The sequence below is a fragment of the Clarias gariepinus genome, chromosome 9, assembly GCF_024256425.1.
Source record: "Clarias gariepinus isolate MV-2021 ecotype Netherlands chromosome 9, CGAR_prim_01v2, whole genome shotgun sequence".
NCBI classification, from domain to species: domain Eukaryota; kingdom Metazoa; phylum Chordata; class Actinopteri; order Siluriformes; family Clariidae; genus Clarias; species Clarias gariepinus.
Window position 1 is genome coordinate 33,267,642 of NC_071108.1, and position 72,089 is coordinate 33,339,730.

Genomic DNA, 72,089 nt, shown 5'->3' on the forward strand with positions numbered 1-72,089 from the left:
TTTTCACGAAATGAGTTTTTCCTCAATCTGAAGTTTGATGTGAACATTAACACAAGCTCTTGTCGTGTATCTCATTGCACTGATGCAACCTGATTGGCTGAGTGGACAACAAATGTAAACTAAATGCTCAGAGCCGCCATGTTGGTTTGATGCCACTTGCGTTCAACAGGGACCCTATGGTTCGCTCCAGGTGTGTGTGTAGGAGCACGTGAGCAATGGACGAGGGAACAGAAAGTGTGTGGGAGGGAAGAAGAGAGAGAGAGAAAGGAAGAGAGATGAGCAGAGAGCAGCGTCTCCCTGCACCTCGCTGACCCGCGCTGTGTTTGGGTTATCTCAGGGCCGATTCGTAGCTGTCAGCATTTACATCAGCGCTCCCCACGTGGCCAGGGCTCCGGAGCACATTAAGCATCCGCTCAAGGCCAATCAACAAACGACAAAACCCCTCCTCCTTCACCCTCCATCCTCTGCTCCACTCTTCCTCTCTCTCTCTCTCTCTTTTAACAAACTGTTCCAGGACGAAGCCCCTCTCATATCTGACCTTCACTCCTGTACCCTCTCCTCAAGGTTGCTGCTGCTGCGGACGATGTGCGCTCCAGCCCTCGCGCTGCTCTCTCCATCGTCCCTTCAGTCAGTGTGTGTGTGTGTGTGTGTGTATAACTGCAGAGATCTGGATTAACTCATAATCATCACAGACTTCTGCAAGAAATAAAACTCCACAGGAAAACAATCAACAACAGTAACACAGTGTGATAAAGCTGAGTTCCTGCTAACACGCCATGATGAATTATTCCCCTCCGCCACCTTTTATTCATACGTACATTTAATGCAATTAGCTACAATGTTTCATATTGTAGTAGCTATAAACATAAAACAAACAGGAAAACTGTTGAAAAAAAAGAAAAAAAGTGCTGACACTAAAGACTACTTCCATAGATAAAAAAACAAACAATAATACATTTCTTAATTTCAATTCTAATTTTAATTTTCTTATTTATTTCTGAATTAAAGGAATCTATCTATCTATATTTAATATCGTTCTTTATTTCTCTATCTATCTGGCTATCTGCTTAAATGTAGTTAAAGTATGGCGTAATCAAATCTCAAACACATTCTTTAACTCAAAGTTAAACATTGTGTAATAAAATTAAACGAAAACTAAAATTTTAAAGAAATCAAAAATAGCAAGGAATCACAATGTGTAGCCTCCTCCCCCAATTAAAGTGCTGACACTGGAGACTCCTTCCACAATAAAAAATTTAATTCTCATGTTATCTATCTATCTATCTATCTATCTATCTATCTATCTATCTATCTATCTATCTATCTATCTATCTATCAGTTGAATTGTAATCAGATTATGGCATAATCAGAGCAGGCCTTAATGACATTCTCTAACAAAGCTAATTAGATCCCGAACTTAAAGTTAAATGTTGCGTGTTAAACTTTTTATTTTATTTTTTACTTTTATGTAAATCAAGCACAATGTTTTTTAATTTGACCAAGTATTTAGCTCTGCTGGAACAATTATTTCCACCTAATCCAGGCTCTCTGTGTTGTTGTTTTTTTTCCCTTTTCTTTCTGCCGTATTGCTGACCCTGAGTGCGAGTCGCGGACGGAGCTTCGCGCTGACACCTGCCGGGAGACGGCCTTTAGGAAAGAGGAGTGGGGTTTATAGTGGGAGCCGGAGGAAGAGAAGAAAAAGATCCCGGGAGAGGAGCCTGTTTGATGTGCGGAGGCACCGTGGCTCAGCGTGGGCTATCAGAGGCGGCAAGGTCTCCACTTATCACTGCTTTAATATCCTGTACAATATTACAAAGTCTCTTTATATACACTACTCGAAATAAGTTAGGGATATTGTGAGAGGCTTAGTGGATGTCATACACACAGTGTTTGTTTCACTTCAGACATTTTGGGGATAGGGAGGCAATTGTGTTGGGGTGATAGACACATGTAATGGTCTCATTGTGTACAGGTGTAACTTATATTGGGGCCGATCCCAAAAGACAACCTTTTTCAATGTGGCATCAATTTCAACATTCTGTGGGATTAAAAAGCTGGTGTTGTCAGTAAGTCATTCCAAGTTCATCATTTAAACAGCCATGATTACACGACGTCACTTTGTCATTGCGGAAAATGGTGGAAACACCCGCTACTGACATTGTCGATTTATGGGGGAATAAATACTAAACTAATGAAAATGGTGTTTCTTATCATACATTATTAGTAACATCAAAGGGGACTTTTACTTATTTCATTCAAATTCAGAGCAAATAAGAAAAGCACTCATGTAAATAACAATATCCCTAAGTTATTGTGAGTAATGTATATATATATATATATATATAAACTTTTCACATTTTTTTATTATTAGACACAGGTTAGTGGGAGTAATAATATTTTGTGCTATAAAAACAGTTCGGCTGTTAGTTTGTCTTGCATTTTCACACTTCATCATTCCTCGGCCATGAGTCGGTCTTAATCGATGCAGTAATTTACAACAAACAAGCGGAAACTTCATGAAGGGCAGTAATGTGGACTATGTGACCTGAGAGGAGGAAATTCAGACCCGTCTTTAGGGTTCTGCAAAAGACTGGAGCGTTTGGAGTTGAGAAAGAGAAGCATCAGAAGAATGCTGTAGCCTTGTGAGTGAAGAAGAGGTGAAGTGGAGGTGTGTGTGCATGTGTGTGTGTGTGTGTGTGTGTGCGATTAGGAGATTTGGTGTGTGTCATGGTCACGGTGTAGGGGGGAGACGGTGGCGTGTGCCTCAGCTCGTGTATGTGTGTGTGTGTGTGTGTGTGTGTGTGTGTGTGAACTGTGCGTGTGGTATGCTTGATGGCAAACGATTTGGCGTGTGTCAGGGTCGAGGGTAAGAAGATGAGAGACAGAAAAAGAGATGTGGAGAGAGAGAGAGAGAGAGAGAGAGAGAGACAGGACCACACCTGTAGCAGCCACACTTCAGGAGCGTGCCTATGAGGACACCCAGCCAGACGCAGAGATAACACACTCGAGCTCTCCGATAGGCCTGTTAGCCTCAAGGCTAAAACACTAAAAAAACACTTATTTACTGTAGTGCTTACTAATGATCCAGAACTCTCCAGCTACACTCGCTCAGACTGTGTGTGTGTGTGTGTGTGTGTGTGTGTGTGTTTGCAAACATGGGTGTGTATATGAAGGAGACAAAACAGTGCGGCGTTTAAAATAAAATAAAAATAAAACAAGTCTGATTAAAGGCGTGGCCAGTGATTTTTATATCAGAATATGTGTTTTGTCACCACACGGCCATGTACACATGCTGCGATGAGACAGCCGGTCGGGTCCGTGTGGACAGGAAAGAAATCATAGGATTTGCTATAGGAATTAAATCGGTTATCTAATCGAATTGATCGTTTGTTGGTTGATTTGATTCGCAGAATTCACACTTTTTTTTTTTAGCTAATTAGTCGAGCGTACAAATGTTACACAGGCTAAAATGCATAAGTTCCTTAAAAAACAAATCTCAGTTTTTGCTGAAATGACAATCCTTCTTCAAATACTCATGTTTTGCAAGCACATCGTTTCTTCTTCCTTTGAGTTCACCTACTCGACCATGTGAAGCGGAAGAATAAGATTGTCACATTGATGACACATTATGTACAGTACAGCGGTACCTCGGCATACGAACTGCATGACATAGCGTTATGGGCCCTAGGAATGTTAGCAAGAAGAAAAGGGAGCCACTTTCAGTTTTGTTTTTAAAGCCGCCGGTCCCAAAGGAATCATAAATTAAGGTGGAATGGATTATCTGAATTTGGGACTATGGGACAATAGAAATGGAATAGAAAATGCCATTAAATATACATTCACTTTATAAATTGTGTGGCTGTGACCATACCCAACTGCCATCTCTTCTTGTCTTCTGCTCTCTCCTTTTTTCCTCTCTCTCTCTTTCCGTCCCTTTGTCTCTCTGTCAATCTACACATGTCGCTCCTGAGCTGCCAGTGATCCAGACCCCCTCTGGTTGGAGATCTCGTCGCATGGATGCCCCGTGTGGTCTGTTTGGGACACGTGTGGTGACTGGGGACGGTGACAAAGACGGTCCTATACTCAGCTGATGGAGACAGCTGTTCTCTGAGGACTTGTAACTTGTAAAGGTTGCTCGATAATTTATGACAGGAGTTTCCTATAGTCTATCTGAGACTCCAAAAACTAACTGGACGCATATTACATATTAACTTAAACACATCTCCTGTTATACTGCACTTCCAGTCTCACACAGTATGTTGCAGATCAATCCCTGCTATCTGTTATCACCCAGATGAGGATGGGTTTCCTTGTTGAGTCCGGTTCCTCTCAAGGTTTCTTCCTATTACCATCTCAGGGAGTTTTTTCTTGCCACTGTCGCTGTCGTCCTCGGCTCGCTCATCAGGGACGGTCTTATCATTTTGATTCAAACTCATTCACATTTCATACTCTCACTCACTCATCTTCTACTGTATATCGCTTTATCCTGTATTCAGGGTCGCGGGGACCTGGAGCCTATCCCAGGAGACTTAGGGCACGAGGCAGGGTACACCCTGGATAGGATGCCAATTCATCACAGGGCACACACACGTACACACTCATACACACACTACGGGCAATTTGGGAACACCAATTAGCCTAACCTGCATATCTTTGGACTGTGGGAAGAAACCGGAGTACCCGGAGGAAACCCACGAAGCACGGGGAGAACATGCAAACTCCATGCACAAAGAGACGGGAATCGAACCCGGCTGGGAAACGAACCCGGACTCTGGAGGTGCAAGGCAACAGTGCTAACCACTGTAAAAATCAGACAGTAAACATTAGTGATATTTAATTTAATCAAAAGTCGCACTACTGAAAAATGGAATAAAGAGCACATCCTTCTTGAAACTTTTTGTTTTATTGCGTGCACAAGTTGGTGTTAAATTCGTTGCATGATGAGCAATACATATCCTGTGATGTTATACAAATTGATATTTTCCCCTTTTTTAAATTGAGATTTTGTATTAACCCTCTTACAACACACATATCTCTATAAACTTTAATCGTTGCTTGTATATTTCTTTGCTTGGATATATTTGTATATATTGTTGCTTGGATGCAGGCCACGCCCCCAAAATCTTATATATACATTATATCATATAACAGGAGCAGCATCCGTCACCAACTGTGTATAATATCTCTAAGCATGAGGCTGCCATGTCATGTCCCTTATCCACAGAGCTGGGTGAAGCTCCCACGTCCCCTCATGTGGATCAACGCTAATGAGTTTACACTAGCCTCTTTATTCAGAGCTAGCAGTATAAGAAGAATAAGATGAAAGACTTCCGCTGTTGCTCTGCTAGATGCGAGTTCTCTTCTTGAGTACCTCCAAGTGCCATCTTCCGTGGATAGGATTTCCTCCTGCACTTCGCTCCACACGGTTTTTGTACTAGTAGCGTTCTGGAAGGATGTTGCACCTTTGCAGCAGAGAGATAAAAGGAAAGGGGGACTTATCATTCGACTATTTTTATTTTCAGTACTCAATCTGATGTCCTGTAGCTTCTCACATTAATATTAATAGCCTCCACTTTGTTAATTTGTTCCTAAGCCCAAACCTCTTAGAGCTTCACAAAGCCACTTACACCAAAATACCGTATACTCCTGCTTATATCCTTAGTTTGTGTAGGGCATTGCAAAGGAAGGCACTCAGAGAAAACACGTTTTTTAAGACTGGCCTCCATTTAAAGAACATATAAAAACAGATTTATAAAAATATATTTTCGTATATATTAATGAGGTTCACTGGCAGTTAACAAGCAAAATGTCTGCCTTTTTTATCAGAGTTTCTCTGGGCGTTTAGTTAAATCAGGACAAGGCACGACCTCATACTGCAAACTACTTGACTTGCACATTACAAGACATTTAAGGAGTTCCTGGGAGGCCGGCGTTTCAGATGTGAAGCATGGCTCAGGCGTACTATAAAAACGTTCTACCTTGATGGTATCCAAGCGCTAGTAAATCACTGTGATGAGTGCATTAGTGTAGCAGGTGATTATATAGAGAAATAAAGAGAGTTTTTACTCTCAGAACTGGGTTCTGTTATTCTGTAGAAGCAAGTCATACTGTTTAATAGTATACAGTAGCATGCAAAATATATACAGTTTTCATTTACTTTGTTTCCATTCATGTCATTTGGCACATCTGCAATTTGTACGCTAATCAGTAGATACAGTATAATCACATTGAAAGTGAAAGTGTCTTTTTTTTTAATTGTTGTTTTGCCCATAAATGGTGGTTCTGTGATTCTCTGTTCTTGAAGCTTGGCACAAAGTTCTAAATTCGGAGGAGCTTGGTTAGTCTGTTAGTAGGTCTGCATTATAAAAAGAAGATAAACATGAATTTAAAAACAAACAAACAAGCAAACAAATAGAAAAATCTAATTCAGATTTGAGCCATTAATCGTATACAGACTGGAAAATCATTCTGATTGTTTACATTTTTGTGAATAAAATGTTAAAAACATCTAAAGATCATGGGAAATGTGGCGTTTGTTTGAAAGGTATTTATTTACTTTCACCATAGTTTTTGTTTTGTTTTGTTTTGTTTTGTTTTGTTTCATCTCAGAATTAAAGGCAGACGATGAATGAGTGAGAGTGCTCCAGAACTTTTCACCTTTATTAAAAATTAAATATTTAATTAACTATTAAAAAATACATATATTAGTAAATTGTGGCTCCTGAGCTGTGGCTTCATGGCCCACTGGAGGTTCTGAGGAGTATTGGAGATAAAAGGAAAATTTAATGGCTTAATGACATTTCTTTTTGTTTTATAATGACAATGTAAAAAAAAAAAAATCTGGAATTTCCTATCTATCTATCTATCTATCTATCTATCTATCTATCTATCTATCTATCTATCTATCTATCTATCTATCTATCCATCCATCCATCCGTCCATCCGTCCATCCATCCATCCATCCATCCATGAACATAATTTGATATAATTGTTCTATAAGAGAGTGAGCCAGAAAACATGGCATATGTTGGCTTAATACTTTCAGCCAACACTGCAGATCTATCCTGGTGTTGGATTTTTACTGTAGGATATGTGTGTGTGTGTGTGTGTGTGTGTGTGTCCATACTTGTAAGCCTGCACTACCTACCGGCTCGTTGTGGCCTTGGCTCTGTGGGGGATGATGGATGGATTTTGCTGGCAATGTTTCGAACCAGCTGCCGCATGATAGCGCGAGGACTCGAACCCCGGACTCGCCCAGCACCGCTCTGGTTCGGCTTTCTGTCTCACAGAAACACCAAACAATACACAAGTTTACAAAGCACTTAATCCAGAGCCCGAGCTGAGCCTTACGTCCGGCGTCAATGAAAAGTCTAAAGATGAACTCAGGCACTGAGGGAGGAAGTGTGGAGCCTCTTCCTGTCAGTAATAAATAATCTGCTGCTGCTTTAGTCAATATATTTATACTTTTTATGAATCCAAGGACGCGAGTGGCATTGTCCTTGTGATTGCCAGGACTGTGCCGTATCTCCATTGTTTACTGATGGACAAAGCAAAGTGCCCCGAAATGGTCTAAGACGGGAACCAAGCACGTGGGCGTGTGGGCGCGTGTGACTGTGTGTGTGTGTGTGTGTGTGTGCGTGTGTATGTGTACACACAACATTATATTGTGTTCCGTGTTTGTGTATGCGCGTGTTGTTGTTTAAGGTCACCAGTGTATTCAATAATGGAACGCTGTTCTGTTCATAGTGACCTGAGAACACACACACACACACACACACAAATAAACAGTACAGTATACAATACACATGCACACATAGATATATAGTACAATACACACATACACATGGATATACACATGCTTCTGCGCATCTGCAAAAGTATTCACCCCCTCTGGAATTGATCTGCTTTATCTAAATAACACACACACACACACACACACACACACACACACACACATATATTCCTCCTGTCAGTATGTTTATTCTAAACTTATGGTCACTTCCCGTCAATTTCCAAAGATAATGATTTAATGACCTCCTCAGCCAGGAGTTCAGATCCAGATTCGAATCCAACACTGGAAGATATGAGGATGTAATTGACTTAAAATTGACCTTCAAAAACTGTGACTGCAGACATGGTCAGTGTTAAAAAAAAAAAAGTAACAACACTGTAAAGGAATTTCATAACTCATTTAAGAGGGAAAAAAAAAAAAAATTCTAAAAAAGGTGACTATCCCAGCAAGCACTGTCGGATTAGTGAGGCTGCACCACTGGTACCAGTCACTCTGATGGAGCTAATGAGCACATGGGCTGAGAACGTAGTGAAGGTGCAGCAAACACCTGGGGGGCGTGGCTAGACGAACATCATGAACACAAGCAGAAGAGCAATCCAGTGATCAAATTGTGTTTTTTTTTTTTTTTTTTTTTTTTTTTAATGATGCGATGATAAAAGCAAGAGAGAGAGAGATACTGTATTTAGGGATGGTTTAAAACTCTATGTGTGGGGCAGTAGAGCTTAATTAACACCATCCCTACTGGAAAACATGGTGATGCCAATAAGCGGGAAACCCACCAAGCACGGGGAGAACATGCAAACTCCATGCACACAGAGACGGGAATCGAACCCAGACCCTGGAGGTGCAAGGCGACAGCGCTAACCACTACACCGCCTGATTTAAATCAATTTTAAAAATGACATCACCATTAAAGCAAATTTAACATTATATACATTAATCAAAGCACCCTTATTCAACACTGTTAAACCAAGAGTTAACTAAAATCGTAAATCCATTGTGTTATAATTAATGTGTTAACTCTATACTGTGTGTGTTTTAATTCAGCACCGGCATTCAACCTTCATTCCCTGTTGAAAGAGGTCATTAAACACTGAACATTGCATAAACACTGTGCAAGTTGATGAAACAGTATAAAAGGCTAATTAATTAACTCATCTTAATGCATTAATCAGCACTGTGAAAGCTAATTCGACACAGTCTTCAATAAACAGTGTTTATTTACCAGTGTAACATTTACAGCGTTTGGGACACGCCCTTATCAAGAATGACTTACATTTATCTCATTACACATATACAGTATGCAGTTTAGGGTTAAGGGCCTCGCTCAGGGGCCCGACAGTGGTACTTGGTGGTACTGGGGTTTGAACCTGGGGCCTTCTGATCAGTGGTTCCATCCTTAACCCCTGAGCAGGAGGTAATTCAACACTGTAGGTGTTTATTCATCTCCACAAGACCTGCCAATCCATCGCAGGGCGAACACACATACACACACACAAACACACTTATTGTGTGATAATTCAAGCACAATTAAATGAGTTTAATATTAATAATAACTTGATAGAACACCATCAACTTAAAAATGTAAGTAATCTTGCTGGTTCGTTTGTCGTAGCTTCTAATAAACACTCAGGGTGCTCGGGTACGTCCTCAACAGGCAACAGATGTGTGTGTGTGTGTGTGTGTGTGTGTGCTTTCACTATCAGCAGTGATGTTTTAGTGAAGAGAGGTCAAAGGAATGCAGCAAACAGCCAGCACGGAGTCAAAGCACAGGGCTGATGTCTGCTGCAGCTCCAACGTTCCACCCAACACACTGCCTGCAGATCACCACACACACACACACACACACACTTATGCACGCACAGCTGCTCTAACCTTGGGACAAAAAAAAAAGAAAGATAGCGCCACCATCATTCTGTCTCTCTCTCTCACACACATACACACCTCAGTTACAATCCACGCTCGGCTCATTACCAGACAGAAAACAGCATTAGGCTCGGTGTAGACGGGTATTAATCCGCAGGACTGAGTGTGTATGCTAAACTTCTTCCAGTGTTCAGACTCACTTAACCACTCAGCTATAGAAGCGAAACACACACAAGTCGAGCATTCATTTCACCATCACGCTGAACCTTGTGATGTTCTAATTTCGTTATTTTATTCTATTTTTCTTTATGATGTATTCACGCCGCTTCACTTTAGTACAACTTAACATACTTTACATCCACCTTAATCATCTATATATAAATATACATAGTCCTGGTAAAGTGCACAGTGATGAATGTTAACCATATGTTTTATACGATGAGGGTAGAAAGGAAGTCAAGACACAATAGGTTTTAAAGCACTTCTCAAAACAAATAATGTAGATTTTCATCCTCCTGATTGAGCACTGAATATCATAAAATGCACCAAAATATATATTTAATTCAAGTATTTAATTTAATAATGTACATTCTTAAAAATGATTTCGACTCAAGTTCTCAGCAACGTCTTATGTATTATTTAGAAATCTGAATGTTTTCCTTCTTTAAAAGAATTCAAATTAAATACTTTTGTTAATTAAACACTCACACTTATTGTTAATTACAACGTTTCTCTAAGACTGAAAAAGGTCAAGCTTTTGTATATGGTGTTTAACTTTGCCAGTATCAATTCAACACTTTGGGTATTTAGAGTTCAAAAGTCCTGTAGATGTTCACTGAATGCTACAAGAGTTAATCTATTGTTAATGTGTCACTCACGTGTCCTTATTCAACACTGTGAGTATTAGTTGAACACCAAACACTAATTTATTACTGGAAATATTAACACTGTAAAAGCAAATCCAATACCGTAAGGGTTAATTAAAATGTGCTAGTTCAACAATAAAAGTACAAGATCCTGCAGTAGGTGTTTATCCAACAATAATAAAAGCTAATTCAACAAAAAGAAATTTGAATCACTCTATTGTTTAATTAAACTGTCCCACTTCACAAATGTAAGGGTTAAATTAACACTGTAAGTGTTTCATCAAAACTGTAAAAAGAATTTCAACAATATGGGACTGAATTAAATGATTTCAAGTGTTCATCAGGAATATAAAAGCTAATTTAGTGTGCTATATTGGTATTTAAACTGTGCTGTATGTGTTAATTCAACACTGTAAAAGATAACACACCACTGTAAATGTTAATGCATGCCTAGGTATTAATTCAACAATGTGGAAGCTAATTGAACACTTCATGTGCTGTGTGAATTGCCCTTTTTTATTATTGTAAGAGAAAATCCAACTGAGTAAATTTTTATGTAACACTTTAGATGCGAACCCAACACTGCATGTGTTTAGTAACCTGTCTGACGTAGCCTTTATAGAGGTAATTAATCTCAATGTTACTGTATATACTGTAAACACTAAATTCATTTTAGTATTTAATATTTACTCATTCCTTTAGTATTCTCTATTTGACACAAGCTTATTTAGCTTTTTCATTTCCAAACCAAGTGGCTTATTAAGCAATTACTACAAAGAACGCATGGCACAATGATTGGCCAATTAAAGATTCAACCAAGGTTTCTTTTTGTTGTGTTTCTAAAATAATATATATATTTTTTCTGATAGATATTTTTTTACTTTATAAAATGAACACATTATATTTACCCCATTTATGGTGTTTTATTAAACTGTCACACAAAAACATGACACGTAAAGGACTATTCATGAAAAAAGATTATTTATGCTTTGAAAAAGGTTGTTCTTTTGTATGAAATAAAAGAGAACACATGAGAACGTTTAGATAAAAAACGTGAATTAAAAACATGAAAAAGTTTTTAAAAAATGAAAAAGTTTAAGAGTTTATAAAGTTTATACACATTTAAGCATCAAATAATGTAAATCATTTAAGCATCCAATAATGTTAAATAAATAAACCACGAAGTTTTTCACGAAGTAGTATCGCGTTTCATGTAAAAACAATCTTGGAAAAAATGAAAAATTTAAAAAAAGCATTCAGGTAAAATGTGTGATTTTATTTTAAATGCGACAAATTTTGAATTCACTTCATGTCATAGTCTGATAGGCCGAGTTCTTAGTGTTTTATTTTTAGAACACAACATATGGTTTTGATGATTATTTTCACACATTTTATGTTATTCCTTGTCAAAAATGCTTTAAGTATGCAAAAACTGATGAAATAAAAAAACAAAATTGGTTCCTCAAAACTTATACCTCTGTAATTTCATGTCAAAGTCTCAAACCTTTGTTAGTTTTTATTATTATTATTATTATTTACTTTTGGGCAAATTCGTGTTTTTTTCTTTTTACATGTAATTTCACATACTCTATGTTATTTCCCCGTTAATTTCATATGAATATTTTAACATAAAACACACATTATTGTTTCCAGACTGGTGTAATGTAAAAATATTTTTGTATTCAATTATTTATTTTGTGTTGGACAAAGTGTTTAGTTTATTAAAGGTTGTATAGGAGCAAGACAAGTCCAGTTAAAAAAAGGGAAAAAAAAGGTTCATCTGTTTTAAATCAGTATTGAAGTGTTCATTCAAACCTCTAGGATTTGGCATCATCGTCATCCTCCTCCATCTCCAGTGTGTGTGTGTGTGTGTGTGTTTGAGTGAGTGAGGAGTCACATGAGTGTGTGATGTCCAATGGAGGCGCCTCCGCTCGCCGCCCGGCGCATAAATCGGACGCGCTCACACACACACACTCAACATGGGTGAGCGGAGACGGTGCAGCAGCTGAACACCGGCTCACACACACACACACACCATCCCTGTCTCCATCTCCGCTCACACGTGTGTGTGCGTGCATGAGTGTGAATGTGTGTATGCATGTATGTATGTATGTGTATGTATATGTGTGTGTGCATATCTGGACTGGTGCGGAGCTGCTGAGGAGCGTCGCGGGTTTTTTCTACACACTCACCACACACACTGAGTCAAATGCTGGAGGCGCAAAGTAAAGGTAAGAACATCATCACCGAGTCAGATTAAACCCAATCAGATCGAAATTGGAACAAAAAAAAAAATACGATTTAAAAATGAAAACAAATATATATCGGTAATATATTTATATAATAAACCTGATTGATGTATTTTACATAATTCTAGTTGTGTACATTATTCTTTATATTTGTATCAATTATCATCTTTGTAATATACTTTCTGCTAAAAACAACAACGAAACAATAGCAAAACACTCTTGTGCCTTTTGGATTCGATGTGACATGATTTCCCAAAGACTATTTTCCCGAAAAAACATGAAATAAAGTTTATGAAAATGCGTGACGACATGCGTGACCCAGAAGTCACGTGATTTTTTTGTTTTACGTTATATTGTATTAAAAGTTATTTTATTTTGTCACCTTTTTTGTAGATTTTATCAAAACATTAAATAACATTTTTTCAATATTGTGTAACAAAATGTATGCTTAGTCCTGCTAAACATAAAAGTGGATAAAATGTTTTATAACCTTTATAAGAGCTTAATTTTTTAAATCTAAATTTTAAAATAAATTCAAGTGCTGAAATGATCAGGATATGTTTAGTGACGTTTAATGTTCATGTTAAAATCTAATATTACGCTCATGTAGTTATAAATTTTTATTAGATAAAAAAAAGCGTCATGAAGTTGTTTTGCGGGACTCGGAAATGTGATTTTAGTCAAAAGTAACAATTCGGTTACTTCAATATAATTATATAGGAAACGGTTAGTTAGCTTGATTATTATTATTATTATTATTATTATTATCTCGTTTATTTAAAAAGAAGAACAACAACTATAATAATAATAATAATAATTATTATTATTATTATTATTATTATTGTTGTTGTTGTTATTTAGCACTTAAACAAGTTTAAGAATTCAATTGTTTTGTTTTGCTAATGTTAGTTCAGGAGTTCAGAATGTTTCCTGGTGTTACTAGTTAAATGATAAAGTTTTTTAAACTACACCCGACAGATTCATTTGCACTTGTCTGGATTTCAAAAAAGTTATGAAGAAATTATAGTTAAGCATCAAAGCGTGGGATATATGGGATATTTATAAAACAAGTTACTGTTCAAAGCAAAACAGAACAAAAACAACCGCTAAATGTGACTTCCCTGTGAAGATAGAAATTGTGCATTTTTCTATTTGGGCTTTTTACTTGTAAAAGATATGTTGTTTGAAAAGTTATTTAAGACATATTTATAATGCTTTAATATGTATTTCATAATGTTAGATTGAAGGAATAATAAAATATAAACAATTGAGATGTTTAATTTTCTTTGGCAAACTGCCCTTATTTACCCGCGTTAAAACGACATTAATGACTTAATTGACGTCAGATCTTTTTAATCCGCAATGACCTTGATCAAATAATGCTAAAAACTCTCTCTCTCTCTCTCTCTCTCTCTCTCTCTCTCTCCCTCTCTGACGTCGAATATCTTAGACGCCCACATAGTTTACCTGAAGATATATAATATAGGAATAATTTTAGCTTAATATCTAAACAGACATTGTACAATTTCAAATTGGGGTACAAATACAAAAAACAATTCAAAAATAATCTTCGATATGAACGTATGTAATGACTGGATGTAATGGATTATTAATCTAATTGCTTGCAAAATCTCTGACGTCAAATACCACATTGCCGCGTGTTTTATGTATGTATATTAACATTTATATTAATATTAAAATATCATAAAGTAAACATGTTGTAAGAGTAGAAATACTACTACTTAAACTCCTCCGGATGAGATATAGACATGCATTATACAGGACGTACAGTGTGTTTGACTCAAAGTCTATTCGATGCAAACACAATGATACCGACTTTCCGATCAAATCGCTCGGGTCCTGTTTCCTCAAATACACTGATTAAATGTATTATTTGGCATTACGTTAGGGCATGTTAGTTGTGTGTGTGTGTGTGTGTGTGTGTGTGTGTTTGTGTGTGTGGTGGGGGTTAAGTGGACGTGCTTGCAAACATCCCTAACACCTGAGCTTTTTATTGAAAGGGTGCACGAGTACCTCGTTAGGTCCTCTTGAACAGACGTGAAAGTGTGTGTGTGTGTCTGTGTGTGGTTCTCACACTGCACATGTCGGTCTGCAACATTTATAGATTTATCCTAAATAAAGGTTTTAAACAAATGGAGGTAATTTTGATTATATATCTCTAATACATCTGAGTTATATATAATTAAGTGTTGACTTGCTCAGTTTTTGGTTTATATACAATGTGACGTCTTTTGCAGCTTTTACAAGTGCAAAAACGGTGGACACGAGAACCTTGTTTATTTCTTGTTTGTGTTTGTTTATTTATTAAACGTATTACTTTATCTAAAAATGCTAGACATTTAGACCAATTAGTATTTACGACTACTAGGAAAATGTAGCCATGTTGTTATTAATGCATTCTGTCGCATTGTATTTTAATATATAATTTTTAATAATCACGTTAAATTATTTAGACGGTTATATAACCAAGTACATAGTAAGTAAATAATAAGGAAAGTAAGTAAAAATATTTCTCGTGTGGATAATAGGTTGTGGGATTATTTATTTATTTATTTATTCATGTATTTATTCATTCATTTAACAGTTATATCTAGTTTTTTTTTTTTGTTCAATTATGTAATAATGATATAAAGACAGGGACCAACAAATAGCGGAGACATAGTGCTCCAGACGTTGTAATTCCCAAATTCTATTATGATATTGTTATAATATAGTTCTTATATTGTTAGGATCGTAAATATTTGCACTCAAATCTCACTGATGTTTTGAACATTTCTCGACGCACATAACCCTAAATAGATGTAAATCTCTCTCTCTCTCTCTCTCTCTCTGTCTCACCATTTATACATTTTACCCATGATTAGCTTCATAGTGCTTACATGTTTACAGCTTTGATTACATTTTTTTTTGTTCTGTAAGAGTCGAGTTGCTGAGCTGTGCAGTGTCCACAGGGTCAGTGATGGAGTTCACCACAGAAGAGGATTTGGAGGAGCTCTGTCCTGTGTGCGGGGACAAAGTGTCCGGGTATCACTACGGCCTGCTCACGTGCGAGAGCTGCAAGGTGCGTCATTAACTCTCCTGTCCATCGGTATCGACTTTCATCAATACGCAGAAAAGCGTCATTGCTCGGATGCGTGCATTTGGGATTACAGATTTCTAGGATAAATTATTCGATTTTTTTTATTTTTAGGGTTTTAGTCACAACTCCCATTACATCTAACAAAGTCGACTGCAAATTCCTTTTTTGTTGAGTATTTCGATTAGTGCAAGAGTTTGTGCATACATGTGATTTGAATGTACGACATAAAATCTAACACAGTGCCTGGTTCTATAGGGCTTTTTTAAGCGCACGGTGCAGAATAATAAGAGATACACCTGTAACCAGAATCAGGACTGCGGCATCGATAAGACGCAGCGCAAGAGATGTCCTTTCTGTCGCTTCCAGAAGTGCCTCAGTGTCGGCATGAGGTTAGAAGGTAAGCAAAAGAAGAAGATTTTTTTTTTTATAGCTGGCATATAATAAAAATTAATGCCGCAGTATAATGCCGAAAAATATAAATCAATAACATCGAAATATATCTAAATAGCTTATTTATTTCTTAAATAACCTACTAACGCGACACTTTTATTTCGTAGCTTTTTTAATTATTGCACCTCGCCAAGTTTTTAAGCATGATATTATTATTATTATAAAAAAATAATAATTTTTTTTGCACATTTGTTTTTATATATTAAACGAAATTTTGATTTGGCGTTTTTTTTTTTTTTACTCTAAATTAGATTTAAAATTAATGCAACTCAATCAGAAATGTGCGGCTGAAAGCTTTTTAACCGGTTGACAGCTTTAAACTTGGCTTTAAAATAAAGAATCGTAGTATTCTTTAATACAACTTATTCCCTGGAATAAAGATTCTTATCAGAAATAAAGATTTTAACTATAGATATTTTAAATATGGATGTATAATAGCTTCGTTTTTCTTATATTATCAATGAAGATATAAGAGGAAGGAATTTAAGCTGTAATTAGAACATGTTTCTATTTGAAAATGGTGTGTGGACACTGACTCTCAGTAAACTGTTGTTTTCAGTGAGTGCGTTTTTTTTGTTTGTTTATTTTTATTCTTTAAAAATCAACAACAACAACAACAACAACAACAACAAACCGTGAAGTTCCATCCAATCGACAGGTTGTCAAAACCGCTTAAGCGTAATTTATGACGTCATAAAGGGGTAACGCGGTGATGATAAATAATAATAATAATAATAATAATAATTCTAGCTAGTGAATTAATTGCACAAATCTTGCCAAACTTTTCTTACATGTAAAATGTATATTTATATTTAATATCCATTTACCAAAAGCACTGTTTATCTAGCCACATATTCAAACTAAAAAAGGGGAGAAAAAGAAAAAGAAAAAAATATATAGAGAATTTTTAATTACTAGTAAAATAAAAATAAAATATCAATTGATTTAAAAAATTGAAAGCAATCATTTTTTATTATAAACATTTTACCAAATTGTTTTGTTTTAGATTATTGTGTGAGCCCCTATCCAAAATTCTCACCTGACGTTTGGCACCTTTATAGTCTTTATCATACTTTTAGAAGATATTTAAGGCCAGTTTATGTGTGTGTGTGTGTGTGTGTGTGTGTGCGTGCCGTTTTTTTTATTCCAAACAAGCAGAAGCCACACCTTATAGTCCATTAAAAGCCAAAAGCCAAGAACAAATAAGTAAACAGAAGGAACCAGGTGTGGCTTCTGCTTGGTTGGAATGGAAGCCTACACCCAGACCCGGCCCTTTTCGGCAGAAGCTTTGACATCTGACTGTACTTTTAATTGGCTTTTAGATAAATTTAGTTTTTTACCTTTCTAGGAAAAAATACACATTAAATGCACATAAGGTATACATTTAAAAGCACACAGGAATGTATAGTACCAAACAGCACAGTTTGGTACCATTTTTCCTGAAAGTTCATGACCTTCTCCTTTCTAAAACTCATAACGCCACCCAAAACAAAACAACCTCTACAGTATGGCTGAATGATTTGATAAAAAAAAAAATTAACATTGCAACTATTTTGACACACATATCCCAACTACAATGTTTAACCATTAAATTAACCATATATTATTCAAACTTATTTATATAGCCCAAACAAATAATGGTGCTAGAAGTAATTGCATGAAAGCAATTTATATTTTTCTGGTCTCATGTGTTTATTAGTTTCTGAAATACCTCTTTCACAACACGGCCACCACAACCTTTGCTAATAAACATGTGACAGCATTGGTGATTTTCTTTTCTCTTCAATGCCTTTTTCATTTGGCATGATGCCTGTTGGTGATTCCTATTAATTATTTATATTAATATTTAAAAGGCACCAAATGAAATTTTTCTGGTCAACAAACCACAAACACTACACTGATGAATGAAACTTTAATTATGAGTCTCTGTGTCTCTGTGATCATGTTCAGTATACCCCAGGCAAAAATCCACATAAATCGCTGTTTGTGCATACATTACCGATAATAAACTGCACAGTTTGTATGAGCAGATAATTGCACAGGTTTATATAGTGATTTTGATTTCTATGTGATTAATTGTGTAGCACTACTCCACAGTAACTATGGCAACCTGGGATAATTTTTATTTTCAGGATTTAATTCTCTTAGATATCAGTTGCCGTAGCCATGGCAACATTGTCTCATTCTTGCATATTTATATCAAGTCACACAATTTAATTTGTAAGAAAAAGAATGGGTTAGGGTTAGAGGCTGGGTTAATGCTTATATCCTTTCTTACAAGTTTATTTACAATACGTGGAATGAAATTCGTATTTAATTCTAGTAAAAAAAATACTGTGAGATCAGACATAAAAAAAAGACTCAACTTTCCTTCCTTGAACCACTTAAAGAAATGAATGCAAATTTCTATGTGTGTATGTGTGTGTGTGTGTGTGTGTGTGTAGTGTGTGTGAATGCTCCATTCCCATGCAGGCTGCCGTGCAGAGAAGCACCTGCTTCCGCAAGCCTGTGTGACACATTCCTAACCCGCTGATAAGCCTTGCACAGTCATATACAGGATTTCGTTTTGGGGTGTTTATAAAAACTGGGGTGGAAAATGTCCATATGAAGAGAAATGCTTGTCTGTGGTTTTGTTATTTTCTCCTTCTTCTTCTTCTTCTTGTTTTTTTTCTTAAGTCAAAACCATGATTGGTATTTCCTGTCCATGCTTTGATTACTCACTACACTCATATTCTCCTTATTAATCCAGGCCATTTCCATGTCAAAATTTAGTCTTAAGTAGATAAACAGATATCAATTTATCTTTTTTTTTTAATCTCTATCTTCCTCCCTGTCTCCTTTTCAGCGGTTCGCGCTGACCGCATGCGAGGAGGGAGGAACAAGTTTGGCCCCATGTACAAACGAGACCGTGCTCTGAAGCAGCAGAAGAGAGCTTTGATTCGTGCAAGCACTTTCAAATTGGAGCACAACCCACCACTAGTGCCCTCCAACCAGGCAGAATATCCATTCCCAGGTTCAGTGCCTGGCTTGCTGGCCCCGCTCGGGCCTCCAGACTATGACTGCCCACCCGCGTGCCCCCCCTCTTTAGGGGTGGCCCTGCACAGCTACGGCTCCTTCCCAGCCCAGTATCAGTACACCACCCCGACCGTGCCCGGTAGATCCATCAAAGCAGAGCACCCAGATCCGTATTCTGGTTCTCCCGACTCGTCTCTCGGGTACTCCTATGCCGAGGGCTGCATTGCCGCCTCACCCCAGACCAGCCCTCTGAACCCAGCCGTGCCATCGCTGGTTCTGGAGCTGCTTAGCTGTGAGCCTGATGAGGAGCAGGTACTGCCCAAGAGTTTTGTGACCACAAATTGCAAAAGTGGCTTGCTAAATATTGTTCTTATTTTTTTATTTTATTACAATTTGGACAAATATTTAACCGCAGGATGTCCTCAAATTATCCTGCTATTTGAAAGCAGGACTACTCTCTAAAAAGTTTTAATGTTAGATGCAATACCAGTATCAGAACTTCGAATGATCGAATATAACAAATACTCATTAAAAACATCAAAAGTACCATAAAGCATGATATTCATACGAACCGACCAAGGTTAATGGGGTTCATTGAAAATGTTGACTAAAAATCATTCACTATTTCAAATCTTTGCATGAGACTGAAAAATCATGACAAAAATTTTCTCCCCAAATCTTCCTGTGTCACGTCTCAGCTTATCTTTTGTTTCTTTCTGATCTCTCAGGTGAGAGCAAAGATATGTGCTTACCTGCAGCAGGAGCAGAGTGGGCGTGGAAAACTGGACAAACCCCGCCCCTCCAACTTGCTCTGCGTGATGGCGGACCAGACGCTGTTCTCTATCGTAGAATGGGCGAGAAGCTGCATCTTCTTCAAGGAGCTAAAGGTATGCTGCTGAAATGTAGGCATCTTAAAATTAGATTTTGCTTGATTAAGTTTGAAAGTATAAAATTGTGTCTTTTAAACATGTTTTATTCTTCTTTATTAATAGTGACGTATTAATAATAAAGACACTTTTTTATCAGTTGCACAAGTTAGTTTCTACAATTGCTTATGCTATAGCAACTATAAACATTTATTTATGCACCAGCCTCTCTCTCTCTCTATTCTAATGAACATGTTGGCGGCATGGTGGTGTATATGGTGGTTTGTACCGTGGCCTCGCGGCTTAAGAGTTGGGGGTTCGAGTCCTGCTCTTGGTCTGCGAGTGTGGAGTTTGCACATGGAGTTTCCTTAAATAGTCCTGAGCCATGTGGGTTGTCCGGTCGGCATTTCCAAGTTGTCTGTAGTAGATTGTCCATTGGCATACACTGTCCATTGTTGCTTGTGTCCTAAGTCAAGTGGGATAGACTCCAGGCTTCCCATGAACTTGTATAGAATAAGTGGTGTAAAAGGAAAGTGAGTAAAAAGTTCTCCTGGAACTGGAGACTCCTTCCATGAATGTTAAAGAAACCCCTTGTTGTAAACATCACTAAGTCTACACATTAAAAAAAAAAAAAAAAAAAAAAGTATTTATGCATAGTGTCCGCCATTTTCAGCAACCCTGACAATGCTTTAACAAGACCGTGTTTGAAATTAAAAGACAGTTGAGTAGCAGCGTTACATAATGTTCAGTGTTGTGGCTTTGCCTTTGTCTTGACTGAGCCGGTTTGTTATGGGCAAAGGGCGATATTATGTCGCCAGGTCCTGAACCGCACCACTGATAATGTTAAAGAACACTGAGACAAGTAGCTAGATTGCTTTCGCCACCACGGAAACCTGATAACTGCAGATTACGGAATTCTAGGTTTATACTGACATAGAAAGTCTTTAAGAGCGTTCCTGATCAATAGTATCATCCTTGGTGATGTTTGTAAACTCAAGCAGCTTTTACAGAGTGAAATGTCACTCTGCCCTTCTATTCAGATTAATATAGAGAGTTGTGTTTGTTATGTTTTAACTAGTAAGATTTAAAATTCTGTGCATAAAATTTCTATCAAAATTTAATTCCATCCAAATTACTATTTTATTCTGCAGAACGAAAATATCCACGTCACACCATACAGAAAAGGTACAATTGTTGGGATAATGCTTTGGGATGAGGGTGTGGTTAGGGGTGGGGTTAGCATTCATATGTGTTCATTCTAATAATTTCTAATAATTTTATTAGAAATTAAATTTTTTACAAAATGGAAACATAACCTTGATCATGAGAAATTTCTCAGACACGCAACCAAAATATCAATATTTTCCATACATTAAGGGGGGCTGGGAATCACTCAGGGAACATGCGATACGATATTATTGATTCGAATTGTATTGCGATTGCGATCAGTATTGTGATTTTATAAATATTCCAAATCAATATCTTCTTTTATATTTTGTTACATTTCTAAACAAACCTGGCAAATTACAGTGCCGCGTTGTGCTGACTGCTAATGTGTGAACAGTTTACAGTGCGCCACCTGTAGTATTACTGAGGAACTGCAACATTCTACCCACTCATATGCAAACATATATCAATTAAAAATAAATTTTTACAACTAAATCTTTTATTTAATTAATTGCTACACAAAGGAATCATGATCCATCGCTTTATCGACTTTTCGCCCATCTCTAATATATACACTTTACAAATCTTCCATGGACACACGTGTTATAAACGGAGAATTTCCCCACATTGTGTAAGATACGTCTTCAGCTTTAGCACAGCTACTGAGTTGCAGCCCAGAACATGGGAGTGTGTTTGCGAAGCACAATAGATTTCTTGTTGCTCTGATAGCTGAAGTTATACATTGTTAAGAATAGACCGATGCCAGCTGATACTCAGACGTTTTGGATCCACGGTCTTAAATGTTGTTAAAGAAATGGAGTCATCTCACAGATAAGCCTGTGTGTTAGGAGACAAAACAGATTTCGCACACATCTGTTATGTCGCGAACGATAAAACAATTAAAAAATAATAATAATAAAAAGAAAAACAACCACGTGATAGTGTATCTCGACCAGCAACGTTTAAATCAATATCACAGATGCAGCCATGACTACAGCTGTGTGTTTGCATGATGGAGCAGGTGAATGCGTTGACCAGGCTTGACTCCAGTATACACACACACACACACACACACACATGGCTTTTTCTCTACTGTTTAATTACATTCCACGCTGCAGATAGCTCAGGAATTCAGCTCTCCCGCTCCTCCAGATCTCGACACGCATTGTTCCAAAGCGCTGAAAGCTTTTCCCGAGGCACCTACAAAAAAGCGCCTGTGTTGATTGAATGTTGGTGTGTTCGTGTGTGTTGAACGAGGATAGAAAAAAGGGAGCGTGTGTGTTCTTCTGTGGGAGGTGTTGCTGAATGTCGGTACCGCAGTGGTGGGCGAGACAGGGAAATGAATTTTAAATTGTTAGCCGAGAATTTCACTAAGCTTCTACTTCTAGCTAGGTTTTCTAGTCGTGTACAAGAGTGTTCACTTTAAGTTACATTACATTAGTTTGTATCTTTTTTTTAAATGATCTCTAAACCAATTATAATAATAATATACAGCATTTGGCAGACTTACTTTTTTTTGGCAGAGCGACTTATATTTAATCAAACTTTACATCTGAGCAGTTAAGGGGTTAAGGGCCTTGTTCAGGGGCCCAACAGTGCTGGTGCTGGGGTTTGAACCTGAGACTTTTCGATCAGTGGTCCAACACCTTAACCGCTGCCTATCTATTTATCTTTTAGATGTAATAATAGTCACAATCTGCAAATGAAATATGATTCTTTTTTATATTATTATTATTATAAACTGTTCATGAACCGTGACATAACATTGACTTTCTTTCATTATGGTGTAACCCAGTGAAATTCGGTTAGCGCTGGAGGCTAAGATGCTAGAAGCACTTGATAAAATTTTGACCAAAACGTTTGAGTTAAATGTGGATTTTCTTGATGGACTTGTCTTGTTGTCATGTCGCTGCGTGTCTGTTTAAAGACTCAAAGCCTAGCTAAATCGATCGCCTCAATCAACAGCTAGCTTATGCTCCGTGTCTGGATTTCCCAGTTGCTTAGCAACAGAGTTCTCAAGGTTTTCACCCAGGAGTGAATTTTGTGTCAGCGTTTGAAAGCATTGTATGTGCACTGCCCCATATGGACGCATCTTCATAATGACCCTTTGAGTGAACTCTAATCTATTAAACACATGTTTATCTCTAACGAGGACTGTAAGCACGGCTCATTTGTTTTGGGTTACATTTACATCATTTAATTTCTATCACTACCTATATCATCTACATAGTTATTTCAAAATATATCAACACTTTCTATAGTAGGAACACATCACTTCTGGTTTGTAATGAGTGCCTATAAATATACTGTATATAATATTTTATAGATTGGTAAATCCTGATAGAATTAAGAGCCTCGATGTGGTTAAGGCAAGATTTCTTTTGGTCTCGCACAGGTCGGAGATCAGATGCAACTTCTGCATAACTGCTGGAGCGAGCTCCTGCTTCTGGATCATGTCTTTCGACAGGTGCATCATGGGAGAGACAATACACTTCTACTCATCACTGGCCAAGAGGTAAGAGTGTCACTCTTCTTAAAACCCTTAAAATGTAAAATGTATATACAGTATATGTGGAAGCCTTGCTGGTGTGGATTCGGGCTTTTTACAGATGTCAGGTAGAAGTTATCATTACTTTTATAACGCGCAAATTTTAGCACTACTGGAATATGGGAATGAAGTCGCAAAAATGTAGAACTCTCAAAATGAGCATATTATTATTAGTAGTAATAGTATTATTAGTATTATTGTTGTTTGGTCATAGACAAAAATGAAAAAATATAGTTGGTTTTAAAATAAAATTCAGTTCATCATAGTGCCTAGGTTGTGTAAATATCGCCATAATGGCTAAAATGCCCTGAGTTGTCGGTAGATTCAGAAAGCTTGTACTAGCTATGACGTGAACGATCCTAGCCTAGCTTGGGTGCTAGGCTTTGAAGGAAACAGCAAAACCGAGAGCTTTAAAGAGTTAAAAAAAAAATTAAGTATCAAAGAAAACACACAAAGAAAATATTATTAAGGGAAAAAACAGCCTTTAAAATTCAACTCACCAATATAATTTTTTAAGGAAGGCTGAAGAAGGTTTAAAGACTTTTTTGCATTTATCAATTAACATTTGAATTTGAATACCGAAAATGCTCTGTAGCTTGTTATTGTTAAATAAAAAAGCCGAGTACTTTGACGGAAAGCTCATCATCTTCCCTCAATAGTTTTTGTGTTTCAGGTTGCTTGTATGTATTCCCTTTACGTTGTGGAAAGGTTTAGATTTTATGGTTAAACAATTAGCTGGTCGTCAGTGATTGAATTCCGTAGGAGATTTTAGGTCATATTGGTAATTGTGTCCTTTCTGCGCATGCTAGCCAGCTGACCAACTTGGGCTAATTCAACAGGATTTCTGGGGGGATTTAAAGGAAGCATAGTCATAGATTAGTGCCGTTTTACTGCTAACACTGCTAACATTTTACTGCTACTGCTGTACACCATGAGTTAACTGTACGCCAAAGATGATTTTAGTTTATAAGGAGGTTCCTTTGCAATATTATTGTAACAGTTAATGGAAAACATTGGGTAATTTGCTGTTGTTTGCAACAGGATAATAAATCTAGCTGGCTGATGCTAACACATTCATAAATGTTAATCTTTGATTCTGCTTAACCACTCCAAATATGCTAACCCGTGATTTCCCAGAATGTCTTTTTACAGTCATACAACAAATTTTTTGCTTTGTGTTTGAAAGAGGGTTTTGCTAATTCCGTCATTGCGGTGTGTGTTGCAGGTTGAGCTCGCGGGCGTCGTGTCTGACTCGGGTCTGACTCTCTCGAGTCTCGTGCAGAGGGGACAGGAACTGGCGCGGCGGCTGCAGCTGCTCCAGGTCGACCGGCGTGAGATGGCCTGTCTCAAGTTTCTCGTCCTCTTCAATCCCAGTAAGTCTTGCACCACAGTTAAAAAAAAAAAAAACAACTGTTATGAAGGCTAACTCTACTGTTTATGTGTGGTTATAACAATTGTCATTGATTGTAGACTTATGTCAATTGTCAGGAACAGTGTATATAGGGTTATGTCAGGTTGTCAGGAACAGTGTATGTAGGGTTATGTAAGGAACATGGTATGAGTGTTTATATCAGTTGTCAGGATCAGTGTATGTATGCTTACTGTATGTCACTTGTCAGTAACAATGTATGCAGTAAGTCATGGTAAACTAACAGGGATGCTGTATGTATGTTTATGTCAGTCGTCAGGAATTGTATAGAGTATGAAGGCTTATGTTAGCAGTCACAAATAGGTATATGTCAATTCTCAGGAATGTGTGTATACATCATACGTACTTACAAATCTATCCAATATTGAGACAAGTGAAATAGAATCGTCTAATTCCACCCTGAGAAATCTACCAGACTTTCCCCTTAATTTATTGCACTCATTAATGTAAATGACATTTTGCATAAACATTCTAAATTGTATTAAAAGCAGAAGGGCAACATAAAGAAATGCTTGAATAGGGAGGGATATTTCATTAAATGATCATTGTTGGACAATGTTGCTTTAGCCCATAGAAAAACATGTCTTTTTTTCCTCCGGGGAAAAAAAAAAAAAAAAAAAAAAATTATTGGCTGCAGGGCACAAAGCATGCAGAGGAAAGAAAAAAAAAAAAAAAAAAGCATGAGTCCAAAAGCATTTTCCATTTCGACTCTGTGTCACATTCAGTCTTTCTCGCTCCATCTGGAAATGGAAACAGGTTTTATTGGGTAATTTGTGTCCTTCAAATCTATTTCAAAGTATTCAACATTTTAATTAGAGGTTGAATGGCTTTTCTGACGAGACCCGGCTAAGCGGCCCATTCAGGCTATTGTTATGTGCAGCGAGCACTCGTTCGCTCTCTCTCGCTCTCTCTCTCACACACACACACACACGCGCACACACACACCCATACACACTCTCTCTCTGTCTCTCTCTCTTTACTTCTCTTATACACAGAGAGAAATAAACATAAATAAATAATGTGAATACAGACGTTGCAAATTCTGTTAGCAGTCAGTTTCAGAATTATTGGCACCCTTTATGAAAATAAGCAGAAACAAACAGAAGTATACAATTTCTACATGCTTTAAGTTTTTTTTTTGTATTCATTTATTATTTCTCATATTGCCTTGAGTAAGTTAGCATAAAAATCTTTCTGGATCAGTCAAGTGTGGTTATTCATGTCTTATACACATACTTCTAAGACTTACGTACATTTTTTTAATATGTCATTACAGTGAAACTTGTATACCTTTGAGCAACTATAGAAAATAGTTTATCAAAAAAAAAGTGTAAACAAGTCAAAATGTATTTAGATTTAGTGAATTGGTGTCATTACAGTACTTTTTTACGATTCTGTATTGCCTCTGTGTTTATCTGTGCAGACGTGAAGCTGCTGGAGAACCAGGCACTAGTGGAGAGCGTGCAGGAGCAGGTGAACAGCTCTCTGCTGGAATACACGCTCACCTCGTACCCTCAGCACGTGGACAGGTTCAGTCAGCTGGTGCTGCGGCTGCCCGAGGTTCGCGCCTTGAGCGCCCAGGCCGAGGAGTACCTGAGTTCCAAGCACCTGAGCGGAGACGTGCCCTGCAACAACCTGCTCATCGAGATGCTGCATGCCAAGAGAGCCACCACCATCTGAACCAGAGGTGTGCGTGCGTGCGTGCGTGTGTGCGTGTGTGTGCGTATGCGTGTGGCATCACCACTGAGCCACGAAAGCTAAAGGACACTGGGAGCTTTTCTATTTCTTAAGTGCTATTACCACCGTATCTGATGTCGTTTGTGCATCGTGTGTGGCTAGTAGGCATGTGCTGATCTTTGGTTGCCATGGAAACTAATTAAGCTTTATGATATTGTAAGGATATTTAAACATTGTTGGCATTTCAGCCGGAGTGAAAAACAGGACTGCTTGCGGATACACGCCTTTAAAACATTCCCTTCAGCGTTTACCTGGCCGAAAATACTGTTATGCTGTTTCCATGGTAACAATGTAACGTATATCATGGTATATCCAATAACCAATTATGGGCACATGCCTAGTGGCAAGATATCATTTTCAGTTTGGACAATGAAATTGATGATCATTATATAGCCACTGTGAGCTCCTATCTTTTTTGGTAGTATTATGGAATATTATATGTTTATTGAACATGTTTCACATCATCAGCGCTTCATTCTGGACTAATATTTCATTTCCATAGATTTTTTTTTTTAAGAGTGATAATGTGATTAAAGAGTTTAAAATATTGCAGCGTGAGAAAAAAAAAAAGGCATACTGGTCGAATCTACGAAGGCTAAATCTTTCTTATGGTCCCTTACAGTATTTTAAAGTAGCTACCAAGCATTTTTTTTTTCCATTCCGAGTTTTTTTTTTAACCAGACGGCACTATGCGGTGAATCGATCCGAGAATAATATTGACACAAAGTGAACAGTTTTCAAAATTCCTGCACTCATTTCCCATTCAAGCTGGAGCCACTAGAGAAAGCGTGTGTTTATGTGGCTCATTTCGCAAAGATCCTGCAGACTTTTATTTTAAAATAGATTGATACATGTAGAAGAGCGAGCAATTCACTCGATTTTAGGTTTTTTTTTTATATCGCAAGTAAGTTTTCTCAAAATTAAATTTCAAATGGCACGTTTATGGTCATAATATTGTTGTTGTTGTTTTTTTTTACATAAAAATTCGAAAAATTGTTTTCTGAGCAATTTTGGAACTTCTAAAAATATGAAGTAGTTTATTAACGATATAATTTTTGTTAAAATACAAACCCTTAATTGTCACTGTTCTCAAATTCACAACAAAGAGTGCTTCTGTTTTCCTTTTTATTTATATTTTACTTTTCTTTGTGTTTTGATAAGTACAATTTGGTTTTGATTTGATGTACTGTACGAAAGCTGGCGTTAAGGGGAAAAATGCTTGTTAGCATTATTATTTGGCTTAATCTTAATTTTTTTAAACTGTTATTTACATGCCACTGAAATCAGTTCAAAATATTGCTTATATGTGTAACTAACGGCAGAGTGTTGAAAAGTCGTATGTGCTTTGACGCTGATTTATTGCAAAACTGATTGTCAGATAAAAAGCTAGGATTTTGAAGATCTTGAAACATGGAATGTTAAAAGTTTATTGATGGTCTCTCACATCAAAGCTTAATGATGGGAACTGCTTTCCTTTAGAGCTACAAGAGAAGCTTAAAAACAAAAGAACCAGCAGGCAGAAATGTTCTTTTTATTTTCCTTATTATGTAACTTTCTAAAAAGAAATGTTCAGTTTTATTTAATCTCTTTTTCGACTCTTGCCTGTTTCATCCTCTTGCTGTGGGCGAGCTTCAGCTCTAACTTTTCCTGGTTGGACAGAACAAACTTTTTACATTTCACATTTTATTTATTGAATAGAAGCTTTTATTCATTGAAGAGCACAGCGGAGCGGTTTTTGGTTCCCATGGTAATTCTGACACCTGAATATTTGCCCCATTCAAGCCTCAATAGGATGAAATATTACAGCAATTTTCCAATGAATACATTTATTCCTTCAGTGAATGCTTTTACCTGGAGTGACTTACAAGTGAGCAATCCAATATGAACAGTATAAATCTTTTTTTGTTTTGTTCGTTTTTAGATTACATTCTTTATATTTAACTGAAGTATATGTACAGTACAAAATGTCAAAATCTGAATAGTTTTAAGAGAGGTAAAAAAAAAAAAGAATTGATAAGTTTATCCTGAGAGTGTTATTACATCATGAAATAAAAGGGCCAATCAGTTTTCAGTATGCAAATGCACTCCAGAGGGGTGAGTAGGATTGGAGGTCATTTGGCTTTGAATTACATCTTTTCTTTTCTTCTTTTTTATTTGTAGGTAAGATTGTATGCACTTTTCATCACCTGATTGATTGTTTATTAATTATATAATAAAAAAGGGCATTTTCTTTATTACAAATTAAAAGATTAGGATTGGTGAAAAAATGTTTGTCTCTGAACTGAGACTGAACTGAAAGTCTCTACTGTATTAGGTGAAGAAAAAAAGGGTTTCTTTTTTTCTCTCTTTTTTTTTTCTCATTGGGAAAAAAATGTGTCATAAATTAGAAGGGGTTAATCAGATTCTCGTATGCAAATACATCCCTGGAGACCAGAGCTTGATGAGGAAGAAGGTCAGATTGGAGACTTTTACATCATATGTATGTTAAAATCTGGATTTTTTTTCTTTTTTAGAAGTTAAGAAGTTTTTTTTTTTTTTTTTCTTCTACTGGCTAATTTCTTGAAATTCCAAATGTAGGATAGCAGGCGATAGAAAGAAAGATTTTTCTTTCTCCAAAAACAGCTTTATAACATGAAGAAAAAAAGAGCAAACTTTAAAGAATATTTTTTAATATAAAAAGAAGAATATACAATAAAAATCCAGCCCTTTGATTCCATCTATGGCTAATCAGCACACACACACACACACCGACTGTATGCAACCATAAATCAACCTGCTGAGAGTGTGTTTCTAAATTGTTTAATTGTGGATCCTTTCTCAACTGGTGTCCATTATTTCATCAACCACCTGCGTATCCTTTTCATTTCTGTTCTCTTTTTAAAATACTGACAAATACTGTGAGTCAGACTGTGTGTGTGTGTGTGTTTAAAGCCCAAATCAGGATCGCAGGAGAAGCACTGCGCCATATGTTTTTTTCCACATTTCACACACACCCATATTCCATCTCTATTCACCTTTACGCAGCTCGAGTATCTTTGTGCACACGCATCCTGATGGGACTTTAATTTAAAAGAAAAAAAAGAAACAAAAAAGCATTTTCACTCGAACATTTGTGTATTTATAGGTTGTAATGTGCTGAAAAACATCCTTTTTACTTTTTTCTTTTTCTTTTATTTGCTTAGTGTGTTTTTTTTTTCTCTCTGGAAGAGTGTAACTGTAAAAAAAGAAAAAAAAAAGAAAAAAGAATTGTGTTCTGTCCTTTCTAGTTACGATCAGCATCAGTATTGTTTAGACGCCGGAGTTATTCATGAATGCTTAGAGGTCAAGCTACGACTCTATGGAGCTGAAGACAGAAATAGTATTTATTTAAATAATGTCAGATACAGAGGTGATAAAATACGGAAATACTTCATTTACGTATAAAAAAAATCTTTTGTGCTTGTCCACATTATCTGACTGCAAAGTGCTTTATTTCTTATCAAAATGTGAAATAAATGAATGAAATTATAACGCGGATGGCAATTCATTTTTTTCCCCTTAAGTGGATGCTGAAAAACAAAACAAAACAAAACAAACCCACCACAGCACTGGAGGAGAAGGGAGGGCCAGACTGTGTGTGTGTGTGTGTGTGTGGCTTTTGAATGCACACGTTCATTCGAGTGCCGTGGAGAAAGGCGCGTCCTCCAGACTGCCTCTAAGAGTCTCTCCAGCGGCGTTCTAAAGAAGCGTGATGGGAAGGTCAGAAAACATTCACACATGTTGCCGTTCTTTTGTGAGCTCACAAAGCGAGAGTGTGTTTCCTCGGCCCTATTTACACTCCTTCAGTCCCCCTCTTCGCTTTGTCTTGCTTTTAGGAAAATGATTGGTTTTAACTGCGCCTCATATGGCCAAAATTGATTTTTTTTTTTTCTCCCCCATTTTTTTTTCTATCGTGAATTTGTGTGTTTGTTTGAAAGTCAGATATAAAGACCCAGGGAAAGAAAGAGACGATATGATGTGGTGTAAACATGCCCCCCGCCCCTTTGTCCATTCACAAAAACATCTGTTGCACACACAGATTTTCTTTTCTTTAAATACTGAACTACCTGATCATACTTTGCAACATTGCCATAAATATTTATTTAAAAAAAAAAAAAATTATTAAGCTGTAATTCTGGATTCAGATTGATCTAATTTTTTTCTTTTAATTTCACACATTTTTACATTTTTATTAAAAAAAAAATCAATGCCAATTACTTTCCAATAATTTCTTTTACATTGCTGTAATTATAAACAAATTTTCACTGTGTAGGTAAATCCCACAATCAATTAACACAGTTTGCTTCCGTTCCTGTATCTTAAAGACTAAATCTGGGATTGTTTTAATAAGAAAGCAACAACATGATTGCATAGTGTATCAATGCAATTTAAAGTCATTACAGTACCGGACAAAAAATGGTATGGATGCTAAAAATTGTCTCACCAGGGTGAAAGAATTAAGGCTAGATTGTTAAGATATTGCAACATAAACTTGACAGGTTTACGGACACTACAGATTCTTTTTTTTTGCTTTTAAAGCTTTTACCATTAAAAAAAATATTTAAGTAACAGGTTTTACAGGTCATATGCTTCTTGAAACTTATACCACTTTTAGTCTTAAAACTCATACAAAAATATATGAATAGTTTGCATTTTAAATGATTATTGTTTGAAGCGATACAGTGTCTCTCCAAATAGGCTGAAGTTAGCAACTTGACATTTTTAGGGAAGCGAGATGAGTCACGTCCATGTTGTATAAACTTCAGAAGTAGCTTCTTTAGTCAGACATTTTCTGTATTATGTGCAAAACTTAAAATAAAATCAGCATCAATACTGATTGTGTAAACAAGTGTTTATTGGCTTATTTGTTAACTTGACTTGTTTTTCCTGCTTACTTCATTATTTTTTATCATTGCATTTTCCTTGAATGGGAATATCTGTTTTCACTTGTACACACTCACATATACAGAAAGTTAAAAAAACTAAACAAAAAAAACAAACAAAAAAAAAAAACAAGTGTACCTGGTATACTAATAATCAATTCTCATCCAGTGCATTGTTTATTTTTCGATTATTAATTAAATCAACTTACAATATTAAAGTTTTTACAGCATGTTTATTTACATTTTTTTTTTTTATTTTAATGTCATTTCATTTATTTTTTAATTTATTGTCAAAGCAATTCACAATCTTTGTTTTTTGTTTTTTTTTTATGGAAAAAAAAATCCACTTATAATTTACACCCATCAGATTCAAACCCAAAAAGATAATCTCTCTACTGTTTTTTCAGATCCCACCTCCCTCATTCAACACTAACGTTGTTTCCTCTAAACTACATTTTGTGCACCAACACCTTGTTTTTTTAGTAAGCAGGTGTCAGTACGGTCACGTCACACAGGACTAGAATGTGTCACAGGTCAGTGTGTGTGTGTGTGTGTGTGTGTGTGTGTGTGTGTGTGTGTGTGTGTGTGTGTTGACTGTACACAGCGGTACAGCGTATCTACAATTTTCCTACTGAGCTACAGTCCTGGTTTAAGCGTCTGTCTCACTGACAGCCGAAGCCGTCTGGTCTGAGGTTACAACGCGGCGTGGCTCGCTGTGTGTCCGCTGCTAACGCTAACTACGCTTTATGTTCAGCAGGGTGAGTTCTGTGGAGCGTGAAGAGAAGAAACCCAGAAGAACTTCAGCACAGACTGCTGTTTTATCTCTATCACACACACACACACACACACACACACACACACACACACACACACTTAGACACACACGGCACTGTTTCGCTTTAACCCTGGGAACGAGGGGGACTGCAGTGTGGGAGAGGCCCGCTCTTCTCCAGCTGCTTCGCCACACGTGTGTGTGTGTGTGTGTGTGTGGGTCAGCAGCATGTGTAGTCCACCAGTGTCTTCTCTTCAACAGGCTGTAACAGAAAATTTAATTAGCAACTGGCAATATTTTATTCTATTCTATTCTACATTTTATTTCATTTAATTTTTGTTCTATTCTATTCAAGTTTATTATATAATATCCACATCATACCTTACACCTTCTACTCTATTTAATATATTTTGACCCAAACATCTGTACTGTATATGAACCTTGAGAGGTAATTTTGTTCCTATAAGCAAATACAGCGCCCTCTACAGTTAAACCTTAAAACAACTACATTAGGCCTTTGCATTACAACCTGATGCACAACGCTGTATAAATAAATGATAGAGAGTTAGAATGCCTGTAAATGTTAACCACTAAACTGTTTGTTTTTATAAAATCTGGTTTGGATTACTTTTTTACTAAACTGTTGCCAAATATTCACAAATGTTTCCTTTAATGAGATTACCTGAGGGTTTGAAGGCCATCAGCTGAACCACCTGAGACAAAAAAAACAAAATAAATAAATAAATAAATAAATAAAACCAGGAGATCAGATATTAGTTTGTAAAAGAAAAAAGTGTAAAATTGTGTTCAGTAATTTGCACACAGTAAATAATGCCACAATAGTGAATGTAATGATTTGAGGGGAGGGGCCAAGCGGGTGGCTGCAGGGAAGCGAGGGGGCGGGGTTAAAAATATAGTCGTAACGGCACATAAATCAGTAAATCCGCAAATACGGTACAAGTGATGAGTGAATACAATACTTGTGTTAGAAGGTACTGTAGCGTGCAAAGGTCTTGAGCCGACCTCGTGTCTTCATATTAAACTAAATTCAATAATGTAGATTAAAATAAAATAAATGGGAACAGATGTTTTAGTGCGACAGTCTGCAAACCGCCTACTATAAAAAAATTGGTTGTTTATGTAACAGCCTCAGCAGCGACCTCATTTCCCCTCTCGTCTGTTCCAACCGCTCAGCATTCAGCATCATCACCTCCTGATCATCTGTCATCGTCTGCACCTGTTTCTCACTGGTTCAGGACTTAAATTGGATACGTTTTTAATGTTTGAAATAATTCATAGGTCACTGCGTGGCTTAACATTCCTCTAAAACTGCTCAGGTACAGAGACCGGACTGAAAATGAGAGAGACAAAAAAAAAAAGTCCTTCAGAATGCCTGGAGAGCTATTCCTCAAGAGTAGATCAAAAATACCAGAAGGTCTGACTCTTTGGAAGATAAATATAAAGAGATGAAGGGTGTGACGCACCAAGGGTATGACTTTTACACCGTGCACCAAGTTAGAGATTAGTGCTGGAGTTCTGGTTCATGTTGATTCTAACTGATTCACTGTGATTAGTTCAGTATTATTTATTCTGATCCATTATGATTTCGATTTGAGCAATATGACATAAGAGGGAGTGCTGATGTACGGAAATGCGTTCGTAGACATGAGGGCGCAGCCCGAGTGCCGAAGATATCACAGCAGTGCTGATATCCAGTACAACAGCACAACCTCTATACAACAGTTCCACAATTATCAGCAGATGATGATATCGATGGATTTGGATTTGTTTGTTGTTTAACCAGTTATTTGCTCCACCAACACACATCCTTCCGTACCTAGCGCAACTAACTAACCGCGACTGGAGAAGCTACAGTAGCAACTGACAATTAGCGTAATTAACAGGGATGAACATTTTTTTATTTGTTTTAAATTCTTCCTGGTACTATGGAGCTAAAAGGTGAGGAGAATAAACCCTGGGAAAGTCCTGTAAATCCCCCAAGTTTCACTTTCTATTTCCACTTAATCCACTTTAGAATATCAGCTGCGTTAACTTCCGTGTTCTGGGTTTGAATCCCAAATGGAAATCTGGTGCACAAGTGTGTAGAATCCCTTGTCTCACATTTGATTTAGTGTTAAAGAGGGATTTGGGATTCAGCCTTGTGTTAAAAGCGAGTTCCTCTTAGGCATAAATAAAACAACACAGAGGCGATTTGCAATGACTTGAAAGTGATTACTGCAGAGACCGCGTGTCTTTTAAGATGATGTAACGTTATCAGATGTGTGTTCTTGCTGAAAGTGCTTGTGTGACTGGGTGTGAATGTGGGTTTCATCAGGCAGCTGCTCTCTCCTCAGTACTGCGGAGCGTACAGACCCACTCTCACCCACGCCGAGACACACAGTTAGTGTCATTAACCACTGGACAACATCTGGAACACCTAGTGATACGTATAGTTATAATTAAACGTCCCAATGCTGTTACTGTCTCTTATCATCACTCGGGTTACGCCTCTCGTCCTATCAGTGTACTCGGTCTAAACTAACTGTTGTATAATTATCCATTAGTATCGATTAGGGGTCATTAGAATTTATTCTCCATTAAGGATCATCACCAATTAGGATACATTATTAAGTTTAGCATGGAGTATGGTTTTTTTTTTGTTATGATTTATTATGCATTGTGTAATTCTATTTAAGCTTTGTGTGTGTGTGTGTGTGTGTGTGTGTGTGTGCGCACTTACAGGATTTTCCACACTTGGTTTGGATGAGGCTGAGAAGCTTGCAAGTTTGTCGTTTCCAAAACTTTCTAAAAACAGAATAAAAAGAAGGATTGACATCGTGATTGACATCACTGTGAAGTCTTTTTCTCATACTCTCTCTCTCTCTCTCTCTCTCTCTCTCTCTCACACACACACACACACACACCGTTCTTAATGACGAGTGAGCTTGCTGTAGAGTTGGTCATGTAACTGGAGCTACTACTCTCTGGGCTGGACGGGGTGGGCAAGCTGTCTACCCACGATGCACCAGGAGTCCTCGGAGATGGCAGGAAGCTGATTGGCTGAGAGCAATTCTGCAATTATTTAAGGGAAAAAGTCATTTAGGTGGAAGAAAAAACAAACAATCCGTATTTAGTGAACAGCACCGAGTGAAGCCAAAACATCAATAGCTGAAGAGCTGTCTATCTTTATAGTAAGTTAATATTTTAATTCACCACAGTGATGCAACAGATCTGTAAATATATAATAATAATAATTATAATAATAATAATAATAATAATGTTGTTGTTGTCCTGCTTACAGTAAAGGACAGAGCTTTCCTCTTCTCCTGTATTCTCTTTATAGCGTTCTGCACCTGGTGGACAAGCGGGAAAAAAGTCACGATGTTCAGTCATGTACTGTAGCACCTACACCAAAACTACAGTGTGAACAACACACACACACACACACACACACACACACACACACACACACACTTACCTCACTGTTATAAACCGCATACACCAGGAATATGTACAACCCCTGCAGAGATAAGACAGTGTGTGTGTGTGTGTGTGTGTGTGTGTGTGTGTGTGTGTGTGTGTGTGTGTGTGAGAGAGAGAGAGAGAGAGAGAGAGAGAGAGAGAGAAATTTAATATCAAATCACAAAACCTGTATAAGGTGATGAAGCTGTAGACCAGACTAGATCATAAATGAAAAGATCATCAGAAGGACTGAAGCTCAGTTCGTGTGCAGATCACATCTGTATCACACATCTGCTCACATCAGGAGGAGGAGGGAAGGAAATTAAAGAATTAATTAAACAACCAAAGAAATGATGAACAACAGATCAAACAAGGAAACAATAAAATAAACTTAAAACAAGTGCACTGTGATGTATTGGCACCCTGTCCAGGGAGTACCCAGCCTCGTGCCCTAAGTCTCCTGGGATAGACTTCAGGCCCCTCCGTGGCCATGTGTACAGGATAAAGAGAGCGGCATAGACGATGAGCGAGTGAGTAAAAAGAATGATAGGAAAAGCTAAGAAAACTAATTAAAAAAAAAGTACAATAAATAACTTGAAGTAAAAAAGGGAAAAAAGGAAATTAAATATTAATAAAATGATGAAAGGATAAATGAATGAAATAGAACAAAAAAGAACAAATAAATTAAAAAAGAAAAGAAAATAACCAAATCAGCATGAAAATAATGGTAAAAAAAAAGAATAAATGCCAAATTAAAATGTTTAAAAGAAATGGGATATAATAAAAAATGAATAAAAAGAAAAATATGCATAAAAAAATAAATGGATTAATTAAAAATGAATGTAAAGAAAGAAAGAAAGAAAGAAAGAAAGAAAGAAAGAAAAGCATGAACATAAATGTGTAAACCTAATAAAATTTTTAAAAAACAGAAAATAAATTAAGAAAATATAAAGGAACAATGAATGAATAACTAAAAATAAATTAATCTGTGACTAGAAGGATACAAAGGAAAAATGTTATAAGTCTAAAAAAGGAAAGAAAGAAAGAAAGAAAGAAAGAAAGAAAGAAAGACATAAATAAAAACATACAAATAAATAATTTTTAAGGAACAAATTAATTTATGAAAGACTGCAAGGAAAGGGTGGATGAGTAAAACCAAAGAAAGAAACAAATAAATATACAGTATGAAGGTTTAAAGGGATGAATCAATTAATATAATGATGCCAAAAAAGAAAGAAAACACAAATAATTAAAATAAACAACAACAAATAAATAAAGAATGTCTGAAGGAACAAATGGATTCTAATAAAGATGATGCAAGAAAAAATTATGTACAAGTAAAAGAAATACATAAATAAATAAATAATGAAAAAAAACAAGGGCTGATGATAAAGGCTCAAATCTTTGAACAGCTTAAAAACTTCTAACTGAGATTCTCCGAGCCAAAGCCACTTCCAAACACACACACACACACACACACACATTTTTTCTTTCCAGTGGAAAGACTGAAACAGACTCTCCTTTCTTCCCCTGATCCGAGACCCGTGTTGGTCTGACCCCGGATCAGTGATAGATTCCCTCTGCCTCATTATATCAGCACGGCTTCCTTCCAAACACGGAACCGAGTCGAGAGCCTCCTACTCCCTCTCTATCTCTCGTCCCCTTTCTTTAACTCTCTCCTCTGCACACACTGTAAATCCAAATTAACAAGCCCTGAGCGGGGTCAATCAGGGGCCAGGCTCGCCGAGTGAGACAGAGAGAGAGAGAGAGAGAGGGAGAAGCGAGGGAAAGGGAGGAGAGGAGAGGGCTGGAAGGGAAGAAGGGAGAGAGATGAGGATGAAGTGGAAGGAAGGAAAAGATGAAAAAAGCTGTAAAAAAAAGACGGGTTTGTTTGAGTTACGGCTTTAAAGTGGGAGCTAATGAGCAAATATAGCAAGAAATATGGCACAAAGCTAAACAGAGGAGAGAGAGAGAGAACACAGAGAGAGAGAGAACAGAGAGAGGTAGAGCGAAAGAAAGAGAGAGAGAACAGAGAGAGGTAGAGCGAAAGAAAGAGAGAGAGAACAGAGAGAGGTAGAGCGAAAGAAAGAGAGAGAGAACAGAGAGAGGTAGAGCGAAAGAAAGAGAGAGAGAACAGAGATATAGAGCGAAAGAGATAGAGCGAAAGAGAGAGAGAGAGAGAGAGAGAGAGAGCTGTGTTACCTGGAAGGCATTAAGTGCTACAAACAGGTAGGCCAGAACCACAGACAGGTGGACCAGAACCCCACACAGCCACGTCAGACCCAGAACCGGCATAAGAATCAAGACAGGCCGTGTCGCCGCCCTGCAAAAGCACACACACACACACACACACACACACACACACACACACACACACACACACACAGAGAGACAGGTAACATCTTAAATGCAACGAGAGACATAATCATCCCACGTCCAGGGTCCCAGGTTCAATCTTAAGGATCATGAGGATCAAAAAACATGCTATGTGCATTGGCTATACTGAATTGCCACTTAGTTGTGAGTAAATAGATTTGTTTGTGTGTGTGTGTGTGTGTGTGTGTGTGTGTGTGTGTGTGTGCATGAAAGCATGTTCCATCTTTATTCCCAGCATTCTCAAGCCACATTATTTATTTCTTTATTTTGGCGGTAAAATGAAGCTAATGTGAAATAAAAGCAGCGCTACTGTAGAATAGCATTTTGAGGTGCATTGCCATGATGCTATCTGCAGCTAGCCAAGTGGGCGGAGCAATGGAAGTGTGATCCGGGCAGATTTAAGCTTCTGCATCGTCTATGCCACAGGTATCACACACTGTAGCCGCGTACCTTACGGCGAGCCCCTACGGCCTCACGTGCATCCCACCAGAAATATAACAACGATCGTGTGGTAGCATCCCAATCCCATCATGTTGTTATGAAAGTCCCTTATTTCAGTAATTTTAGTAAAAGTAACTGTTGTTTAACATCTTTTAGCTCCATCTTCAACAAGATCTGGTCAGTTACATAAACCATTATTTTTTTATACACATTAAAAACGTACCAGCGAGTGATGAAGAGACTCAGCACAGTGGCATAGAAACCCCACTGCCAACTAGTGGTTTGGTGATGTCATTGCAACATGACACAGACTCGCGTACAAGTATAAATGGTCACCATGCTGTAGGTCACCTGTCTAATCTACGGCGTAGGCTCTGCCTAGATGTGACTCAGAAGCGTTAATCAGGCTTATCTCAAGCAGAACCGTTTTGTTCTTTAAATATTCACCTCCAAACAAGTCTCTAGAAACTCTAGAAGTTACTCTAGAAACATGAACAAAACTGGGAATGCCGGGACGGTGATGCATAAGATATGTAAGTCAGTAGTTAGGAAATTAAAAATTAAAAAATAAAGTAAAAGAAGTAAAAACAAATAAATCAACAAATATTATTTGATTTATTGCTATATTGATGGATTGCTAATATTCTTACACTAAGAAATAATACCAGTCTATCCCAGGAGACTTAAGTTATGAAAAAAATAATACCAGAAAATTGTTATTATTATTTTTTATTTTGTCCTAATTTGGCCTCTTAAATTATTTTGGCCCAATTAAACACGTGCATATTTGGATACTTTATAAATTAAAAAAGCAAGCCAAATATTCATTTTATTTTTGCATTTTAATAACTTTAATAACATTTTAATAAAAAAATGTTTTCTCCTTTATTATATTTTATTTTCTAACCACTTTTCAACATAAAATGTTTTCATGTTTCTTTTTTGTGACTCAACTCTGCCATAGACACGACTGTCAAAATTAACATTTTGTAAAACTCCTTTTGAATAATCTTTTATCTAGAGACAGCAATGAATCTGTAATATTTCATGAAAGCGGCTATATTTTATAAAACTATTTTAAGAAAGTTGAAAAATATAAAACATCTTAATACTAATACATGTGGTGTGTAATATTCATAAAATAAACAGCAAAGAAAAAAATAGAGAATACTTATTCAAACACAAATTCCAAGTTCCGGGCTGTACATATAACACGTGTGTGATACGACGGGTTTCTAATGTGGGCAGAACTTCAAACCTACTTCGCAGTAGCTATGTTTTAGATAATATGGCGGCCACTAGTGGACAAAAACAGTTAAGTGAACATTTTTTGTCATACGGTTTTAGAGTAAATGTTTTATAGATCCAACTGAATTTAAAATCTAACAATCAAACTCTTTTTCTCTCTCTTTTACACACACACACACACACACACACACACGCACACTATTCATGTTTGTAAGCTTCTCAATGTTTCGTCAGTTGTAGTGCTGTGTTCAAGGCCTCTTCGATTTCTTACTTTCTTAATGCTATTCTTTCTATTCAGTTGCACCTCATGGCCCACGACACACACCAGAGTGTTTTGTAGGAACAACGTGCTCTTTTTCGATTCAATTTGTCACTGAGGATTTTCGATTTTGTAAGCTAGGCGCCAATTTTATATAACGTCAACGGTGCTTGAAGAGCCATAAGTGGTGTGGGTATAAGAGTAGCAATTATTGGCCGACCAAAGCCGATGAAAAGAAGCAAAGAAAATAGGATAGTGGTGTGTGTGTTTGTGTGTGTGTGTGTGTGTGTGTGTGTGTGTGTGCGTGATGCATGTTTATATTGTAGATCTGCCTGAATGTTTCTTAAAAAAACTGAAAACTGGAGTCGAACCAGATGATGTCACCCAGATAAAGTTAAGTGGGATTATGCCTTATTAGTTTCAAGAATTAAGAATGTTATGGTCTACGTCATGTGTAATCATACAATATTTAAGGATCATGTGTGGTTCTATGATCGCGCAATTTTTAAAACACATGATGATTAAGTCAAATATTGTTTTAGTGTAACAAGTAAAAAAAACTCACAGAATAACAGCTACAAGAAATTTGTCTGAAACTATAAGTTTACATTTTGATAAAGAAAAAAATATTTTAGACAAAAAGTTAAAGTTGAAATAATTTATACTTTTGAGATATTTAAAAATTTCTAAGACAAAAAGTAACGGTTTTGAGAAAAAATACATTTGGGAAATTTTGGAAGGTTTAACCTATAAATAAAAAATTTAAGAAAGCCAAATAGTTTTTCTGATTTTATTTAATTTTTAAAGAAAACATTATACATTTAATATACACTTAAACATTTAAGAGATTAAGTAATTTTAAAGAAATAAGTAAACTCTTTAGATACTTATAAAGATTAAGCTGATAAGTTATAAATTTTGGAAAAGTTACTGAAATGTCTGGGATATTTGAATTTTTTTTACACAATAAATAAAAATGTTTTTACATTTTTTTAGATATACTTTAGTATCTTATTTTTTATACAATAAAAGTAAAAAAGTTATATTAGTAAAAAAAATTTATATTTTGGAGTTTCAAGACAATAGGATAAATATAGAGGTAAACTTTTTTTGCTTAGATATTTTGGAATTTTGTTAGTTTTTTGAAGTTAATTATTCAAGATTATTAGGTTATTCAGTTAAAACTTTTGAGATATATTGCAAATTATTCACAATATTTAAAAAAATAGATTAGTTAAAATGTTGAATATCAAAAAAAAGATATTTTGGAATTGTCAGAGGAAAAAAGTTGAATTGAATATTTCGCTATTTTATGATTATTAGTAAAAAAAAAAAACTGTAGCTATTTAAAAATTTGAGACAATAGAATGAGATTTGAGACAATATGTTGACATTTTTGAGATAATCAATAAGGTTCCTGTTTAAAAATCTTTCTGGATCACAATTCCTGGGCCAAAGTTCCTGAGTTCAAATTAAGTTCCTGGTGTAAAGTTATCGAATTAAGTTCTTAAAATTACATTGATGGAATTTAATTACGTGTCTTCCTGGGATAAATGTACTTAAATTCATGCATCTATCTTAATTTCCTCAAATTAAGTTTTGTGTTCCTTTGCTAGAGTTCCTTAAGTTAACATTTCTTGCCTAACATTTCTGAGCCTGTAATTACGTACATTTACTAAAGTAAAACTACAAGAACTTGATTGTTCTCACATTGCTGTATGCATTAAGATGCAAAAAGAAAAAAAAAAAGTGTTGGACCCTCACCAAGTCAGATCCATGGGCTTTGATTTGGAGGCGGAGCTTGGAGCCAGCATTTTGGCTCGGCGCCGTGCGCTAGAGACGGTTACCATGACGACCCGACATAAGACCACAGTGTTGACCTTAAAATGAGAGGGAGGACGAGATGTGACTGTAAAACCCCAAATAATTAAAACATGCACATGCATATCTTGCTCTCTCTCTCTCTCTCTCTCTCTCACACACACACACACACACACACACACACACACACACACACACACACACACACACACACACACACACACTTACCATTAGAACAAACAGTACAGGCCCCACAAATGCCCAAATAATATCAGACTCTGTGTTGAGCCAACAGCGCTGCTCCGCCTTGTACTTTTTCAGCGACACTGTCAAGGTTACAGACACTATGACAACTGGCAACCCTGGAAGACACACACACACACACGCACACACACACAATTATAGCACAGTTACACACTTACATTGTCAGTATACTGTAGGCAGCTATTACAAGTAGAGTGATAGAAAACACAAATTAACATGGGTAGCACACACACACACACACACACACACACACACACCCCAGCCCAGGCCATAGTAGAATCTCATTCTCCTGTCCTCGCTGATATTCACAGAGACGACTTTGCTCCAGAGCAGCAGCCCTTCGACCAGCATCCAGCAGAAAGACGCCAGGAAGAAGAGGTGAAGGAGAGCCGTCACCAACAAACACAGCTCCTACAAAACACCGCTGCACCGGTCAGTTCCCCGGGCGGATTGGTCAAGACGTTCTGATTAAATCTTTTATTTAACAGTAGTGCAGCTGCAAAACATGGGTTTGTTTTACAGCAGACATTCAACATAAACAGATCAAAACATGCGTAATTATTATTATTATTTTTAATGGATGTAGTCGTCAGTGTCAGTGCTTTGTACCAATCAGAGGTCCAGCCAAGTCTTCAGGGCAGTGAAAGAACAACCTTTTATAATGCAGAGCAACTTAATTCACAAACATAGTAAATATAAATAAATCAGAATCTTTCAAATAAATGAAATGAACTTGGTAGCTAACTTTAATGTTTAAGTAATTTTAAAAAAGGTTAAAATAAAATTAAACATAAAAACAAAACGAAGAGGTCAGAATTTTTAGATGTTAGGTAAAAAGTTTTTTTAAAAGAAAAATTTAAGAATTTGAATTTTGAATTGAAGTTAAACATTTTTTAGATAAGACTTTTGAAATGACATGAAAAAATATTTTTAAATAAAAAGTCCTACTTTTAAAATAGTCCAGAATTTTGAGATAAGTTTAAAAAAATGTGAAAACCCGGAGTTGCTAAAAAAAAAATTTCATAATTTTATATTTTAGATAAGTTTAAAGGTAATAAATTAGAAATGTTAAATAATCAGAGAAGATTTAAAATGTTTCTTTTTTAAAGATGAGTCAGAATTCTGCGAATACGTCAGTAATTCAACTTGAGATAATAATCTCAAATATAAATTCTGAGACAGCAGGTCAGAATTAAACGTGTCTAAGTTCAACTATCTATGCAAAGGTTAAATAGTCCACTATAAAAACATTCTATATTTTAAACTTGACACATTAAATGTAACTATAAATAGATGAATAGTGTAAAGTATCATTCTTTAATAAATATAAATTTGTTAGGAAATCATTAGGTAAGTTCTCCGATGTAAGACTGGATGCTGGTTTTGGAAAAAAAAAATATTCAACCGTACCTAATAAACACTGTTTTACATGTCGTTATCACTGTATAATTCCATCATGTACCTGGTTAGCCGAGGCCCAGTAGCTGAAGATGAGGAGAAACTGAGCAGCAGCCAGGGCTACGATCAGATTTTTATGCACAGTGGTGCGGTCAGATTTTGGGACACTAGAGGGAGACACGAAGCAGGAAATAAAAACGCGCGCGCACACACACACACAAAGACATCCAGCATTCACTACAGGCTATACATTATAACATTTTACAGGGTCATTATTAGATATTATTTGGCCTATTTACAGTATTCAAAGCTGACTCACTTAAAACCTAAGGTCACTACATTATTTATGATCTTCTAAGCTGTTGCAGTATTTAAATCAAGTTACCACACAAACAGGCTAGCCATTACAGGAATCAAATAATGTGAGGTTGAGTTGAAAATGATCCGCACTCCGGTCTCATTAAAACTCTGTGTGATCAGCACTTTCCGTTCAAGGCTCCTGTCTCTCCAGTCACAGCTGTGCAGATGTGAACGTGTTACGTCATCATTCGTAACTGCGGTGAGAGCGAAAACGAACGCATCACTTGTGATTTGTACAAAATAGCAGCAGAGTGCAGCGATTATTTGATTTATTTTTGTGGTCACTTTGTGCCGGAAGTGTTTGGATAACCCTGCAAACTAAATTTTCGATACTCTAGGGAAGGTGAACGTTTCTTGAAGAGAAACAATCCTGGTGACGAGACACGGATTCATCACTACGAGCCAGAGAGTAAACGGCAGAGTACGGAACGGAAACATCCTCGAGCACTGAGCGAGGAAAAGTCAAAACTATCAGTTGGAAAATTCATCAACGCTTACAGGTTTCTGGGATTCTTGAGGGCCAAAAGTATCGGAACATGATCAGGCGAAAGGAAAAAAAAAAGGTTCGTCAATCACCAGTGCTCGTTACAGTGAGACGCTTATTGAAGAGCTGAAGCCCAAACTTCAGATTAAACACAGAGGACTGATATCCGAGTGCGTCGTGATCTCATGTGACGATGCACATCCGCACACTTCTGATTCACACTGTCGACACTCGCTAAAGCTTCGACTGTAGGGAGGATGTGTCAGACTTTCACCCTGAAAGCAGAACAAGGAGGACGGAGATTCACTTCTGATGAAGACAGCGGTGCATTCGTGGCTCGCAGCTCAGACTAATGAGGGAATTTATACTAATGAGGGAATTTATACTAATGAGGGAATACGAGAGCTTGTGGACTGATGGACAAAGTGTATTGAAAAGCAAGAAGATTATGTCCTAAAACGATGTATTTGTCTTTTCTAAAAGTTAAGCAAAATAATGTGGAGATAATTTTTGATTTTTGAGATATTATTCTTTAATATTGATTCAATGTTGATTTCTTTGTTAAAAAACAAACAAACAAACAAGCATCTTTCAACCTTTAGCTTTGCATCATGAATAAATAACAAAGACACAACAATTCTGACTAGTACTTTTAGGTCTAATGAGTATAACTACAAATTGGTAATGTTCTATAGTGAAATACACACACACTCACCTGACAGCGATGAAGAGGATGAAGGTGAAGATCAGTCCACACAGTGACACTCCACAGCCGACAAAACTCAGGATCTGTAAACCTCTCTCATCTGCCGGTGTGTACTGCAGATACACATACACACACACACACATACTGTTATACACACCACTTTGTGTTTTATCATGACGCAAATGGTATCATAAAAAAATTCACTGTTTATAAGATTTAACTCATTCACTGGCTAGCGATCACTTTATTTTTGCACTCTGTACTCGGGTACACTCGTATGTTAACAGCCTCCGATACACAAGGTGGCAGTGTGCACCTACTTGGTTTGCGAGGCGGCATTAAACACGAGAGAAGATGAAAACAAGGAAGTTAACTTCCTCGTTAGGACTAATATTATTGACATTTTTGGGAAAAAATGTCAAGAGTGAAACTCTCGAGACTAAACTAGGAAGAAAACAAACCACTACACCTAGAATCAGGTGTAAAACATCTACATCACTACATTCCATTAAAAGTTTCATACCTGAACCTCATAAATCTGCAGGAGCAAAGCAAAGTTGGTGGTGTGGTTACAGAAACAGGAAGTGGTGTCTTCTTGAGAGGAAATGACCTCACAGCCATCAGTCGACCATCCTCCTTTATCCACTGCCCTGAGGAACCACCAACATAAAATACAAGCATATCAAAAGAATGTTTCATCCAAAGGATCATTAAGTTTGCCAATGAAGACACACTCACAACAGCTCGAAATCCCAAAAGGCGCAGATGGGCTTATGGATGATCCTCGAAGTGCTCTAAAGAAGAAAAAATAAATTAAGAGTTGATTAGCCATGCTGTTGAATAAGAAATAAAATATACCCCCAAAAAAATCTTCTTATATTGGTTATATAATTGGTTACCTGAGTGTGATGGCGGAGTGTATACTGCACACCCAGACTGACAAACTTCCCATCAGCCATCACTGTGCTGGAAATGAGCGATGAGCCCAGGACTGTCCCCTTATACCTGACCCACAGTCACACACACACATCACAAGCATGTGCTAGATAATCATGTAGTGTTATTGTATTCACTCTTAAGTAATTGATTTTCTCATAATTTTTTGGTCATATACAGTATATAAACATTATAATTGCGGTGGTGTAAGTGGAATAAAACTCATTGAAATAAAACATTATAAGTGGAATAAAACATTATGTTGTATGTCATTTTTTCCTTGACAAATTTAGGGTTAAAAATCTCTATGAGACATGTTACATACATATTATCGGTTTGTTAAAAAAAAGCAGTCAGATCAGATTAAATATAACATATCAAATGTAATTAAAGCAACAGAATTGTTAATTAAGATAGAACTTAATTTGAGGAACAAAAAACAAGCTTTTTGAAATAAGCTTTTTAGATCACGTGCTACTTAGATACACCACTATTTTAAAAATGATGTCATGGATAGTCACATGACTGCACCAGGACGTTCATTAGATATGGATATGTCTAATGAATAGATATAGATAAAGATAAGATATAGATAGGGACTTCATGAGTTAATGTCAAGCATAACAATTTTCGTTTATCAATTTATATTTACATTTAATGTTGAAAAACATTTACAAGCTAAGTAAAACATTTTTTTTTTTACAATTTCAAAGTTTTTAAAAATGCAAGCATTTCCATGTTGTCCAGAGATTTTTTTTTTGGACCCCTTCCAAAAAATATTCCTTACATACTGTAAACGTCACCATGTTAAAACCAATGCATCTTCCTTGTTTATTCATTTATTATGAATCTTAGATCATAAGGAGTATCTGCGATACAAGTTCCTTCTTTAATAACAAACATAGGTAAATTCGGACCCATCAGAATGCAGAATTCAACATTTTATGCTCCGGTATAAGGTTAGCTGAATAAGACTTACTTGAAAGAGGAGTCAGTGGTGACGGGGATGAGCGTCGTGTTCTCCTGTCCATTCAACAGCGGTCTCAGGGAGCCGTACCAAGCGTTTAACAGAGTAACTTTCCCGAAGCCTGGACATGTGGACGACACAACTTTAGTTCTTTAACTTTAGTCTTATAAATCTCTCACACACATGTGTTTGTTTCTCACATGTGTTTTTCAGGATCAAATAAACACTTATTTACTGGTCGAATTTTTCATATTTGTCTAATACATACAGTATATCCTATATCACATATTTTCCATCACTATTATAACCGAGGTCAAATATTAGCTAGCCTTATTAGTCTGCTATATTATTATTTTTTTTTTAGATTAGCACCTGCATTTAAATTTGGCCTCTCATTTACATGCCTATCCGTATTCAGCACAGAGTTTATATGATGTCACACTCCACAGGAATGATTAATCGTTCATATGAAATTAGACACTACAGGCTTTAATAATTGGCAATTTTTTAAAAGTATTTAACTAGACTACTATATTTAAAAATCATTATTTTATTGTGGCAGTTCAGTTCGGTTCAGTTCAGTTTGTGCGATCAGTCTGATCTCTGTTCCAGTGTTATTGTGGTGACGTATGAATAGTTTGTCCAGCAGGGGGCTCACACCATTCGCTTCTCCATTGACCTGCTCACCAGCAGCTAAACACGATCATGATACTCTACTGTAAACACAGAAACCCAAAAGCAATCTGATAACACATGACATATAACCTATAACACACTTTAACGACAAAATAAATAACTTCCTTACATTAATTTAAAGTATGTAATAATGTTGGTGGAATGGAGCGCTAGAAAGGAATAACCTCTGGTTTGTGTAAATGCATTACTTCGCTGCCACTATTAGTTGTTCAGTTAGTAATTTAGTTTTAAAAGTGAGTAACGAGAGATTAGAACCATCAATGTCCCTAAACATGGGTGTTTAGGGGCAGCATCTTCTTATATAAGGTCACATTACAAGAAAAATCAAATTGGCTTGTTTAAGCCCTGGTGTATACATAATGGATGTTTTGATTTGTTTTATTTGTTCCTACACACAATGTATGTCTAAAAATGGCTAAAAAGTTAATTGTGTATAATTTGTCTCCTTTAGGTAGAATTTTTTTTTTGCTTCTTTTTTTAAAAACAAAAACAAAAACCAACTCTGGCTCAGATAATGCATTTTTTTTTAAACTTCAAACAAACCAAGCAACAAGCCGGGGGAGGAGATCTTCTTATATGAGGTCTCGTATGACCTTTCTCGTCCTCATGTTTTTTTTTTCTTTCATACACCTAATGGATGTCTAAAAATGACTAAACAGTTACTTTTTTATAAGTTGTCTTTGCTTCTTCTTTTTAAAAACAAAAATTCTACAACATTAATATAATGCTTTCTCACATTGCAAAAATTGATCCTGCACTTTTGAGTTTGTGGAACATCAATTGGCTTCATCAGGAGTTCATTTTAGAGTTCTGTGTGCTCTTATAGGTACTAAAACCGACAGCTAAATCTGACCCTGTGCACTATGAAATATTGTGCTTTAATAGATACTATATCCATGGCTAAATCCAATCCTATGCACTAAACTGCAGAATTGTACCCTCTAAGAGATACTAAATCCATGGCTTAATTCCCCCCGCACCCTAAACTACTGAATAGTGCACTACTATAATGTGTATGGTGCAAAAGTACGTGGCAGGTTCACAGCTTCTGTCATCACAGGTATCCCAAACACAGATATTCAGGTCAATGTTAACAGCTGAGAAATCTTAGCAGATCCTAACAATTCACAGCAAACTCTGAGGTTTAGTAGGTACTTAGTAAGAGTTGGTAAGGTAATCATGGCGGTTCTTAGACAGTTCTTGACAGAATGGCTTCATTTTGCACAGTTTGTAACTGAGTCGTAGACGATTCATAGGTACATCTTAACATTGCATTGCTAATGTATATGTTATTAAAGGTGTGTGACCAATCATTATTAAGCGTTTTCAATCCAGGAACAGAAAAGCGAAAAGGTTAGTTTAGATAGTTTAGACTATTTTACAAGCACTAGTCAAGTTAAATGCACATTGATACAGAATGAGCTGTAGGATGTATGGACGTACCCTCATTGTAGAGCTCCTGCATGCTTTGAGGTGCAACAGAGATGCAGTCCAGACCAGAGGGACCGGATCTGCTGAAACCACAAAACTCTGATCCATGGGAATTCTCAGACACGTTCTTCTGTTTGACCTGTAGTCCTGAATTAGACATGGTTATTCAGAGAACCTCTGATGTACATACTGATACACTGGTATTATACATAATATACACTTTAAATAAGAAAATGAAGGGAGCTGATGAACAACATACTGATATTGCTGCTGTTTATTTGTACATGGTCTGCGGCCCCCAGGAGCACCGGGCTCAGGTTAGACGCCATGCGGTCAATGGTCTGCACTACAACCATTGGTCCACTAACCACCTAAAAGCAAAAACATGTACGTAGTAGTTTTGGGGAAAAGCTCACCATCAAATGTCTATATGGTTATGTTCTTCAATAACGTACATGTTATCTGAGACTTTACCTCTTTCATGGTCTCCCATTTGTTCATGACCCCCTCACTCATAAGCGTATCCGCCAAACTAATGAAGCTGCGGCCAAGTGCATGTGCCGTCATGTGGGTCTGCTCGCTAGTGGTTGGCAGTTCGGCAACACGAGCCAACATCCCAAGCACAGATGGAACATCCCTGCTCTCAAGCTGGCCCTGGGACTCCCGCAGATAAACCTCAGAGACATTAAGCAGATTGGAGACTCCAGACCAGGTGTCGTCTGCATCAGGCATACCAAGGATTTCACTGGTGGTCTAAAAAAACAAAACAAAAGATTTGCCTGGGGGACTAAAACCCTGTTTTGAAGCAGTTCGGAGAATCATCGGGATTGGCATCATCCTCAAGAACACGCGTTCATCATGTAACAATTCCAGGTCCCTGGTCTGATCCAGAGCTCATGTTACTAAATAAACAGAGTTTCCTAGAGGTTTGTATGCATTTCCTACAGATCCACCAGTTTTATCCTATCTCCCCAAAGCACATCAGTAGATGGACAGGCTACACTACACTGTCCCAAAATCTGAAAGAGTGTATGAATGCAGTGCCCTTTGATAAATTGTTAATATTCCCGCTTCATAGTATTTCTAGGAAAAAGCAAGTACTGAAGATAAAATAACATTCAACAACGTCCAACAAGTCCTGGATAAAAGATAGGAAAGCAATCAAACTTTGATCAGTCCTGAAATTAGTGTTTGTCATTTCTTAGGAATTAATTACTTTCTGGAACCAATAAATGTCATGTTTATCTAATGGATTAATCCTAAGCCTTGGCAAACTTGGGAACATGCAAATGTTGAAAATGGCAGGAAATAACCCATAGATAATGCTTAAAAAACATTTTCTGAACTTTTTAAACAACTGTATACTGCAGAATTTTTTTAAATTTGTTTATATGTTATAGCCTTGTTGTGCTTGTTATGGATATTTAATTGTATTAGGGAAGTCGTATTTTGGGCAAGGTTCCAGTGGATCCAGAGCCTATACTGGGATGGATGCCAGTCTATCACAGAGCAACACACAATCACACCTAGGAAGACATCTATTGGTCCAGACACTGGGATGTTTTTGGAAGGTGAAAAAATAATTACTTAGGAAATCTATGTAAACATACAACCCAAGCTCAAGATCAATCCATGGTCCTTGGAGGTCTTAGGCAGCCACATTGCTACTGTACGTAGTTTATTAACTTATAACTGTATGAGTCATTTATACAGAGAATTCTTATTTGGTCTGAACTGGTCATAATCCTTAGACCACATCTCCAGAAAACATATCTTGCTATTAGGCTTGTAGCCAAGACCATTTTTATCAAGTAAAAGACGAGGTCTATCCAATCAAGGGGTTGAACTCAAAACTAAATCCAAGAGAAAGCAACACCAAATCAAGATCGACACTAAAAACATGTCACATCTATTACTAGGTCTAGGATCTTTCAATCGATACACTGATACATGACGACATGAACATAATTTTTTACACTTTGTTGGGAATGTTTGGAAGACGTGGAATGTTTACCATGCCATGGCTCATGAGGTTTTGCATCAAGGGGGTCGGGTTCATAATCAGCGACTCCTCCAGCTCTTTCTTCTTCATATAGCGGGCTGAAGGACACACAGACACATAGATACAGGTCAATCACAGATGCTGGTAATTTGATTGCTTATTTATCAGATAAATGCACATATACAGTATAAATAGACAGCATACAAACCTTTGCTGATTTTGCAGATGAAGGGGTAAGTGTTTGAGCAAGGTGTCGTGCTGTATTTTGGTACACCTCCACTAAAGACTTGCAGAATTCGGCAGGAATCCTGCTCTTTCTGCTTCTGCTCTAGCAAACCTAGAGATTTTGAAAGCTTTGTTATGTCTTAATTTCTGGCCAGTCTCACCAAATAACCTACTTTCCATGGGAATTCTATTACATCTTTTGTAACGTATTGGCGCACGAGACTGAGCGCATGCTAGTACTTCAATCTTTAATGTTTGCACTTTTACCCATTGACATTTTGGTATATATACAGTATACTCACCAGGGCATTGTACCATTCCTGATATCTCCTTCACAACAGGGTGGAGAGTCAAATTGCGCTCATGCCAGCTGAAAAACGGCTTCAGATCCGAGGAATCCGAACAGGTGAAAAGTGTCTGAATCTGTTTCTCTGTCAGCCACAAATTCCATATGTTCAGATCTGTCATGTTCCCTAAGTATGGCTCAGTAAAAGTCCCCCCAAAAGAATCCTGGTCCTGTCCCAAAATAAATATTCCATTTCCATAGATATCCCGGGACGAGGCCTTGTCCGAGGCTGAGTCACGTTTTTCGCCGTCCACATAAATATTCCAAAGTCCATCACTTTTCCGCCATGTAACACAAACGTGATGCCAGTCACCATTGTTGGGAAACCAAGCTTTATAAGAGTGGTGCTTTCCGTGGATGATGAGGGCCAGCAGGACCTGCCGCTTGTTCTTGTCTAAGCATCCTCGGAGCTGGAATTCATTCGTCAAAGTGGGTGCAGCATATGAAAACAGAGTGGACAGATCACCGTGGTGCTGGGGGAATTGAACACGTATGCACACGCTCACAGCGGACAGTGGTGGGAATGAGGCCTCCACTCGAGCGTACCCGTCTTTAGATTTGTCAAAGAAGGACAATCCTGAGAATACAACATCTGCCACAGAAAAGATAGAAAGGGTAAAATACTTTTGATCAACTCAGCGAATTATGTGTCGATGCCAGTACTGCTCATTTACTCATATATGTTAAAAATGGTTTAAAAAGCACATAATACTGTGTGTTTTTACTCACTCACTCATCTTTTATACCGCTTTATCCTATATTCAGGGTTGCAGCGACCTGGAGCCTATCCCAGGAGGCTTAGGGCACGAGGCGGGGTACACCCTGGACAGGGTGCAAATCCATCGCAGGGCACACACATACACTCACTTACTTACATACTACGAGCAATTTGGGAACGCCAATTAGCCTAACCTGCATATCTTTGAACTGTGGAAGGAAACTGGAGTACCCCGAGGAAACCCACCAAGCACGAGAAGAGAACATGCAAATTCCATGCACACGGGGACAGGAATCAAGCCTAGCCGGGAATCGAACCCAGATCCTGGAGGTGCAAGGCTGCTTGCTTACCACTTACCAGGTTTTCAATCAACAGATGATAGAAAGTGCCAGAAGTGTAGATGTACAGGTTGAAGTCAGACGTTTACATACTCCTTAGAAAAAATACATTTAAACTTAATTTTTTTTACAATTTCTGACATTTAATCTAGCAAACACATTTTGTGGTTCTTTATATTTTCCAATTATCTCAAATAAAGAGACACCATGTTTGAAGGTAGGCCTTAAAATGTATCCCATGGTACACTTTCAACTAATACAAAGAAAGTCAATTATCCTGTTAGAATCTTCTAACGCCATAGGATCTTTTTGTGATAGGAAAAAACAATGTGTATTCCTTACTTCCACATAGTAGTGTAGACCTACAGTAACATAATGTTTTCAGATTCTGAATCTTTTGGTCGATGTGCTAAAACAGAACTCACTTTATTAAAGGCACTTTCTGCTGTTCCTGTTCTTGTTATTATTTTTATTTCATCCTTGATTTTTCATATTTAGGATGCGAATCTGAATTTGATCATTTGATCTATGCATTACTTACTCTATGCGAAGCTAGTCATGAAAAATGTGAAGTGCGCTCTGTGATCATATTTACACCATATTCCTTTAGTATCATTAACCCAATAAAACCCACATAATCTTAAACATCTTGAATTTTCTCACTAAAAACAAACACTTGCTTGGTGAGAAAAGAAATGTCTGCCAACATTGCTATGTGATGGAAAATAATCCTTGACGATCACCCTCAATTGATCAGTGACAACGGGGGATTGTAATGCAATGAAGATATTGAAGCAATAAAGAATTTTCTAGCAGCTTTAGAGAACCAATCCTGCTGTACTCCACTGCAACCCTACTCAGTCCAAAGGCAACTAACCAACTAGGCCAGTACGTGAACCCGGGAAACATGAACACAACTGAATAGCATGTTCCATGACATTTCTAAAGTAGTTTACTCATTTTAGAATCAGTATCATAATCTGTATCAAGTTCCAAAAAACTTGAATTCATTGTAAAATAAAACATTGCTTTGGATATCGTACTCAGTAATCCCCATCCTTTCCAGTTTCAGAGCTAGACCTCTTCTGGAGACTTACTCTGTTTGGGAACGCTCGGTACAGATGATTGACTGACACTGTTACTGTTCCTGACCCAGACCGGACGGCGCATCTGAACCTGATCCAGAAGTTGCCTCATGCCCTCTTCATCCTCATGCTTCCCTTGAATGGTGATGGAGCTCAGTTGGCCCCGGCAGTAGTGGAAAGCCTGAACAAAGCTGCAGGACGCATTCACCAGCTGGAACATGGTCTCTTGGGTCTGAATCGGGTGGTTGTGGAGGGCCACAGTATCTACCACGGGAGAAGGTTATGTTGGACTTTTTTTTTTTCTTCAAAAACATGAGAATGATGATACCACACATACAAGTCAAAATAGATCACACAGGTCATGCAATTATAGTTCAATTATGTAGATTATATTTCATTGTCCCAGATGCACAAGAACGCTGAAGAAACACAAGAACTAGCCTTGAAGCATTACTAGCACGGTAGCATGAACAGTGCTAGTGCATTCGAGTTAGCTCAATGTCTTTCTGAGTAGCTTCAGTTACAATTTCCACTTTGTGACATTTAATAGAATTCTTAGGACTTATGGTTGAAAATAAACCAAACTTACCCACAATGCACCTCTCTGACACTTCTTCTTCTTCGAACAGATCTGTTGATATATTTTCAGTGCTGGAAGTGTCTACAGTCTTTGAGGCCAAACATTTCGAAAACTAGCACGGAACACAAGGAACATAATAACATACAAAATCATTAAGATTTTTGTTAGTTTATTTGCATTATACACACATCAAGTTAAATACAGTAAAGTCTATTTGACAATTTTTTTTTTTTTTTTAAAGATTTGCCTAAATAAAAAACGTTTAAGGACATTTAATTCGAAATGATGTAATACATTTATGAGATTTTTTTTTTTTCAAAAAGTCCAAAAGAACGAAATCTCAAAAATACACATTTTGTGTAAAAGAGGTGAAACATATCCAAGTATCTTAGACGCCAAGATTCCCAGGGAAAAGCAAATATTTTCAGAGCAGCCAGTCAAATAAAAACGATTTATATTCTATTCAAACAGCAAGGACGTTAAACCCTTAACCCTTAACACTGATGCTTAGCGCAAATATTTAGGTAACATCCTAGCTAGTTAGGCTGTGCTAGCATAAGCTTGCTGGTAATTACTACAGTAGTTAGCCAAAAATATCAACTTAAGAATTTTCTAATAACTTTAATAATAATCTTTTTTTTTAATTTTAGTTAATAATCTTGTTAACTCTTCTCCACATCTTCCCTTGACAGATGTGAGCATGACAAGAAGCTAAGATCATCTAAAAGCTAAGCATGAACCATGAAAATGTTAACTTTTTCCTAGGAATGCTGATAGTCCAAAAAAATGTTTTAATCTAATTTACATAAACATTTCTACATTTTTCAAACCTAAAATGCCAAGACTATAATTTTTTTAAAAGAAAATCTTATCTTTGACAATATTAAAAACAATAAAAAATACAGATTTTCAGAAATACTGATTTAAATTAATTATTACACAATAATTTCAATAAACGAATTTCAGATTTAATTAGTTAGATAAGCTTTAATAGACAATAGCTAGTAAAAAAATTTGCAAAACTGTGTTTTAAAAATAGTACAAAAACTACAAATATTTGTATAGATTTTAATACATTTTTTAAAAGTATGATGAGTAACAGATCTAGCCCTTTTCATACAAATGTTAATATTTGTTAATTTTAGCCTCCTTAAAGGGGCAATTTAAACAGATAATTAACCTGATTTAGAGTCCCATGAAGGTTTTGCCTTCCAAACGTCTATAACAAAATCTATATTTTTAATCATTATCAGCTGTATGATTACCGTGGACAAAATCACCACCAGCAGGATAAGAGACATCTTCCCACCTGAAAAGAAGCAGCCATAAAAGAGAAATAAGAGACCTAACACAATTTCCAAGCATCCAGTAAATAAATCGGCCAGATGGTCCACATTTTACCACGAAAACCACATGAACAAATGAGAAACGCTACTAAGTCAGTTTAGTTCCTCTATTTCTCTGACTATGTTCTGCTTTTACCAGAACGATGAATAAACTTCTGCATTCTTCAAAAAGACATGGATGGACGAGCGACGGATTTGTAAATGAAATAAATATAAGATCTTCAACATAAAGAAAGTGGACTTACAGGAGAAGGGACGGCGGCTGTTTCGGCGGATCCTCCGTCCTGTGTAGTGAGATGCTTCTTTGTCTCTCTTGCCACACATCTGTCTTGCTGTGTGTGTTTTGTGTGTGTGTGTGTGTGTTTGTAAAAGAACTGATGGGGCTCACAAAACAGGTCTATATGTGTATGTGTATAAGTGTCCTCATTCTGACAGACTCTACGTCACATAGTGTCACCAAAACTGCATTTCACACTGTATCTGTGTGTGTGTGTGTGTGTGTGTGTGTGTGTGTGTGTGTGTGTGTGTAAAGAAATAAGTGTATATACCCAGCCTTAATTGTCAGATCTTCTTACCAGAATCATGCCTTCATCCCGTCCTGCCTCACCGTTTAGTATTCTGTGTATGTGTGTGTTTTGAAAGAAAGAAAAAAAAAAAAGGTGTGTTAAGAAACCCAAAGTGCCCCCCCCCCCCTTTGGCACATCCCTCCGTTCAGTACAGAGTTTTGTCATGCTAATGGGCCTCATTTATTAAAGCAGGCTTGCGCAAGCAGAAAAAAACTTCATCTAAAACAGTGGCAGATCTAACACACACACACACACACACACACACACAGAAATGAAGACACCAGAAGGATGCTATGGAGAGTACAGCATGTTCATAAATAGTGATAAGACACACTGAAAGATTTGGATATAAAGATGAGCTTGAGCATGTTATGCTAAACTTATTTTTCTACAGTTATAAAAAACAGGGAAGAGAGTGGAACAAGTGCGAGTCCTACACTGAGGGCGTTGTACGGTTGTGGGAAGAGTCTTCTTTCTGTTTTGTCCTGAATTTTGTGTAAAGTACACCACTGTTATTCATCTAGTCTGTATTCATGATGGGTACAATCGCACACACACACACACACACACACACTATACGGGCCACTTGGGAATCCAACCAGAACGACCTAAATGTCTCAACTTTGATTTAAAACTGGATCCTCAGAAAATGCATCCTAACATTATTTCATATTTTAGTGCTAATTAAACATATACACGTTTATACACACGTGTTCATGTCAATAATCAGAGCAGCGTGGTCTGACTCTCATTTTGTTCACGATACTGAGTTTCAAATATTTTGTGTTTTGATTTTAATTACTTTTAGCATTTGTCACTTTTAACCTCACTGAAATTTGACTAGGCACCCATGACGTCCCACCTCCGAATCACCTTTCACCAAAGCTTTGTTGAATCCTGGATTCTGATTGGCCAGAATGTCAGTTTCATAGTAACATTAAATGTGATGTAAGGTTTTTTTGTAAGGAAGGAGACTCCAGTTTTAAGGCTTCTTTGTGTTTTCTTCTGCACGGGCATTTTTTTTTAAGAAAGACCCAATAATTTAATAATAAAATTTGTTGTCACATGTACATAAGGACGCTGGGGTCAGAGCTCAGGGTCGCCCCTGGAGCAGATTGGGTTAAGGGACTTTCTCAAGGGTTCAACAGTGGCAGCTTGGCAGTGCAGGGGCTTGAACCCCCATTCTTCCAATAAGCAACCCAGTAACCAGCATCCTTAACCTTTTGAGCCACAAACATAAAGCTGCGCCAGGCGGGAATCGAACCCGGGTCACAAGAATGGCAGCCTTGTATTATACCACAACACTACTGGTGCCTTTCCTGGGTTTTCTGAAAGACAGAAAAATTAATTATGGTGAAGGAAAGCCTGTTTACAGCTGCTATAACATAGGTGCTTTAGTGCTTAGCAACGTCACCGTGCACCTCCATGGTTGGGGGTTTGAATCTCACCTCTCTCTTACACCATCTCTGTGTGTGCAAGGAGTGTGCATCTTCTCCCTGTGCTTGGTGGGTTTCCTGTGGGTACTCTGGTTTCCTCCCACAGTTCAAAGACATGTGGTGTTGGCTGATTGGTGTTTACAAATTCCCATAGTGTATGACCAGGTGTGTGTGTGTGTGTGCGCATGCACCTGTGGGTTGCCAGATGTTGGGATACTTAACAATGTAGGTTTTCTAATGTCATGCAGCTTTCTTATAAAATTCTTTTTTTTTTTTTTTTTTGCTAATTAAAAATACAAATATTTGCTTAATAAAAAATATCATAACTCATCCATCTGAACCAAGTTCTTACAAGTTACAGTAATCATAGCTTGGATTAAGTAGTGAATTGGGTGGGAGGGAGGGAGGATCTGATCCCTCTTTGTACATAACTTGATAATAACATTAATCAGGGCTCATGCACATCTGGAGCCCGGATCATTTTGTTTTATAAATCTATATTTGATATGTAATGCTTACTATATATTGTGCATCAAATAATAAAATTGATGATTAAAGCCATAACACAAAACCCACCCAGACTTTCTTTTTTGCACAAAATTCCCCCTTGCATCATGAGCGTGACTCCTACTGGGGCCTGGACAAAAGCCAGCCTGCTGACCACCAGCATGACCACACACACACACACACACACACACACACACACACACACACACACACACACACACACACACAGGGCCGTGATGAATACCTGCCCACCGCTCTAACCCTGTTGCCCTGAGCCCAGTCTTCTTCCTCAACAATAGAATCAGAGTTATGTGTTCGAGAGCGACGCGGGATACAAAGTCACACGGTTATACGGTGAAGGAGAAGCAGAACACAAACCTCCAATCAACTTCACTCATGAGTCACATGTTGGAGAAACATTGCGAGGAAGAGATACGCACTTAAGAGCACTGAGTTTAGTAATGCTTAGTTAGTTTACTTATAATAACTTGTTGCAGGTTTAATCAGACCTTCGTTAGAAAAGTACCGTTGTACTGTAACCATGTATTTAAATAAATGAAAAAAGCAAACGTATTTAAATACACTTTTAATTTTGTATTTAAAAATGGGAAGAATGTCAAGTATGACTTTCTTTTTTTTTTCTTTTTGTTATAAATATTTTGTAATTATTTAATTAGGAATATTTTTATGATTTAAATATGCAAAATAAACTGATCCCCCCCCCCCCACACACACACTTTAAAAGTGTTGAAAATGGAAATGTAATTACATAAAAAAATGTGTTAAAATAAACAAAAAGGAAGAACAAAGGGATTTTTTTTTATTATTTTGATGTAGCCATGATGAAATAAAGACACAAAACATTAAAGTATGATTTCTCTCTCTCATAAAAAATGAAATAATTAAATAAAAAATAAAATGAAAAACAAATTCTCTCTTTTTTTCTATTAATTTCAATTAGTTTTTATTTATTTAAAAATTTATCTTTTTTCTTCTAACTTCAGTCCCTGCCTTTTGTTTTCCCCACAAATATTTGGTTATATTTTTCATATATTTTCAAAGATTCAATATTTAAATCGAAAAATAAAACAAATGCTTCAGTTGTTGTTTCGATATTATCTATTTTATATCATTTACACATATTTCTATATCAAATTTACTTCTTCCTATCACAGTGCCACATGAGAACTAAGACATGCTTCCTTCTTTTCACACTGCTGCTTTTGAAAGGTCCCAGTGCAGCTAAACACTCACATATTCCACAAGAGCTCACAAATGTCTACAATCAGCTGATTGATGAAAGTAATAGCACCCCTCTTCAAACCTCATCTGGGGTTTTAACCTTTGATGTCCACATCGTTACTGCTTCAGTAGCTATTAAACAACAGGATTGTCTGCTCTGGTCTCTTGAAATAAATTTTTCATCTAAATAAATCACACTGTACGTCGGATTTACGGGCGATAATATACTAAAGACTCCAGAGAATATTCATCACTTAAGAATTCACTTAGAATTTAGTGCTCTATAGATGTTGAGTCTGATAAGTAAAGGACGAGACAGGTTTATACTCAGGTCTGAACACATGGCTTGATTTTTCTTCCAACCAGCAGCCATATTGTTGAGAGCGGCTGGTCAAAGGGTCCGAGTTCGACTCACTGAGTCATTTAGCATGTCAACTAGAGCGCAATGAATCTCAGGCTATAAAACTCAGCTCTTCTGGCTTGAACAAGTAGGAGGAGGAGGAGAAACTCCAGGCATGTTTCTAGAGGAACCCTGAGCAACAGACCACCGCCGTCCACCGAGTTCAGAAAGCACCTTTTTAAAGACTCGCTTTGTCACAGCAGATGTGCAGTGACTCATTCAACAGCTGACTGAAGCTTTAGAATTTATTTCTAACCCACAAACACAGATGTGAAGGTGAAGTCTGCAAGCGGTCGTAGCACACTGTAACTTTTCATTCAAAGTTCCTTTTACAAAATGGTCTTGGTCTGACACTGGAGACTCCTTCCATAAGTGTGAAATGAACATTTTCTTAGGAGTCTGAAAAATAAGTACGAAACACAATAAAAAAAAAAATTTAAACGCTGTTTATATTTTTATGATTTTATAATGAAGCTATAAAAATGCAATAAAATGTTTAGATTTTTTTTCCTGATCTCCTAAGTGATTTTAATGAATTTTTTTAAATTAGACTTTATGATATTTGGACTCTTATAACACTTTAAAACTTTAACATTAACCTATGTATTTATTTAGAATAGTACTTTTTAATAAAAAAAAATTTTCTAGGTCATTTTACTACCTTTAGTTCTATTTTGTAAAATATTAGTATTTAGAATTTATTATTTAAATTTCTACCACATGAAATAAAAAAATGTGTGAAACATAGTTTTTACATTTTTAAAATGCTGTTTGGATTTTTTATGTATTCATTATTTTACTATAATGAAGCCATAAAAATGGAAAAAAAAGTTTATATATTTTTTGATCACTTAAATCTTTTTTATATGTTTTATAATATTTGGACTTGTACAGCACTTTAGTAAAGTTTATACTTGTCTACTTTAACATGAGTGCAAACTATAAAGATGTTCATCAGCTTTATCGTTAACCTAAGAATTTATTCGGGACAATTGCACTTTTAATAATAATTTTTTAAAATTTGTCTTTTTTTTTTTACCAGTTTTACCAGTTTTAGTTCTATTTTGTAAAATGTGCAAACCTTTTTGTCAATGATATAAATATTAAATTATAATTTCAATCCACTTTGAAATAAATTTGCTCAGGGACATTTATATTCGTATTATTTTGTTAAAAAACAAATCGTGCCTGAAGTTTTTTCCCTTTCTCTTCCTATGCCTCCCCACTCCGACTGGTCCTGACTGCTCTTTTTTCATCCCGCCTTTTCCTCACATTCTACTGGAACAAAAGAGCGCTGGCGTCCATTTTCTTTGCGACAATTAAATTCATTGACCGGCCCTTTCTCTTGCTCCACACTCTCCGTCTTCGGCACCGCCGCCGTTTTGAAATGCCCAGTGCATTTCCATGGTGATGCTAGGTTTGTAAGAATGGCATGACAACGTCAAATAGTCTCCAGGCCTCGCAGAAGAAGAAGTGAACAAAGCAAGCAGCGATCTACATGTACTGAGAGGAAGGGGCTCCTTCCCAGAAATCGCCCCCACCCGGGGCTAAAACATCCATCCTGTGTGAGACACCATGCGAACGTTTTGATGTTTTGTATGGACATGAAATGCACCCTGAATAGGAGACACATGTTTAATCTTTCAGGGTGATCGATATGTCACATGGGTGGTCATGTGACCATGAAGAGTTCGGCTTTGTCTTGTTTTATGTAACTATGAAGAACACACTTTGAACAAGTAGGTCAAAGACATGTGGGCATGCGATTAGAGAGAAATAATCATGATGTTTACTGCATCATTTTTCTTCTTATCTGAAGATGCCGTAAGACCTCTAATACCGGAGACGCCGTCCATAACAGTTAAATAAATGTTTCCTTACAGAAAATGTACACAATAATAAAAAAAAAAAAATTATTAATAAATCGATCTGTATAAGCCGTTGCTATGGTAATGGATGATGTGTTAGAAAGTTCACATTTGAACTAATCAGCACCTTCTGACCAATCAGAACGGAGAGTTCAGCAGCACTGTTTTGTACAAGGTCTTCACAGTTCAAGGATCCGACTGCGCAGTTAAAGCCACCAGCTCTCGTAAAAATGAAGAGACTCATTAAGAGTGTGTGTAAAAGTAAAAAAAAAACGCAAAAACAAAAAAACAAACTGCTCTGTATCTGTGTCCTTTCAGCTCAGTCAGGTATGGTCCAAATCCTCCTCCTCCTCAACATCATCATCGTCATCATCATCATCATCATCGTCATCATCATCATCATCATCATCAGGTCAGCATATGGAAAAATCCACACGATCTGAAACAATCTGTCCTGTTAGACAGCCCGTGTTTGTCGAACCCTAATCTTGTGGATGCAGACACACTTTACGGCCATTTTTAACTCCACCATTAATCAGGTGCTCTGCCAGCCAGCACGTCTCCATGGAAACGATCTTTCACTGCAGTGTGCCATAAACGCTGAGAGTGTCAAGAGCCAGACAAAGAGCTGAACACGAGGTGAGAGACCCGACCAATCAGAGAGAGGGAGAGCAGAATCGGGATCAGGTGTGCAGGATGGGCGATGATATCATGATGGACAGGGGCTGAAAAAAAAAGACAAAAACACTATCACACACACACACACACACACACACATAGACGCGTAGAAAGAAAGGCTGGAGCGGGTCATGCTTCATTTTCATTCTGCTGCAATGTACTCTGTAATTCCATGCTTTTTTTGTTTGTTTTTAAGGCATTCTATTCTTCACTTCTTTACTCTTCACTTGCTCTATCTCTCTCTCTGACACACACACACACACACACAGATTCAGTTCTGGCACATACTGACACCATGTGGCTGTTCAACTAATTTCTTTTAACAAAAAATAAGGCCATCTACTTTTGGTAAGTTTGGTTATTTAATAAAAAAAAAATATGAATAAAAGAAAACTCTGATGTATTAAATGAACGATAAATTATGGTGCAGTACACCTTTTTGAGATATTGTCAGTATTGTGATTTTTTTTATACAAGAAAAAGGAAACCAACAAACAAACAAAAATGGCTGGGAGAAGATGATTTAATTGTTTAAAGTGTTCTGGTTAATTTAGATTTTTATTCATTTAAAATCTAGATAGAACACCCTAAAAAATGCTGGGTTAAAAACAACCCAATCTGGGTTGTTTTTAACCCAGCTGCTGGGTAACTATTGGACTAACTAAATGCTGGGTTAATTTAACCCAGCAAAATGGGTTATTTTTTTTAACCCAGCAAAATGGGTTAAATATTCAACCCAAATGCTGGTTCATATTTAACTATAATGCCGGGTTAATTCTACCACATAAATTGGTTAAATGTTCTACCCAGATGTTGGTTCATTTTAACTGGAATGTTGAGTTAATTCTACCTCACAAATAGGTTATTATTTTCATGTTAAAACTACCCACGTCTATTAAACAGTTAAATTACTTTGATATACTGGTTTATTAAAAAAAAAAATTAAAAGTTTTGCAAACCATACATATATGCAATAAACAACCATTCTATTAAATGTTCATAGAAAAAAACGTTTATTTTTCAAAAGCACAAGAACAGATTATCAACAGCGACATCATTACTATACTAATACTCACAAGGGCAAAATAGAGTAATAACACAAATAGGCTGCGGCAGCTTCTACAGAGCAGGATCTCTTTGTGACATTAGATATCTTTTCTGCAAAACAAAACTATCCACCCCTGGTTCCGTTTTAACATACAAACACTGTCTATGACTTTTCAAGTAGGCTTTGCTATTTCATAGCAGCATTACAAAAAGTCCTATACAGGTGCACACTACTTTAAATAGTTAATGTCAAAAATATAAAATGCCTTGAAGCACACATCAACCGCCCCAAGTAGTGTGCATTGCTCCAGAGCCTGTCCCACCAGAATGACGAATGCCTGAGAGCAGCGCTGGTCATCATCTCCCAACGTCAGGATGTACAGTAGGGGTACGGCCTTGACACTTCAGCCTGTGGAGGTATTCCACCATGTTGGTGCCAACCTTAGAAAGAAAATTAAAAAAAAGTTAAAAATTTGTTAAATAACAAAGATTAAACTAAATAAGATAAATAAGCAAAAAAAAAGCATGGCTTTTGAGATAAAGCTCATATATATATATATATATATATATATATATATATATATGAGCTTTATCAGACTAGCTGGTGGTCTGCGTTGATTTTAAGCTAATTACTGAGGAGATGCATTGCCATATTTGGGGTCATATTGGCACATTACAATCACCCAAATATTAATACTTCCATCTAGTAGTTATCTGTACAGCTAACTGATAGTTAATTAAGTCTGAGTCACAAGCAACTTTGGTTAAAGAGGGCTACCTGGTTAGCTTACATGCAGCAGTCATATTTGCATACTACTTGCCACAGGGGTAAAGGTGTAAAATATTGTTATAATTCGGGAGAAACAGGGGTGACTTTTGACCGCGGAGTAAATTACTAGCTAGTGAAAAACGGGAGGGTTAGCAGGTGTGTATATTTGTGAGAGGGTCAGTGTTTTGTAACACCTTAGCATTTTATTGTCTCAAACAGTGAGATTAATAAAGTTCTAATGTTAACTAAATGCTAGCGTCATGCTAATACTACAGTTACAGTTTCGTCACCCTGCAAACATTCTACAGAGAAAGATAAAAAGCTCAGACATCTTATCCGTTTCTTTCACACACAGGTGGGGTTCTGTGGCTAACTATAGCAGCTATTGTCAGCTAAATTATCTTACCTCAGACCAGCCTGAAAGTTTAAGTGTAACCTTAACACGGTAACAGTAATAAATCTCACATATAGTAATAATATTTTAGTCATATGTGACTTAGGTGAGTGAACATGTGTATACAGACCTTGTATTTAACGTCATTTTCCCTTAAATGAACCGTCATCAGCGGTGTGGGAGCTCAAGAGAGACACGAAGCTCTGACTGACAGCCGCTGAATCCACCGGTGAACTTTGGGGGAGGAGCCAATCAAAGTTCAACCCAGCAGCTGGGTTACACAAAAACTACCCAACTCCCTGTAAATAACCCAGAAAAATGACCCAACAGAGGCAACCCAGAGCTTGGGTAGAGAAAACTCAGCGTTTTTTAGAGTGAATTAATTTGTGTATATTAAACCAAGTATAATTTAAAGTACAAATTATATATATATATATATATATATATAAAATATCTTACAAAGTATATAGGTGTTAAAATTAAAATATATAGCCTATTGTGGAGATTTTGATTTGAGAATCAAGATGACTTGAGATTTTATTCATATTGTTCTACTAGTTTGAAAGCCATAATTGAAAATGCACAAAATCCCACATTTAATTTGTTTTTTATTATTTTAATTTTTTTTTAGCATGCATTGACTTTTGTATTAATGGTGGGAATCTTGCCTCGGGTCTCTGTGTGTGGAGTTCTCCCCATACTTGTTTGTCCGAGTGTGCTTGCTTGTGCCATGCATGTGTTAAATTGGCACCTCATCCATGGTGGTTAGGCTCCAGGTCGTCAGTGACCCTGTACAGGACAGATATAGATAAGTGATAGATGATTTGCATACTGAGGTTTTCTTATTTTGTGCGTATTTGTTTTGTGTAAATTCATGACAAGATAATTTTTCATAATTTAAAATCTTTTTTGTAATATTCCATTAAAAGTAATCAAAGTTAACTCCCACTCATCGTCGGCTATACCGCTTCATTTATTATCTAGGGTCGCATGGAGCCCTCTCACGAACGGGCAGGTGTTGAACGCCGTGGGCAGAAGGAGCAGGCATAGAGGCAGAGGAGTGGTGTAAAAAAAAAAAAAAAAAAAAAAGTCTTTTAATGGTGGTGAAACACAAAGTGTAAATAAAAACACAAACAAATGAACAAACAAACTCAAACAATACTTAACTCTGTGCTAACAGGGGCTCTCTGGCAAGACAGACTGGAGGGACACCGAACACGCCCTGTGGCGAGACACAGGCAGGGGGACAAACACATAACAGGACACAAACAATGCGTGGAGCTGAAACTGGACACTGGAGGGAGACACGTAGAGAGGAGGAAGACCAAGAGAGGGACGGGACAAGGGCTAAAGACATGGCAATCAGCTAGGCATGGCTTTTAGCTAAACATGGTTAAGCAGTGCTTAACCATGGCAGTTAGCTACACATACACCTAGCTAAGCATGTCTTTAGCCCCAACATGCACTAAGCTACACTTACCTAATAGTGTAACACACACTAGGGAATGGGGGCACAGAAACACAGACAGAGGATACCCAGTGGCTAGGCGAGGCAGCCCTCCAAGACTAAGCGAGGCGGCACTAACAAGCTAGTCGGTACTCCAAAGCTAGGAGGGGCAGCACTCTAAAGCTAGGCGCACTGGGACACTAGGGGGAGAGGAAACACAGGACAGCTAGAGACACAAAGGGGCTATGGCTAGAAGCATGCTAGTTACTGTAACTCAACATAGATCTTAGCTAAACACGCTCCTAGCCAAACACACACCTAACTACTTACCTGCTCTAGCTAAACACAAGAACACCAGAAGACAGGACTGAATCAGCTCCACCAACACAGACACTCACAAGATACACAGAAACATTGCCAATAAGAGAGCCCAAGTCAACACAACTAAAATCAAAGTACAAACTAAACAAATAACAAAACAGAACAGAACAAAATGCCCACACAAATGAAAGTGGTGTTACCAAAAATGCTCGACCCAGTTTCCCAGTCTAAACAGCTATTTATAGATTGATTGATGGCTACCTCGGTTCAGGTGTGCACTCGCATCACCTGACCGAGGTGCCTGCTGGGAAACTGAGTCGGCCAACAAACACTACAAAATAAAAACAGTGACCTCTAGTGGCGGAACCTTACAAGCCCATCTCAGGAGAGTTAGGGCATGAGGCAGGGTACACCCTGGAAAGAGTGCCAATCCATTGCACATACACACTCACTACGGGCAATTTGGAAACGCCAATAAGCCTAATCTGCAGGTTTTTGGACTGTGGGAGGAAACCAGAGTGCCCAAAGGAAACCCACCAAGCAACTCCATGCACACAGACCCTAACACACAGATCTCTTTTTTGTCCATTTTTTAATTGGTCGGGGCTTAAACAATTCAATTAGATTCCCACTTACTATGACCTCATATGAGGAGAGCCAATCCCCCAGTTTGTTGTTCAGCTCTAAAGTTCTCTCACTGGCCGTGGTTCAGCAGTAGGACAGTTACACAGACATTAAATTGTGCATTCAAGAGAAGTAAAAAAAAAAGAAGCATTACATGAGCAATATTTTGGCTGGAGAATTAACACACAGAGAGCTCTGTGATCTGTGTTGATTTGTTAAAGAAACAACAAAATAAAGCAACTTTTTTAAACAGATTTCTCAACTAGGGAGCTAATACAGTTCTTTATCCACAAGAGGCCAGTGTTAAACTGCTGTTGCCTGCTGCACTTTCTGCTCTCATCTCACCTCATTGTTAGTGACAAACCTCACCTGAAATCCCCCAAAAATCAGCAATTTGTTTGGGAATGAAATTGGTCCGAGTACTTCTCCTTGAGGAACCCCTTAAAATAAATATGCATTTTTAGCCATGATGTTCTGCTTTTAAGATTTGAAAGATTTTTTTTGTGGTGTGAGTCAGGCAGTTGAGAGTGATACAGAAAAGTCTGGGAAGTTTTGTGGTTTTAGTTTTTAGAAGTGATTTACGTTATGCATATGAATTCTTATGAATTCATACTCATACTGTAAATTCATAATCATACAGTATTTACATACTCATGCTGTATACTCATACTCATACCTAAGAAAGAATATTTACAGCAAATAATAAATAATATAATAAATAATATATTATATTGTTTGGACAGTAATGAGGCTATGCATTGCTGATCAAAGGGTTGTGAGTTTAAGCCCCATCACTACTTGGTTGCCACTGTTAGGTCCTTAATCCTACGCCCATATAAAGTTACTAGTCCCAAAAGGAAAAGGGTTACACATTGGGCCACCAGACCTTATCGCTGGTCTAAAGTTATTCCAACTACAAGTTTAGAGTTTGGTCTTAAACCATACAATATTTTATATCCTCTCCTGGCTGACATGCAAGAATTATTCCCCGTGTGATAAGTGTCGATATCATCAATCATTACAATCCATTAAAAAGTGTCATTGATCAGAGTAACGACATAATAACCCCATTAACATTTCTCATGCTTGATTCATGACTCCATGCCTTATCAATCTCCCGGAGAAGCCTTTTGAATGGGGAATATCATGCCTGTGTTGTGGCATCTAGTTACAAAGTATGTGTGTGTGTGTGTTGGGGAGGGGGAAAAGGGGTGTTTTTTCTGTCTTGGAATGCACAGCTCTGTCAAGAGAAAGAAGTGTGTTCATGGTCTACACGTACTGAATTGTGGGTGACACTCAAGCGGGAGAACCACAGTGGAGGTAGGCTGTGATCAGTGAAGAGAGAGAGAGGGGGGGGGGGTGGTATTTAGATGCACACTTGTTTTATTGCCCCGAACTGAGCAGGGGGAAGCACACAAACACACAAATGGCAGCGAGGTGAAGAGGTTAGAAACATAATTCTGAAATACACAGATAAATCAGTTTGTGCAGTCACGGCGAGCCACCTGAGGTTTCTTTTATAAACAGCTTGGTCTGCTGTCCTTAGAAACATGGCACTTATGGATACACACACACACACACACACACACACATAAATGTTATACAGTAATAAGACAATAAACCTAATAAATGCACAAAAGACCAAAGTCTGGCCTGGAGGTAAAAAAAAAAGAAAAAAGGCACACATTCACATAGACAAACACACACACACACGCGCGCGCGCAAGGACATGAGCAGGCACCCTCTGCAGGGCAACGAGAGGACATTCACACCTTGTTAAGTTTTACTGCTCGTGCATTTGTTGGGACCAATCCTCTATTGCCGCCTTTGATCTGAGTCGAGCTGCTGCAGACACACAGGGACGAGCCGAAAGAGGACTCACGGCGTCCTGCCATGAGGACACGCGGAAATGTGCGAGAACCCATGGGTTAAAGTGGCAAGACGCTAAACTGACAAATAACTCTATTGCTTTCTCACTTTTTAGACTCAAGGCACATGCTTTAACACCGCAAGGGAAGTATAACTTAAAGCAGCACAAATTAAGTAAAACATAGCAATGAAAAGTGTACCGGCCCACAGTCAAAAGTTTTGGCCCTCAAATTTTTTTATATTTTTGCATTTTTAATGTAGTCTTGAGGAATACAGACCTAAAACCAATCGAGAATCTGTTCTATCTGAATCTGATCAACTTCACAGATTCTCCCCATCTAATCTGTCAGAGTTTTTAAGCTATTTTGAAAAAAACAACAGGCAAAGATTTCACTTTTTAAAAGTGGAAAGCTGGGAGAGACACACTCCAAAAGACATGCAGCTGTAATTGCAGTAAAGGGTGGTTCTATAAAAATAAAATAATATGTATAATATATAATATAATGCTGAATAAAAATGCACACCAAATTTTTCAGATATTAATTTGTAGAGAAATTTTTTTTTAAAGCATTTATCATTTTTCTTTTACTTCACAATTATGTGCCACTTTCTGTTGGTCTTTCACATAAAATCACTTCAGTCGTACCCGAGCAGTTTCAGAGGATTTTTCTGTTTGTTTGTTTGTTTGTTCGTTTGTTTGTTTGTTTGTTAAGCCACACAGTGACCTATAAATCATTCAAGCATAAAAAAAGGCAGATGATCTAACTTAAGGCAGATGATCAAGCCAGTAATAAGTTATACTGCTGATCTTAAACGCTAAGAATTTTGAACAGATGAGAAGGGAAATGAGGTCGCTGCTGAGGCTGTTACATGAACTTATCTTTAGGCACTTTGTAGTCTTCATAGTAAAAAGATTTGTTCCCATTTTCTTTCATAATTAATTGTTAACTAATATAAAGAAATGGGAGTGGGGTGTCAAGTCTTTTGCACAGTGAAATACATTAACAAAATAGACTTTAGCATTGAAATGAGCATTTTATCCCATTCAAGGTGGTAGTGAACCCAAAGTGGACGTTGCTGCCCGTTGGACCAGAACAGTCAGTGCTTGCTGAAGACCGATGGATTAAATCAAAACTTTTTTTTTAACAGATTTAAAGCTGGACTTTTTCAGTCTCCATAACTACAAAACAAAACATCCGTGCGATGAAGTCAGATCCCGTCAAGCCACGGTGGTGGAGTGTGTTTCAGGCTGGGGAAGTGTGTTTAATGTGATGTTTCGTGTTATACAGAGCTGTGGCTCTGGATTAGGGCTCATTTTATAGAAGATTGGATCACATCCAGCTCCGCCCCCTGGACTTTTGGCTTGGACTTATGGCTGACGGATAGACAAAAGCAGTATTTTGGGGGTTTTAGGTGCCAAATGTTCTGGCACTTTGCGTAATAAGGATTGAAAACTTAATTTAAGGTGTATAATTGGATCTTAAGCACTGTGACTGGTGTATATTTGTGTCTTGGAAAACAAAATGTACTTTTACGTGACATTAACTTGGTCCATTAAAAGGCAAAAAAAAAGCGAAAAACTAATTCTTACACAATGTGTGTGTGTGTGTGTGTGTGTGTGTGTGTGAGAGAGAGAGAGACAGAGTTGAGACAGGAACATGATGTCAGACAGGGTTTGTGTGGATCGCTTTGACATTTTTCTTGGTAAATTCTTTCCCTCTTTAACTTGTACATGAGAGGCTTTCCCAAACTGCATGAAGGAATGCAAGACGAGGTGATTAAAGGAGCAGAGAGCAGGTGATATTTCAGGGTGAGAGCAAGGAGTACTTAGTGTGTGAAGACTGAGTGAAAGGAAAAAGAATGAGAGAGAGAGAGAGAGAGAGACTGGCAGACTGAAAGATAGAGGAGGTGTTCATGTAGGAGAACTCACTGTAGAAATGTGCGTTTAAGTAAATCCTTAGAATTACAAACGATAATATAGAAAAGAAAAGAGATGGAAAGTTGCACAAATGTCACACTAGTTAAATAAGACTTTGTGCTTCACGGGACGGTGGCGTAGCGGTTAGCGCTGTAGCCTCGCACCTCCAGGGCTGAGGGTTCGATTCTCACCTCAGGTTTGTGTGTGGAGTTTCATGTTCTCCCCGGGCTTGTTGGGTTTCCTCTCACAGTCCAAAGACATGCAGGTTAGGGTAACTGCTTATTGTGTGTGTGTGTGTGTGTGTGTGCCCTGCGATGGACTGGCACCATTTTCCCCATGTGATGATTACACGCAAAGATTATTATTATTATTATTATTATTATTATTATTATTATTTACTTATGTATTTTTTTTACAAATTTTTTTTCACATGTAAGCATTGTGACTTTATTTTCAATTTTATTTTGTTTTTATCTCAACTTATATTTATTATATTTATTTATTTATTTTAATTCTTCATGTTTTTATTTTTTAAAGATTTTAGTATTTGAACAAATATTTTTTCAATAAATTATTTTCACTTCATTGTTTTACTTCATTATCACACAATTAATATTTTCCCAGATGAATTTATTATTTCGGACATTTTCATGATATTATTTCGGACATTTCATTTTAGGCTTTTTGTGCATGTGATTTTATATTTGACACATGAGCACATGTTGTACAGGTTTATATATTTATATTTATATACTT

The 72,089-nt window shown here is 37.1% G+C and overlaps 2 protein-coding genes across 3 annotated transcripts; one reads left to right on the forward strand and one right to left on the reverse strand.

Annotated features, from left to right (window-relative positions):
• The first annotated feature begins 12,523 nt into the window (after window positions 1-12,523).
• Window positions 12,524-30,589, forward strand: nr5a1a (nuclear receptor subfamily 5, group A, member 1a). Of its 2 annotated transcripts, none has more exons than XM_053503831.1 (8): window positions 12,524-12,755; window positions 15,714-15,855; window positions 16,129-16,270; window positions 19,169-19,650; window positions 20,067-20,225; window positions 23,767-23,886; window positions 25,145-25,292; window positions 26,772-30,589. In XM_053503831.1, exons 2-8 carry the CDS (start codon window positions 15,754-15,756, stop codon window positions 27,026-27,028), a joined length of 1,410 nt encoding a protein of 469 aa, XP_053359806.1. In that variant the 5' UTR covers window positions 12,524-12,755; window positions 15,714-15,753; the 3' UTR covers window positions 27,029-30,589. The 2 variants fall into 2 exon arrangements, with proteins under 2 accessions (XP_053359806.1, XP_053359805.1); XM_053503830.1 differs by having other exon boundaries at window positions 15,746-15,855.
• A 1,611-nt stretch (window positions 30,590-32,200) lies between these two features.
• On the reverse strand, window positions 32,201-56,727 carry adgrd2 (adhesion G protein-coupled receptor D2). Its single transcript, XM_053504359.1, has 26 exons — window positions 56,493-56,727; window positions 56,167-56,210; window positions 54,911-55,013; window positions 54,334-54,585; window positions 52,137-52,772; window positions 51,818-51,946; window positions 51,622-51,707; window positions 50,082-50,360; window positions 49,867-49,978; window positions 49,620-49,754; window positions 47,493-47,601; window positions 46,477-46,582; window positions 46,316-46,371; window positions 46,101-46,227; window positions 45,587-45,690; window positions 44,092-44,194; window positions 42,887-43,040; window positions 42,594-42,727; window positions 42,309-42,424; window positions 38,423-38,543; window positions 36,237-36,278; window positions 36,058-36,111; window positions 35,683-35,830; window positions 35,499-35,563; window positions 33,441-33,471; window positions 32,201-33,020 (listed from the first exon to the last, which is right to left on the reverse strand). Exons 1-26 carry the CDS (start codon window positions 56,569-56,571, stop codon window positions 33,013-33,015), a joined length of 3,333 nt encoding a protein of 1,110 aa, XP_053360334.1. The 5' UTR covers window positions 56,572-56,727; the 3' UTR covers window positions 32,201-33,012.
• Window positions 56,728-72,089: the final 15,362 nt, after the last annotated feature.

Bases quoted from the DNA above. Each gene is read 5' to 3' on its own strand.
- nr5a1a (XM_053503830.1), top strand. From the start codon at position 12,734: ATGCTGGAGGCGCAAAGTAAAG. The intron at 15,856-16,128 runs GTGCGTCATTAA...CTGGTTCTATAG, and splicing joins TCACGTGCGAGAGCTGCAAG to GGCTTTTTTAAGCGCACGGT. The intron at 19,651-20,066 runs GTACTGCCCAAG...CTGATCTCTCAG, and splicing joins GTGAGCCTGATGAGGAGCAG to GTGAGAGCAAAGATATGTGC.
- adgrd2 (XM_053504359.1), bottom strand. From the start codon at position 56,571: ATGTGTGGCAAGAGAGACAAAGAAGCATCTCACTACACAGGACGGAGG. The intron at 52,773-54,333 runs GTAAGTCTCCAG...TTTCTGTGGCAG, and splicing joins ACCGAGCGTTCCCAAACAGA to ATGTTGTATTCTCAGGATTG. The intron at 36,112-36,236 runs GTAAGTGTGTGT...CTTGTCCACCAG, and splicing joins ATGCGGTTTATAACAGTGAG to GTGCAGAACGCTATAAAGAG.